Source organism: Akebia trifoliata, chromosome 12 (genome assembly GCF_017979445.1).
Source record: "Akebia trifoliata isolate Shusen 1 chromosome 12, ASM1797944v1, whole genome shotgun sequence".
Taxonomy (NCBI): domain Eukaryota; kingdom Viridiplantae; phylum Streptophyta; class Magnoliopsida; order Ranunculales; family Lardizabalaceae; genus Akebia; species Akebia trifoliata.
In genome coordinates this window covers 10236984-10309072 of record NC_141386.1, presented here as the reverse complement: position 1 = coordinate 10309072, position 72089 = coordinate 10236984, and the positions used below count along the sequence as shown (strand labels likewise).

Below are 72089 nucleotides of genomic sequence, written 5' to 3'. Positions count from 1 at the left end.
AAGTTATTGTAATCTTCTCAAGGATCCATTTAATGTTCTTGTTAGATGATCAGTGTCTCAAAACATTGATTTATCCATATTTTTACTCGGTATTTATCTTGATTTCTTTCCCTATTTCATTAGATTAGATAAACAATTGTGTTAAGCCTCAATTTATCACATTACATATTCTACCATGATAATTAGGCTTAATTGCATAAAATTAATACATTTATCAGAAGATTAATTATGTGTGTTCATCGTACAGGCCAAATATCAAACCATCAAGATGGACTACTAAATCAATCCAAGTGTGCAATACAATCTAGAATATCAATCAAACAACCATGCAAAATTGGAGATCTAGATGTCTTCAAATCAATATGGTGTAGTCCAAATCCAATGTGGCATAGTGCTTTTTGAATGGAACCCTAAAATTGCTTCAGTGTGCTCCGCACGTAATATTATAAGAAAAAGTGATGGTATCTATTTTGAAAGCACCTAAGGTCTATAAATAAATCATTTTCCAAATTAGGAAAGGGTCCTTGGCCCTAAGTCCATTCTCTCTTATTCTTCTAATGCCTTTGGCATTTTCTCTATAAATTTCCATTTTTAAATAGGTTTTATTTCAGCAATTCTCTGTAATTTCTCAAAAAATGATATAGTATATATGGTTACTATATGAATACAAGTATTGGTTTCATGACTTCTCCTTGTATCCTTGTAATGACCATAGGGTAGACTTCTTCCATTAGTAAAAGGATGAAGCCTAAGAGTAAGCTTAAATTCTGTGTTTATATTTTTTGTCATATCATGTTCTTTATGATTATTGGGTTCTCTTTAAGGTTTTATCCAACTCTAATGGATCAAAGCTTTAGATGAATCTCTACACTTCTTATGTTTAACTTAGATATTTTATGCTTAGATAAGATCAAGGTAAAATATACTTAATCTAGATAATTGGTAGTAGGGACTTCACACATTAATGAGTGAAGGAGTCCTAACTATTGTATTATTTCAAGCTTCAAGCTATATCTTCCAACCCAAGGAGCTCACACCAAGACCTTGGGATTGAGTACAAAGAATGATGAAACTTAGATGTAATTTTATTTGCTAATCCTAGGTTACTCTAATCACTAATGACTTTGTTCTCTTGTTTCTTAGTATAAATTCTCTTTCTAATGCACTATTTTCTAATAGCATTTACTCTCCATTTTTGTTTCACAAAAATACGAAAACATATTTTAATTATAACTTAAATTAACTTCATTTTGCTTAGCTTAGTAACAACCCCCATTTTTTTTGGGTTCGATCCCTTACTTGCCCATAAGTTAAGAAGAGTATAAACATATTAATTTCTAATAAGATGACGACGATATCAGAATTTTGACACCATTATCGAGGAAATGTGTAGGTGTTCTAAGCTGGATCGAAGTTATTTTTGTTATTTTCTTCATTTTGCTTCTATTTCTACTTCTGTTTTCTGTCAAATAGAAATTTTTTAGAAAATTAAAAAAATCTATCGTCATTACAACCAGGGAGATTATCTAGGATCTATAGAAAAATTCCAAACACAGATTTTGAGATTTCAATGTGATGCAGTCAATATTCACTACGCCACATTGAGTCTAGATAGTTGCGTCTTCTGATTTTGACACACTTCCTAAGTTATCTTCTGGATTGTAATAGTAAATTTAGTTTCTATTTTTCTTTTTCTATTTTGTTTAGTTTCTAACACTTTGTTTCTTTTGTAGGTTGGATAATTTTTTTAAAAAAAATATCAAGTTTGATCCATTATATCCAAGATTCATTCCATCTTATTGTGTTTTTTTTCTTTTTTCTACATTTTTAATTAAATTTCTTTTCTATTTGTATTAGGAACTTTGTAAAACTTTCATTAATTAATTAAATATTCCAAAAAGGCTTGGATAGGGAAGGATGACGGTTGGACAATACCATCATGGCTCTTTAGGTTCGCATACCAAAGTTTGAGTTGGTGGCCTAAGTCGACTCAACACATCTTCACCCGATCTAGTATAGGAAATAATTTTGATCCACCCACGCCTCTCATTGCTAATGGGTTACTCATTGCCTTTATTTGTTAATTTCTAATTTACACACACTTGAATTAATTAATTAAGATTAGTAAAGAGCACCCCTTTCATAGGGATGGCATCATAAGATAAGGATTAGAGGTCATTACCAATTCCTTATTCTAATTAGAATAATCAATTCACTAGTCACCCAATCAAATTAATTAAAATCAATTAGACTTAACTATAGGGCCCACGAGCTCAATAGGAGAAATTTGCCCAAGTTGTGCCGATTGCACTTCTTGATCATCTTTGGCATCTAGTAAGATTTTTTTCCTTAAAAGGGATAGACTCAGTCTATTCGAGAAAGGAATGTGATTTAAAACTTCCATTGCTTATGCATTGTGCCCCACCTCCAATCTGGAGATTCAGATGATCTGAATTTGACTTCATAAAATCAAGTCGGAAGGCTCATTATGCAATTTTTACCTAGTTAGGAGTTGTCTAAAGTTAGGCAACCAATCTAGATCTAATATTTTCTTTTAGGATTGTTTGATACATTCTATGATTTATATGCTTGGTAGACAATCTAGAAGTAACGCATTAGAATCATTGGATCCTAAAATTGAACATACCATCAGTAGAATTCATAAGAAACCCTCATTGAATATGATAGATGGTCGAGAGGGAACTCTCAATGAGCTTTTTGCTCCATCTTCTACTATCCCACCTACTTGCATTGTGTTACCACTAAACGTTGTACCTCAATTTGAAATTAGGCTAACCACCATAAACTTGTTCCTTAAATTTCATGGTTTAGAGTGTGAGCAGTAATAAACTTACCTCAATTGATTCTTAACCATATGTCAAACCTTTAAAAACTATAATCTAGAAAAGAAGAGTGTTAAGTTCATTTTGTTTTCGTTAATAAAGAGTGCCCATTTTATAGGAACTTTAGAGGGTATCCACATGAAGAATTCTCTCAAATTTGGGAAAGACTCATTGATTTATTAGTCAAATGCCCACACCATGGCATCGAGGATTAACCATGAATCAACATACCTTACTTGAGTCTATGCATAAGCGTCAATTCATGAAACAGACTCCTAACCAAGCATACAATTTTCTAGTTGAGCTAGCTGATAGTGATCATAATTGGAGTACTAATAATGAAGAGTTTGATAGAGAAAAAACTGTTAAGAAGCTAAGGAATGTATAAGACGAAGGTAGACCCTAATCTCAAGAATGTTATGTCTAATTTAGTAAGTGGTATGCACAGTCTTATAAAAAATCTAAATGTTTTTACCATCTCAACATCCAACCCTCAGTATGATTCTCGCTCAGTTTCGCAAGTATCAGTTGAGCCAATTTCTTTGTGTGTCTTATACGACGACAATGACCATTTGGTTGAATGTTGTCCCAACTTGCCAACCATTAAGGCCGAACAAGCCAATGTTAATAATGACTATATTGTTTTTAGGAAACCAACTCAGAATTCTTATAACTAAACATATCATCTAGATAATAGGTTTCATCCTAATTTTTCGTACAAACAAAATAAACTCATTCAGTCTAGTGGTCCGCCAGATTATAATAGAAGTTATCCTAAACAATCAGTCATTCTATGAACCAAGCCATTATTCCACAAGTATCGTGTCAATCTTGATAATCTACTAAATGTAGAGCCATAATTCTAGATTTCATATCTAATTATATTATGCCTGACCAACAACAATCATCCTTAGAATCTATGATGGAAGAGCTCGTAAAGCAATAGTAGCAGCTCATTAAAATTCAACAACAAACCAATCAAAATCAAACATAAATTAATCAGGTCACTACTTAGTCCATAACTAAGATGAAAGTTCAATTGGGTCAGTTAAGTCTTTCCCTTGGAGGGAAAGAGAAAGGTCAATTTTCCAATCAAACTATTCCTAACCCTATGGTTTCCAATAGACCAAGGGATCAATACGAAGAAGGAAGTCATTCTAGAGCTTTACAAGACTCTATCCAAGCTTTCCACACCTTGAAATTAGGAAAGAAGGTGGACAAAAGGTCTAACCTATTGATAATGAAGATAATGTCCTAGAGAAAAACAAAATTCAAGTAGAAGAAAATAGTAGAATCTCCTAAAAAGAATGAGAAATGTTTGGAAAAACTTTCCATCGTTGTACCAATTTCGAAAGCTTTATTTTCCCATCACCTTAGAGACAACAAGAAGATTAAGCCATTCGAGGGTTTCTTCAAAGTATTTCAAAATGTGCATATCAATATTTCATTCTTAGATGTCATTAAGCAAATACCTTTTATGTAAAATTCCTTAAAGATTTTATCACAGCTAAAAGAAAAATCTCATTTCCTCGAGAAGCCATCATGATAGTCTAGTTTCGTCTCTCATCCAACAAACAATTGCAATGAAATTTAAAGATCTAGGATATCTGACAATTTCCATTTATATTGGAGATCAAGTGGTTGATAAATGTCTCTTAAACTTAGGAGTAGTGTGAACCTTTTACCTTACTCGATTTATAAACGACAAGGTTTAATGGTTTTGAAACCCACCAATATCACATTGAGTTTAGCCGATAGGTCTAGTAATGTTCCCAAGGGTATAGTTGAAGACGTGATAGTGAAAGTCAAAGATTTTTAGTTTTTTATTGACTTTGTTATCTTAGACAAGAACTAGTCATGAATTCGCATAGTCATGTTCTTATAATCTTAAGACGTCCATTTTTAGCAACTTCTAATGTAGTCATTTATTGTAAAAACGGGATTATGACTTTAGCATTTGAGGATGTGAGAGTCAAATTGAACATCTTCCATAATTTCTAAGGAATTAATGTAGATGATGATGTGGAGGAAGTAGACATGATAGATGGTGCTAGTCAATCGAATGTGTCAAGATTTATGGTATTCTTATCCCCTAGAAAGATGTTTGACGCATTTTGGCCAAGATTTTGACATGGAAAAGTCCATAAGTGAAGTCAATACTTTCATTGAATTTATTCTTTACTTAGAGTCTACGCGTTGGCATGCAAAAGTCAAAGTCTTCATGTTCATACTTTCACTCTTATTCCTTCCCAAATCGAGCCTCCCAAAATAGAATTCAAAGTACTTCTAGAGACTTTGAGATATGCATTTTTTGGAAAGAATCAAACTTTGTTTGTGATCATTTCTTTCTACCATAGTATAGTCCAGGAAAAAAATTGTTAAAAGTTTTCAGAGAACATCAACAAGCTATTGGTTGGACAATAGTTGACATTAAGGAAATTAGTCCACCATAATAATGCACCAAATTCATCTGAAGGATTTTGTTATGCCTTCCTTAGAATCTTATAGACAACTAAATCCTATCATGAAGGATGTAACCTAGAGTAAAGTAATGAAATTATTATATGCGGGCATCATCTACCCTATTTTAGCTAATCGTTGGGTGAGCCCAATTCAAATTGTTCATAAGAAGTCTGGTATCACTGTGGTAGTGAACCAAGACAACAAGTTAATTCCCACTCGAGTCCAAACCGGGTGGAAAATGTGTATTAATTATAAAAAACTTAACTCAATGACTCCCAAAAATTACTTTATACTACTTTTCATTGACCAAATATTAGAACGTCTAGCAAAAAATTCCTACTATTGCTTCTTGGATGGTTACTCCGGGTACAATCAAATACCCATTGCTCTTACCGATCAGGAGAAAATAACTTTTACATGTCCCTTCAGAACTTTCACATATCGTCTCATGCCCTTTGGGTTGTGCAATGCACCGCTACCTTCCAACAGTGTATAATGAATAAATTTTCAGACATGCTAGAAAGATATCTTGAAATGTTCATGGATAATTTTTCAGTTTTCAGATCAAGTTTTGAAAAATGTCTCTATCACTTGACTTTGGTCCTTGTGCATTGTAAAAAAGTCAACCTACTCCTCAAATGGGAAAAATGTCATTTTATGGTAACATCCAAAATTATACTAGAACACATTATTCATGCTAGAGGGATAAAAGTAGATTGAGTAAAAGTAGGTATAATTGAGAACTTACCACCTCCTAGAATAGTAAAAGAAATTAGGTCATTCTTAGGCCATGCAGGTTTCTACCGTAGGTTCATTAAAGATTTCAGGAAGATCTTAAAGGATTTACGTGAAATGTTAGGTAAGGATGCTTTCAACTTCTCAGAGTCATGTATCTCCCTGTTCAACCAGCTTAAGTTCGAGTTACCTCGATACCCATCATTCAACCTTCAAATTGAAACATTCCATTTGAGGTTATGTGCGACACTTCGGATTATGCGATAGGAGTTATTTTGGGTCAATGAATTGATAAACATCCTCACGTTATCCAATATGCCAGCAAAACCTTCAGTGATGCTTAGTTTAACTAATGTACAACGGAGAAGGAAATGCTAGTAGTGGTCTATGTCATTGATAAATTCTACCCCTACCTAATACGATCAAAAGTCATGGTTTACACAGATCATACCACATTGAAGTACCTTCTATCCAAGAAGGATGCTAAAGCAAGTTTAATCCATTGGATTCTGCTTTTACAAGAATTTGACCTCGAGATCTGAGATAAAAAGAGTACAAAAAATGCCGTGGCAGATCATCTATCTAGGACAATTATTAAGTCACGTAAAGAATCTTTACCCATATCTAAATCCTCTCTTGATAAGAAAATTATGCAAATCTCTAATTCTAACACTTCGTGATATACTGACATTGTCAACTACCTAGTAACAGGTCAATTGCCAGTCTCAATAACTAGGCAAGAGAAACTCAGTCTTTTTTCTAAAAGCAAATGGTATTTATGGGACGAACCGTACTTATTTAAGTATTGTTACAACCAAATCATTAGATATTATGTTTCAACTTGTGAGAAAGCCAATATCTTGGAGTTTTATCATAATCATGCCTATAGAGGACACTTTAGTGTTAAAAAACCATTGTAAAAATCTTGCAGTGCAGTTTCTTCTGGCCTTATAATTTTTGAAATGCCCATGAGTTTAGAAAATATTGTAATAGATGTCATAAATTAGGAAAACTTTCCAAAATAAATGAAATGCCTCAGAATCCTATCCTGATCATCGAGATTTTTGATATTTAGGGCATAGATTTTATGGGACCCTTTTTTCTATCTCCTAAGGTTACTAGTATATCCTTGTTGCCGTTGATTACGTGTCCAAATGGTTAGAAGTTGTAGCATGCGGAATGAATGAGATGGTGATCAACTTTTTCAAGGAAACCATCTTATCAAGATTCGATACTCTATAAGCTATCATAAGTGATAGTGGCTCACATTTCTATAATAAAATATGTACAGCGTTAATGAAGAAATACCTCATAACTCATAAAATTACAATACCTTACCATCCACAAACATATGGACAAGTAAAGATTTTTAACAAAAATTTCATGTTTACTTTGAAAAAAATAGTCAATCATTTATAGAAAGATTGGTCTTTGAGATTAACTGACACATTATGGGCCTATTGAATCACTTTTAAAACATCAATAGGGATGTCTCCTTATCGATTAGTTTTTTGTAAGGCTTATCATCTCCCTGTACAACTTGAGCATCGAGCATATTAGGTGATTAAGCGTCTTAATTTTGATCTCGATAAAACTAGTGAAAATTGTAAATTACAACTCACTAAATTAGAAGAGATCAGAAATTACTCTTATGATTGTGCTAAACGCTATACAGAATATATAAAATTTTATCACGATAAGCACATTCTTTGATGAAATTTTGAGTCTGATCAAAGAGATTTGTTATATAACAACAGACTCCACTTTTTTCCAAAAAAACTCAAGTCTCGTTGCACTGACCTATATATTATACAAACAGTTTACCACCATGATCTTGTTAAAGTCCTTAATCCTAAGGACGGATCCACTTTCAAAGTGAACAGCCAGTGCCTCAAATCGTATCTCGAATGTGTACCATCAAAGGAAGTTTTTTTCTTCGATGACCTAATTGATCAAGGTTAACAAAGTTTGCCTAGCTAAAAATATTAACTTAGCATTTTTGGGAGGCAACCTATTCTTTTTATTTTCATTTTTAGTAGTTTTAGAAGTTTTGGATGACTACTGTAGTTTTTCGCTTTAATTAAGCCTAAAATTTGGCCATTTCCCTCATCAAGAATATTTATCGATTTGGAACCAAAGTGGTAAGTTCTAAAAAAAAACCCATAATTGGTCTCATATGTTTAGGGTTGCACAACACTTAGTAGAAAAGAATGGTCTACATGTCGATAGGTTTCCCCATTTCTGACCCTTTTCAAATAGTTACCAAGGAATTGGGGATGGCATACCTGATACCCAAGCTCTACGAGTTAAAAAGTGGCGAGTCGATCCCTTATCACATTAAGTAATACTCATAGCTACTTTCCCATCCAAAATTTAGATAATTAGTATTTCCTTTAGTATTTCTTTTGGTTTATTTTGTTTTAAGTTGTTAGGACATTTTAACAATTTAGAATTGCCTTAATGAGTATATATTTCTTTCATTTTAAGAAAGTTATCTTACCAATTTAGGATTTTATTTTGTCTTGAAGGTGATTTGGGGATGCCCTAATCTCTAATCTCTTCTTCTCCACCTTCATTTTCAAATTCATCCAAAACCATAGCCATCAAGGAGACATTTTTCAAATCTCCCTCCTCAGTCATTTCTGTGCAAATCAGAATTGATCAACACAGTCAACACCAAATTGTGACCAACTTGTAGTCATTGTGTCATCATCACCATCAGATTCATTGCATCACAATCAACATTCACTACATTGCAGTCCTCTAATCATCACTCAGATCCAAATTTTCATAGACAAGTCATTTAACCATCCTAATTGTAGTAGTACCCATGGCTTCTTCCAAATGAATAATTTTTGACAAGTCTATTTTCAGCCATTGTTTCCAACACATCAATGGAACGTGATTTCACGAGACTATTGCCGAACAAATAATGGAGCAATTTTCTTTATATCGGTTCTAAAATCTATTGTAAGAAATTAGTAAAAGACTTTTATGCTTTGTTATTTCGAGCAATCCCACCATTCCTTCGCTCACCATCAAGTTACAAAGCATCATGTTTGTCATTAGCTTTGAAGATATCAATACAATCTTAAGAATTATGGAAATCAAGGATGGAACTTTCCATATATCATCCATTTGAGTTCTTTATCACTCGATTAGGTCTCGATTCACAACAAATTAGCAAGAGTAGAGGATTACTATCAAAGAGTTTTCGAATCAATCAATGTCTTTGTTGGTGATGGGTGGCATCAATCATCCTAGGGACATAGAGCAATACTTTGCTTTGTGCAAAGAACATGTATATTATGCATGCAATCCAGAGTAGGCATCTTACTTTTTGCATGTCCCGTCGTATCTTAGAGACTCTGATTGATGCCTGTGTCAAGTCCAAGAAGGGGCATTTACTGGTTTTCTTACACTTGGTCGTCAAATTCTTGAAAGGTGGATGGGAGTGTCGATTTTAGTTCTAGTACCCCAGGGTGAAATGATCCAGCTTTCAGAATTCAAAGGTATGTTGTCATTCGCATAGTGTGCCCCGGATTTATGGCAACACATACTTGAGCACTTTGAGGAGCATGGGAGCCCTAATGGTTATGAGCCCCCAAGACCAGAGTTTGATGAAGCCAGAGCAAGCGAGGCTAGGTATTCTAACCCAAATTTTGAAGACACATCGTTCTTAAATGATGTCAAACCACGTACCCTACAAAAGGTATTTCCAAAAAAATTCAAAAGAATAGGTAAATTGTATAAAGGGCAGAAGGCGCTAGAGCGATGACTCGATGCAGTTGAACAACGCGAAAGGGTGCGAAAGTTTGAAATAGCCACTGCTAAAGGCAGAGCTCATGGGGATTAGGCTTTTCATTAGATGTTTCATTAGGTGTTTTATTAAGTATTAATATTAGGATTTACTTTATTAATAGTTTTTGTGTGTTTATCTGAATATTGTATTACCCTATTTTATTTCAAGAACATATTTTTCATAGTTATTTCATCTTGTGCTATTTTACACAGTGTAAGTTTAAAATACTGGTGTGTGTGTTTATTCGACATAGCCTAGGAACCATTTACCTAGACAATGATCACAGTATCTTTCATGGTGTTTCTAGCATCAACAACATGGTCACGATTAATACGACATATACAATCGACACTGCAATAATGGTGAATGGTGTGTTGTCTCATTTCACGGGACATTGTGTTGATATCACAAGACTATAGGATCATTTTCAGGTGTTATCCGACCCGTTTCCTTTCATTTTATCAATTTTAGTTTGCATTTGCATGTGCATACTAAAATATTGAGGACAATGTTATGTTTAAGTTTAGGGTATAGGGTCAGATTTCCACCTATTTTCTTTTATTTTCTATTTCAAAAATCATAAAAATTTGAAAATTTTGAAAAATATTTTGGTGGCAACTTTGTTGTAATTTGTTCAAGATCTTAGCTTGTATCTTTAAGCACTTAGTTAAAATACTAAATCAATATTTTGTTAGAAGCTTTGATATAGAGTCTCTATTCATGTTTCTCTTAGATAAAAATTAGAACAAAGTTACCTTTCATTTATAATTACTTCTAATAAGGTTACCAAGAGTCTAGGTTGAATTGAGTGAGCTTTTTACCTTCTTTCTACCTAAAGTATAAAGAAAAATTGGGTTTGATGAACTTTAACTTCCTTATTCATTTTGTTAGCTGATTAGAAGAAAAATAAAACTGGTTAAATATATCTTGAATATCAACCATTGAATTAGATTGGGTACCTTGAAAAGGGCTACCTGCTTTTGTTTAAAAAATAGTAAAAAAGAAAAAGAAAACAAAAAGTAAAAGAGCAAGAAAAAGACAACGATCCCTCGAATCGAAAAAGAAATAAAGATTTTAAAGAATCAAAGTAGAAAAGTTTAAAGTTTCAATAGGGTGAAAGTCATCAAGTGTAAAAAACGTGAGTACGCTGGATATCACAGATAAAGTCCTTTAAGTGAACATCCAAACTTCTCACTACCTTAGACAGGATGCTAAGTTTAGAATTAAACCTTAAGTTATCCAATTTTTCTAGATTAGTTAGAAGCTTGAAACTCATTCTAAGAAACCGAATCTCTAAAGTTTCTAAGTTATAATCAATATATCTTAAAGGTCAATTTAAGTCGAAGTTTTGTCATAGAGAAATAAGAGTTAAGACTTTATACCAAGTATTACTTCAAATAACTGACAACTCTTGAAAGAACTTGTGTTTCTAAATATAAATTTTTATTTTAACCATTATTACTTCAAAAGTTGTTTCGAATTTTTTGGGTATATTATCTGCAAACCCTTATAAGTCAAATGCATTCACTAGGGGTGACCTAGTGATTTAAAGGTTTACTACATTCGCTAAATACAATCAAGATACCTGTGAAAGTGACAAAAAAAATTTCTAAGAGACTAGAAAAAGATTAGTTTGGGGATGTGATCAATGTCTCAAAACACTGATTTATCTGTACTTTTCCCAGGTATTTATATCAATTTGCATCCCTATTTTATTAGACTAGGTAAATAATTGTTTTAAGCTTCGATTTATCAAATTACATATTCTACCAAGCTAATCAGGCTTAATTATAAAAAAATAATGCATTTATCAAAAGACTGATTACATGTGTCAATCATACAAGTCAAATATCAAACCATTAAGATGGACCACCAAATCAATCAATCAATTGTGCATTACAATCTAGAATGCCAATCAAGCAACCATATAAAATTGGAGATCCAAATGTCTCTATACCAATGTGGCGCAATCCAAATCCAATGTGACATAGTGTAGACACCCTATTTTTGCATCCGCCTGATTAATCAGCTCGTCAACCCGATTGCGACGGTTCCCAATGATGGATGATTATTCCAATGCTTTATTTGTTACTAGATACGTTTCAGAAATCCGGATAAGGTATCTCAAACTGACAAAACTGTAGAAACCACGCTACGCTAGTAAAATATGATCCTAAAAATATAGAAATCATCATCTTACAGACAAAAAGAAGCTTTACAATAAAAATCACTAAAAAATGACCAAATTACCAAAATACCCCTAACATCAAAACAACCCTAGAGCCTACATTACGCTTAGGAAAACCCCTTTCAAACATATAAAACAACAAGTAGAAACCAAATAAATCATATCGCCAATTTTCAAAAATTTATCAAAATTACGAAAATACCCCTCATAAAGTTCACGACCATTCCACACAAAAAATTTCATAAATGACACAAACCAATATTTTCATGGAATTCCTTACGAAAAATCGATTCCAAAACATCCTAGAATATTGAAAAACGACTTAAAAAGCAAAAAGTCCTCTTCGAGGCTAAAACGGTAATTTTACAATTTTAATAATTTAAAATACTAAAATTAATAAATAAAACATTAAATAATGTAAAGTGAAACATTAATAAAATTAATTTAAAATTTTGAACTAAAAAATCGATCAATCAAGCTCTCAAGTAAAATTGTTAATGGTTGCCAAGATATTTATTCAAGGACCCCTCCCTTTGGGGGTCCAAAGAATTAAAGATATAATAGAGGGGGGTTCTCCAAAAAATTAAAGTCAATTAAGTAAGACTAAAGTCAAGATATTAAAGTCAATCAAGTAAGACTAAAGTCAATCAAATAAAATCAAAAGTCAAAACCCTAATAGAGTTCTAATTAAATAAGAATTCTATTTAACAATCCTAATTAAATAATAACTCTATTTAATAGAATTTTAACTAAAATATAAATCTACCTAAAACAATTCTAACTAAAATATAACTCTACCAAAAATAATTCTAATTAAAATATAACTCTAACTAAAAGAATTATAAGTAAACACTAATTCTATATAAACAAATACTTAAAAAATCTATAAATAGGGGTCCTTACAACATATTTTCGTATCAAAAAATAAACTCTAAGAGAAGTAGGTCAAAAAGCTTCCCTAGCCTCCCATAAACCATAGTTTTGAAGTCCCAACTCCTTACCTAACACCCATACTTCGATTTTAGCTTGAAAAATACCTAGAAGCCCTTCAAAAATATCCCAAAATCCATAACAAAAATTCAAAGAATCCAGATCTAAGAAAGAGATACCTTGCCTCAAAGATCAGAAATCAGATCCGGAGACAGAATAAAACAAAAAGTACGGTACAAAAAGCGATTTTATCAGATCTGAGGGAATAGAATCGTTGTGTTCGAAGGTAAAATTTCTTTTATTTTTTTTTATATTTAGATTTTTTTGTTAGCAATGTAGTCTTATTTGGGATAAGTAGAGACCGGCATTGGCCGGGCGTGGTTGCTGCATAACACCTTCCAAACCCGTCATGTGATCTCCGGATTCAGTTTTTTTTTAGTAAATTAGTTATTTTTATCCGTTTTGAGTTTATATTCGATTCCTAGACCGTAATAACTAGGTGGCGACTCCTAAACCTCAAAGGTCAAAAGCATATGCGCGCACCCCACGGATCGAGGGCGCTTTCAGTGGCAACTCTGCTAAGGACTTTGAGGATCAAACTTGAAAAATCCCAAGTATGGGAGCATTGCTAAAAACGACCTAGACTCTTTTTTTATTTATTTCTAGTTATTAGTTTGCCTTTTTTTATTATTATTTCATTTATTGATTGTGTATTTGGATTATGGATATTCTATGGTTGCATATTATCATTTTTTTTTGTTATGGTTCAATCGAAAGCCATTCGGAATGACCCTAAATAACGCGAGATTTCAAAGGAATTGTTTGATTGAAGATGGGATGATGGTTGTTGAATAATGATTTTTTTTATCATTTAGATGTGTGTGTAGGTTTTTTTTTTTTTTAAGAATTTTTTTTAATATGTGCAATATGTCTTTCGATAATATTTTTTTTAAATTTTTTTAGGGAGTTCAACGGTTTATCTTTCAACAACATTAGTTTTGTTTGTTTTTATTTTTCACTTTTATTATTATTATTTTTTATTTTTTACTTTTAGTGTGCATTGATTTTTGTTTAGGCAAAACGTGGTGATGTCCAATGACAGCAAGAAGAAAAAAAAAACAAAGAAAAGTAAATAATAAAAAATAATAATAATTTTTTTTTTTTTTTGGTTTTTGAGGTTCTGTCAACAGCAACCCACGGTATTTTATTTTTCAAGGTGGTGTGCATGGAGTAAAAACATTTTTTTTTATTTTTTAAACCCTTAATGCTCTATTGAAGTGGGTGGTGTGCTGTTAGGATTTCTGTTTTTTTTTTCTTTTATCATCTTCTTCTCCACATGAGAAAGAAGAAAACAGAAAAAAAAAAAAAAAAAACGTGCTCTCTGTTCTCTCTCTCTCTCTCTCCTCTCTCTCTCTCTCTCTCTTAGACAACTTCATCTTCTTGAATTAGAGTCCACCCAATACCATCATCTTCGACAAAGACTAAGTCAGTCTCTCAAACCCATCGATTAAAATTTTGGTCCTTTTGGTTTTAAGATTATGTCAAAGTCGCCGATCTTTCTTGGGGGCTTAGATCAATTTTCGAAGATTACCTCCTCTTGAAACCGTAGCAATGTCGGAAGATTTTTTTGACTGTCAAAAAAAAAAAGGGGGTTCAAGGTTTAGGTTTCAATCGTTTTTAATAACCGGTCGTGATTTCTTTAAAAAAAATGATCGATTCTCCAATCAAGGATTTATGTTTTAGTTTATTTACTCACCTAAAAAAATCTGATTTCATCGTTAAGTTCATCTTCGGTGCATCTGTTAACGCCAACCCATCAACTCCGAGAACTGTTCTTCAAATTGACAATGTCCATGATGGTGTCGTTGCCGCAGATTGTGTTGGATTTGAGATTAGTAGTGTTGTAATCCGTGGATTCGAGAGAACATCCACCTCGGTTCTGCCATTGCAACCAATCCATCTGAACTAGTTAACATGGGATTCTTTATGGACCGTTTGATGCATATACAAGCGATGGTCTTTCGGATTGACCCCAGATTTTTTATCTTTCAATTAAATTGCTGAAGTTGCTTCACATAAAGCTATCAAGTCTGGGTATATTCAAGAATCGACGACGGGTTTATGCTTTGAAAAAGAGTGCTAATGTCTATTTAAGGATGAGAATGCAAATAATTGTCCTTTGGTGGTCCAGGTCCAAGTCCAAGTCAAAATTTTAAAAGCGATGATTTCTTTCTTCGATTGGGTTAATTCTGATTTTAGCTTATTGTTTGGAATTCTTAATATTACGATGGGTTCAAAAAAAATAAAATAAAAATTTGTGTGCTTTAAAGGGTCAGTGGCATCCCTTGTACTGTGGTTAAAGAATGAATAGCGTCTTTTCGTTTATTTTTCTTTTCGTTTTAGAATTAAAAAATAAAAAAATATTTTTTTGTTTTTTTGTAAACAATAGATTTCTTTAGTTTCATTTCTTTTATTTATTTATTTTTTTCTCTCTCTAAAAAAATAAAAAATAAAAACATCCTCTTTATCTCATCAATCATTGTCCTATTCAATATTCTTTGAAATTTCGGGTCGCCAAAAATGACCTTTGATTAGAATATATATATATATATATATATATATATAAAATAAAAAACTAAAAAATCTTTTGGATCAAGCGGTGTGCCTAATTCTGATTGTTGGTCTGTGTGTTGTACCCATGGATTGCTTATCTAATTTGCCATGATCTGGATTAGTACCTATGTTTGATGTGCTTATTTCGATTTTAATTTTGATATGATGAGATTAGTATTCGTTATAATTAATATCATGGCTTGATTTATGGGCCCATTGATGGTATGGATATTATTATGCTCCGTGATAGTATTTTCTTTTAGTATCCTTGTTGTAATGGTTTGATCAGGCCCATGGGCCCATTTGTTTAGAAAAGGCCCCGGTAACACCCCACCCTATTTTACACACACCACATGCATGTTTATTATTTTGCACACTTGCACGTCCCATAAAGCCAACGTGGCACTAGTGCGTAACACGGTCTCTTCGGAAACGCGATGTCATTCATGAAAACCACAACTCCAATCACGTACCTTAGGGTATATCAAATTGGGGCATCAGTACCGTCTGATCAGGTGACTCTGAAAGGTATATCGATGCACCCAGGCTGGAGCGACCTGAGCCTTTGACCTATTATGAGCCCTACAGAACATGTCCCGATTGCCAACGTAGTACTAGTACGTGATCGGTCCCCTTGTGGGATGCCAAACCATTTATGAAAGCTACAACTCTTGATTCGTACCCGTAGGTATATAAAAGATAATCCAAGTACATCAATTGCACTTCTTGGTCAAAATCAGTGCCTAAGCGAGATCCTGCCCCGCTGTACCCTACTGTACGAGGGGAATAGACTACGTCTATTCTAGACGAGAGGTATTTAAGTGGGCCATTGCTCAGCATCGTGCGCCACCTCTCAACTGAGGATCAAACTGATTGTTTTTGGCTCTAGAGAAGTAAGTTGAAGTTTTAGATTATCACCTATACGGTATATTAAACCAAGTCACCACGTACCATCTGATTGAGTACGTTCGAGAGGTATATAGGTGTGCTTGGGCAAGGGTGGCCAGATAAAAATGCATTGCACGTAGTAAGCTTAGAGTCTAGAAACCTTCCCTGTAGGTCACGACTAGAATTTATCGTGGATATTCCCGGGTTGTTCATTGAATGGAACCTTATGATTGATGAGTGTATATGAAGGACGTGAATGATGAGATCAGAGTGTATGATTGTCCTCAAGGATCAAAAATTTTGTTTTTAAAAATTAAAATGGGTGTATCGACCTAATAAAGAATTCATTTCTTGCAAAAATTCAATAATGACCCAGTCCATCTCGATCCAACAATCATGATGGACTGAGCCATTTAAATCAAAGTGAAAATCAAATTTTCAAAGAAGAAAAATAGTTTACAAAAGGAAAATATTTTTTAGAAAAGAATATTTTTCAAAAAAAGTGTTCTTTAGAAAAAATATTTTCCAAGAAAAGGTGTTTTCAAGACAATGTTTTCCATAATAACAAAAAATTTCAAATAAAAAATAATTGATATTTTACATGGACCTTGGAAGTATACTAAAATACCCTTTTGTGTCAAACCAGGATCTTAGTCGCTGGCAATAACCCGATCGACCAATTAGTCAAAACAACCGTCATAGGGATGCACCCTGTAGAGAAGATCAATTTTGGGAAATTCATGTTGAGAAGTGATCTCTACTTCCATGAGTTTGAGATAGACTGGAACCTCTTACGTGCTATGGCTAAACGTTGGAACCCCTACCTTCACATATTTCATATAGGGCATATGCACTTGTGTCCCACTCACGAAGATTATTGTGGCATCATGGGAATATCCACTTCAGGACCTCTAATCAAGCCCTCATTGAAGATCGGATATTTTGGTGACCTCGCCACAGGACTGAACATTTCCAAAGAAGAATCCAGGGCCTTAGTCCATAACGGAAGATTGGACTTAATACCTTTACTAGGCCCGTATCGCTCCCACAATCATCCCGTCAATGTAAAACCAGAAGCCTGGCGAGCCACTAGAGACTATCGATTGTTTCTAGCAATCCTAGCCCAATACATACTGACCTCCAATAGTGATGGCCAAACTATCTCTGAGTCCTTCATAGATATAGCCTTTCAACTCTCAAAAAAAGCCAACCCAGCACCTCTCATGCTAGCTGAAACTTTCTCAGGTCTAGATGCCATCAAAAATGGTGAGCGAGAAAGCTTCAAAGGAAGCCCCTACTTACTCTATATGTGGCTTTGTAACTATCTCAAAATTGTAGATGTTCTTTCAAACCTCGAGTATGGGCCAGAGCACTTTTCCAAAAGAAACCTGTTAGAACTCAGTCAAGGCTTGGAGTAAATGGTTAGACTCTCGTCTTGCCCGTCATATCGGTTTAAGATGTCCTTGGTGGATGACTGATCCCCCAGTTTTAGGAACCAAAGGATCCTACTATGTCCGTCTAATCGGTTTAAAAGAAACATCTTTTTACCATCCTAATTTAATCCCAGAACAGTACGAAGTACCTATAGAGTCCTCTTTGCCTCAACCCAAAGCTTTCTTTCCCCCCGAGCCTTTGATTGAAAAGTTAGTGCATCTCATTGAGAAGGCTTGGAACAAACGCACCTTAGGGTATCCAAACGGACCAGCAGAATTCAAAGAGCTAGTTGTTAGAGCCAAGAGGATCAAGCTTGACAGCAATCTTGATGACCATCAAGACAAAGCCAAGTGTCCATGTAAAAATAGTTCAAGTAAAATTTGTTGAAAGATGTTTTAATAAGAACATGTCTTTGTCAATCATTTTCAATAAAGCTATTTTTCTTTTGAATAAATATTTATTTCCTTTTTTAAATTAATTAATGGATTGATGCACAAACCTCAATAGAATGATTCCTTAAAATATTATCAAGGGGGTGAAATTGACTAAATCTACCTTTGATGGGGTCATATAGGATTATCATTGCGCCCAAACTCAATCGTCCACCTCCTAGTTGGAGTCGTAAGTCCAGTCGATTAGAACAAGCTACAGTATCAAGTCAACAAGTGGAGATGGCTTCAGAATCTAAACTCACAAAGATTCGTAAGATTTTGGCAGCCTTTGCCAGTGATATCAACAGTATAAAAGGCAAAGTGGAAGTGTTAGAACAAACCTCGGAATCAACGGCAATCCCCTAGATGACCCAAAAGAAAAGAAGGTAAAAGAGAAACGTCTATGTGAAGTTTTCGAACTCGACGGAGATGAAGAGTATGTTGATGAAAATTCGGTGGTAGCTAATAGAATGTCTCAATTAGAGTCAGTTATGAAGAGTATAAAGGGTATCGATGAAATTACAGCAGGCATTGAAGCTCTGAACCACATCCCTAGAATCTATTTGCCAGAGAAGTTTGTGATGTCTGAAATGGACAAGTTCAATGGTACAGGATGTGCGAAAACACATCTTAAGGTGTATGTTACCAACATGCGCACTATGGGGCTCAACGACGAATAGATGATGTTGTTGTTTTAGAGAACTTTATCAGGATCAGCACTACGTTGGCTAATGTCTCAAGATCTAGTTACGGTGGGTACCTGGGAGAGCATGTCAAAGGCCTTCTAGCATCAGTATAAGTACAATACCGAGATTGAGACTTCAAGAAGGGATTTGGAAGCAACTAAATAGAAAAATGGGGAAACATGCACTGATTTCATTGGTCGTTGGAGGGCCAAGGTTGCCCAAATGTGAGATAGACCTTCGGAGAAGGAACAAGTAGCGATTATCATAAAGAACCTCTCACAAGGATATGCTCAGCACCTAGTAGCCCAATATCTCCCTACTTTTGACTCCTTGGTACAAGCCGGAAGTCAACTTAAGGATGCATTTGCCTCTGGGGTTCTTTCTAACCCCTCAGATAATAAGCCTAAGAAACCTATGTTCCCAAACCTAGTACCAACCATGTCTACATAGCCAACACATCCGCTACTCCGGCTCAACCCCCAGCCCGGACTAATAACCAGGTTCACCTAAGTCAACCTCGAACTCCGTGCCAATTTACCAATTTAGGGATGACCCTTACCGTAGCTTTACAAAAACTGTTGAAAAAAGGGTTGCTTACCCCGATCCAACCTCGACCTTTACCAAATCCCTTGCCAGTCGGACACAATCCTAACTTATTTTGTGAATTTTATCAAAATAATGTCATCACACGGATCGATGTATCACCTTACGCCATGCCATTCAAAATCTTATTGACAACAAAAAGATTACAATCCCTAGCCCACCAAATATCACTACTAATCCACTACCTACCTATCAACCTCCACCAACCCTGAACATGGTTTCTCACTCCCCATTTTCATTTGATCCCGTCTCTCTTATCCATCCAATCCAAGTCAAACCGCCTAATTACCCCCTTACCGGGATAGATTTTACTGATAAGGTTTTTACTACGAACTATGAACCATTTGATCTAACCTTGAATGATACGTATTGTTTATCCCCACCTCGCTACAGTAGTCCCATATTCACTAGTTACTTGTTGGCTCAAATGTACTTGAAAAGTCCTGTATCTTTGATAGATGAAGATCTATACTTGTTGACTGAAGAATATGAACCTTTCTCCCTCTCCTGTGATGAAGTTAGATATATGACTCGAAAAGGAAGAGTTTTTAAGCCACAAGAACTCTACGTTGATAATCCTGCAGCCTTGGCAAGGAAAGAAGGAGAAGATCCCATCAAAAAAACACCGAAGAAGATAACTCTGTGATCAAGCAGTTGAAGAAATCAGGGGCCAATATCTCAGTATAGGGTTTACTCATGGCTTCCACTGCTCATAGGGAGGCTGTTCTCAAAGCACTAAACACAGCCCAAGTCTCATTTGATACTTCTCCAGGTCAGTTGGCCAGTATAGTAGGGGCAACTTACATAGAGAATACCCTATCCTTCTTGGACTCAGATCTCCCAAAAGAAGGGGCAAGCCACACTAAACCATTGCACATCACAGTTGACTGTAACGGGATGAAGGTACCTCTAGTTTTGATTGATAATGGGAGTATACTGAATGTTTGCCCTTTGAGGATGGTTACTTATCTCGGATTTAAGGCTGAAGACCTCAAGCCCACTAATCAAGGTGTTAGGGCCTATGATAACACCAAAAGGGATGTACTGGAAATTTTACAACTTCGATTGTCCACAAGCATAGCAGAATTTCCTATGGGATTTCAAGTTATTGATATCCAGTCTTCTTTCAATTTACTGTTAAGGAGACCTTGGTTATACCAGATCAAAGCCATCCCTTCCACACTACACCAGAAGGTCAAGTTTATCAAGGATGGACTAGTGATTACTCTTCATGGAGATGCTGAAATTGTAGGAATAGTAAATAGTACTGAGGCCAAGAATGAGCCACTGCTTGAGATTCAGTCAGAACAACATGGAATAGAACTTAGCGCGTTCGAATTCGAGAAGATCTGCTCAGTTCAATGGGATCACTCAGTGAAAGAATATTTTCCTATTGAGAACACCTCTAACTGCTATATGGCCAATATGTTCAAAAAATGAGATTTTTCCCTTGTATGGGCCTAGGTCGCAAGCAATAAGGTATTAAAGAGGCACCAGTGATTAAAGAAGTCATTGGCACATTCGAGCTAGGATATAAGCCTACTAAGGAAGATTGGGCCCAATACTGGAAGACAAAGTGGGACAAGACAATTGCAAAAAGGCAAAGGCGCACCACGAATCTCATTAAAATGAAGTCCTATCGTAAGACCCTTAATGACTATTTTATGAAAGAAGGAAAAAACTTTCATTACTGTGGGTTCCCAGAGCCGTTCATTGATCACATCACAGGTACTCGTCTACCGGGGTTTGAAATCTTCTTTGGCATGGAATGGCCTAAAAAGGAAGCAATCACAGAAGTTGAAGACTGTAGCTCGATCTGGACTCCCTCAATACTGATCAGCTATTCATTGAAGATCACAGTGTCTTAGTGTGTTAATTGAAAAGGGAATCCCAAATCCTCAGTCTGTAATCAAACCCGCTGTTGGGTGTCTCTCTAACTATCATATAATTAGTCATGTGTTGCACGTCAAGGCTGGGTCTGTCAGTCCCATTAGTCTTGTTTAGTCTGACATATCAGTTGAGTCTTTTATTTCTATTGAGTCGAGTAAGTTAGTTGCTTCTGCTGAGTCTATTATTTCTAGTGACTCTGTTTTTCCTATTGAGTCAAGTGAGTCTGTCAAATCTGCAATGAGTCATGTTACCCCATCTCTTTTTAATGAAATGAAATAAAAATTTTATTACCCCAAGTGCAATAATAATTTAACTAATAATCTGGCTTCAGAGGGAGAGTCTTCTGACGAAGAACCTCCTCTTGAAATAATCAAGTTACTTGAACAAGAAGATGAACGTCGGGCTCAACCTCTAATAGAGGAAATAGAGGTTATCAACCTCGGAACAAAAGAAAGTCCTCAAGAAATTTGGATTGGGGTCACTTTATCTCCTGATGAACGCAAAGAGATAGTAGACTTGCTCAAAAAGTTCAAAGACGTATTCGCGTGGTCTTACGAGGATATGCCGGGAGTAAGCATAGACATTGTTCAACATCAGATTCCGTTATATCCTGATGCTCGACCAATCAAACAAAAACTTCGATGTATGAAGCTGGAATGGACTCTGAAAATTAAAGAAGAAGTTACGAAGCAGATTAACGTTGGATTTTTGGAAGTAGTAGAATACCCTGAGTGGATTGCCAATGTCATCCCGATGCCGAAAAATGATGGAAAAGTCAAAATGTGTGTGGACTTTAAAGACCTAAACAAAGCAAGCCCAAAAGACAGTTTTCCTTTACCACACATAGATGTTCTAGTAGATAGTACCACAGGGCACGCTTTGTTATTCTTCATGGATGGTTTTTCGGGATACAATCAGATAAAAATGGATCCTCAAGATATGCAAAAAACGTCGTTCATCACACAGTGAGGAACCTTTTGCTACAAGGTTATGCCTTTTGATTTGAAGAATGCTGGAGCCACCTATCAAAGAGCAGCCACGACTTTACTACATGACATGATACACAAGGAAGTTGAAGTCTATGTAGATGATATGATAGTCAAATCTAAAGAACGATTGGGGCACGTTGCTGCGTTAAAAAAGTTTCTCACAAGGATTCAAAAGTACCAACTCCACCTTAACCCGCAGAAATACGTATTTGGAGTAACTTCTGGAAAACTATTGGGATTTGTGATCAGTCAAAGAGGTATCGATGTAGACCCTGTGAAGATTAAAGCTTTCCAAGAGATGCCACCACCTAAGACTGAAAAGCAAATTCGAGGTTTTTTGGGTAGAATCTAATATGTCAGCAAATTTATCGCTCAACTCACCAACGCCTGCGAATCTATTTTCAAGCTTCTTAAGAAGAATAAACCAACTGTTTGGAATGAGCAATGTCAAAAGGCTTTCGACCAAGTCAAGGAGTATCTCTTGAACCCGCCTATTTTGGTTCCACCTACACCAGGTGAACCACTTCTTCTTTATCTGTCAGTCACAAAAGAAGCTATGGGATGCATGCTTGCACAATATGACAAAGATACTCGCAAAGAAATGGTTATATACTACATCAGCAAAAAGATATTGGAGTATAAACGAAAGTATTCGGCCCTCGAAAAAACTTGCTTAGCACTAGTATGGGCTACTCAGAGACTCCGGCACTATGTGTTATCTCATTCAATTATCCTGTTATCTCGGATGGATCTTCTAAAGTATCTCTTCGAGAAATCGGTATTGACAGGGAGAACCGCACGATGGTTATTTTGCTGTTATCAGAGTTTGACATCACGCATGTTACACAGAAATCTATCAAGGGGAGAGCTGTGGCAGAATACTTGGCAGATCACCCTGTAATAGAAGGGATAAGGCCTGTTGATCAATTCCCAGATGAAAACATCTTGCATGTTGAAGAAGAACCGTAGAACCAAACATGGCAGCTGTACTTTGATGGAATCGCAAATCAGAATGGGTATGGAATAGAGGCAGTCATGTTTTCTCCAAAAGGATGCCACATTCTGATCACTATTAAGTTAACTTTTTCTAACACCAATAACTGTAGACACCTCATTTTTGCACTCTCCTGATTAATCAACTCATCAACCCGATCAAAATGATTCCCAATGATGGATGTGTATTCCATTGCTTTATTTTGTTACCAGATATGTTTCAGAAATCTGAATGAGGTATCTCGAACTGACAAAACCTTAGAAACCACGCTACGCTAGGAAAATACGACCCTAGAAACATAGAAATCATCATCTTGCAGATCAAAAAGAAGCTTCACGATAAAAATCATTAAAGATTGACCAAATTATCAAAATACCCCTAACCTCAAAACAACCCTAGATCCTACGTTACGCTTAGGAAAATCCTTACGAACACATAAAATAACAAATCGAAATTAATAAATAAATCATTTCACCAATTTTCACAAAATTTGATAAAATTATGAAAATACCCCTCATTAAGTTCACAACCATTTCACACAAAAAACTTCATAAATGACACAAACTAAAATTTCCATTGAATTCCTTACGAAAAATCGATTCTGAAACATACTAGAACATTAAAAATCGACTTAAAACGTGAAAAGTCCTCTCCGGGGGTAAAACGATAATTTCACAATTCTCATAATTAAAAATTTCGAAATTAATAAATAAAACATTAAATAATTAAAGTAAAACATTAATGAAATTAATTTAAAATTTAAATTAAAAAAATCGATCAATCGGGCTTTCAAGTAAAATTGTTGAGGGTTCGTGGGATATTTCTTTAAGAACCCCTCCATTTGGGGGTCCAAAGAATTAAAGAAATAAAGGAAGGGGGTTCTCCAAAAATTAAAAGTAAATCAAGCAAGACTGAAGTCAAGGTATTAAAGTCAATCAAGTGAGACTGAAGTCAAAATTAAAGTCAATTAAGCAAGACTGAAGTCAAGATATTAAAAGTCAATCAATTAAGACTAAAGTCAAAACATTAAAAGTCAATCAAATAAGACCAAAAGTCATAATAGAATTCTAATTAAATAATAACTCAATCTAATAGAGTTCTAACTAAAAACCAATTCTACCTAAAACAATTCTAATTAAAACACAATTCTACCTTAAAATAAGTCTAACTAAAACACAACTCTAATTAAAAGAACTCTAATTAAATACTAACTCTATCCAAATCAACCCCTAAAAACATCTATAAATAGAGGTGCTCACACCCTATTTTCGTATCAAATCATAAATTCTAAGAGAAGTAGGTCTAAAAGCCCCCCTAGCCTCCCATAAACCCTAGTTTTGGAGCCCCAACTCCATACCTAACATCCCTCCTTCGATTTTAGCATAAGAAACGCCTAAAAGCCTCCAAAAATACCCCCAAATCCGCAACAAACTTGAAGAGTTCAGATCCAAAAACAAGGAGATACCTTGATCTCGGATATCCGGAGACAGAAGAAAGCAAGGGAGTATGGTACAAGGAGCTATTTTTGTCAGATCTGAGGGAGCAAAATCCTTGCTATCGGAAAGGTATAAAAAAATTTTATTTTTATTTTTATCTAGGTATTTAGCAATGTGATTTATTTGGGAAGTTAGTAGAGACCGGCTTTGGCCGGGCGGGGTTGGTGCCTAACACCTTCTAACCCCGTAACGTGATCCCCGGACTGTTTTTCTCTTTCGTAGATTAGTTTGCCTTTTTTTAGAGTCAGTTTGGTTCCTAGACCTTAACAACTAGGTGGCGAGTCCCAAACCTCAAGGGTCAAAAGCGGATCCGCGCACCCCGCGGATCGAGGGCGCTTTCAGTGGTGACTCCACTGGGGACATTGAGGATCAAACTTGAAAAACCCCAAGTACGGGAGCATTGTTAAAAGCGACCTAGAATGTTTTTTTTTTTTTTTAATATATATATATTTTTTTTAGTTTGTTTAGCTATTTATTTTATCCATTTGTTGTTATTTTAGTTCGATTATTGAGTATGCACTTGGACTTTGAATAGTTGATATTTTGACATATTATTTGTTAAGATTCAATCAAGCATTATATATTATTTCTATATCCAATTGAGGGTTGTGTTAGGGCGATCCTAAATAATGCAAAATTCTGAAAGTTATTAATGGATTAATGGTGGTTGAGGTGGGGTGATCGTTTTTTTTTAGGCACGCATTGATTATTCTTAGACTTTTTTTTTTTTTTTAAATATTTTTCATTAATTTTTGTAGGTGTGTTATATTTTTTTTTTATTATTGTTTTTTTAATTATTATTGTGATCGTTTTACTTTGATAAAGGGACTATGCTGTCCATTCACAACAAGAGGAATTGTTAAAGAAAATACATAAGTAGAATTTCGATTGCTGTTGGCAACAGTAATAGGTAATAGGATGGGGTGCCCCGAGTAAAGTGTGATTCTTATGTGTTCCACGCCGCATTAACAGTACTGATTTGAGTGGTGTGTTATAAGAAAATCTAATTTCTTCTATATGCACATCATCTTCTTAAAAGAACCGAGTGGGTTCGTTCTTCCCAACGGAGACCAATCTAAGCTCCAAACGATCGGCGATTGTTCGATGTTGATCAATTTCTGATCTCGAAAAATTACTGCGTTCCTTCAATGATTAAGCATGGAGCTCCAAGTCGATGGCTCCTCCACGGATTTGCTCAAACTTCATCGTCTTCGACTGAACCAAACCAGAAACTGATCTGGTTCATTGGCTTCAACAAAGACTTAGGAAGCCTTTCTCTCGTTATTTCCATCTCCTTCGTTTAAAAGCTTCGATTCCAAGTTCGATTTCGATACTCTCTTACTTTCTACTCTATTTTTCAGAGATTTTAAAGATCTGTAGTATTCTTTATCTCTCAATGTGATTCGATTTGATTCAGTCGCTTAATAGAAAACCTGGTTGCCGAACAAATAAGGGGTTTGGGTGAAACCATTATATTTTAAGCAATTGAAAGTTATTTCATTGGAAGTTTAGAGTTCGATTGATCTTCTCTCTTGTGTGTTTGGCCGATCTTTTTCGAGTTCTTTCTGCGCCTAAGGCCAGGGATCCAAACCAATGGATTCAAATAACAAGCTGAAGGTTTGGATTGAAGATGAGTAGGAACCGAGGAACTATTTTCAGACTATGAGACTCGATCGAAATTTTAACATTGTGGATAGTTTTGAAAATTGACAGATTAAATCCTACTGAGCTAAGCATTTGTGAAGATCATTATGGTGTAGTTGGGTTTAGATCAAGCTCTGTTTTTGAGGTTTTTTTTCAACCTTTAGATTCAAGTAGAATCGTTTGAGAGAGGTAGAAGGAGTCAGTTTATTACCCTCATATCGCTGTGTTGGTTTTGCTCGATCTGATCTCCATTTGAGTGTTGTAATGGCAACATAGATTGCAAGAGGTCTCATGGATCTAATCTGATCTCTTGCTGATCTCATGGATGCCGTTGCCTTGTTCCATATTTTATATGGGTCTATCTCTTAGTTATAGTTCTCCTCATACTTGTTCTCTTCTGTTTCATTATTTTTGCATCTGTTGTCATCAACAAAAGCGTAGGAGGAACTGTGCCTCAGAGAAACTATAAAACTATAAAGGGTGTAAGTTGAGAAATTATTGGCTGATCGGGGTAATGATTGTGTGCTGCCACGTAGTGGTTGGATAAGAGATGAAAACGTTTTTTCATAGTGGCTCTCAACCGTGCCTTTTGTGGTGGTTTTAGCAAGGCTATTTTTGGCTTTGAGCCGATTAGGTTCTGTTTTTAGTCTCTTATTCATGGGTAAAATATGATTTGGGAATTTACAAAAAAGAAAAAGAAAAGAGGGCATTGAGAATACTATCTCTGTTGCAATGTTTTTAAGGAGAGAATGATCATTTTCCATTGATCACACCCACTTTTACTTTCGACATACCATGTTTGGATTGTTTGTTAACCTTGTTTTGGTTGCAAATACAAGAGAGGGGTGACAATAATAATAATAAAAAAGAGGGAATTTCTTTGAAAATTAACTTGTGAAAAAAGAGAACCATTGTTCTTTACCTCAGCAATTATCATTTTTGCCTTTAATTTAATGCCCTTTTGAGATTTTAAATTATTTTGGGCCATCCAAAATAACCCCCGATTGGATCATAGAAAATAAATTTGTGGGCTTTTTCAATGTTGATTCAAGTTAATTATTCTTTGAGTTATATGCCCACATAATGTGCCGTGATCTCTACGGATATATTTGTGATATATTTGCTTTCATCTTAATTTCGATGTGATGGGTTTTTGTGCTATTTTCTTGATCAATATTCATTCGACATCCTTATGTTGTAATAGGTTTTGATTGGACCTATGAATCCATTTATTTGGAAAAGGCCCCGGGCACACCCCACCCTGTTTTGCACACACCACATGCACGTTTACTGTTTTGAGCACTTACACGTCCCATATAGCCAACATGGCACTAGTGCGTGGCCCGGTCTCTTCAGAGATGCGACGTCATTCATGAAAACCACAACTCCAGTCACGTACCTTAGGGTATATCAAACTGGGGGCATCAATACCGTCTGATCAGGTGATTCTGAGAAGTATATTGATGCACCCAGGCGGGAGCGACCTGAGCCTTTGACCTATTGTAAACCACACAGTCACATGTCCCGATTGCCAACGTAGTACTAGTACGTGGTTGGTCCCCTCGTGGGATGCCAAACCATTTATGAAAGCTACAACTCTTGACTTGTACCCGTACGTATAAAAGATAATCTAAGTATATCAATTGCACTTCTTGGTCAAAACCGATGCCTAAGCAAGATCTTGCCCCGCTGTACCCTACTGTACGAGGGGGATAGACTACGTCTATTCTAGACGAGAGGTATTTAAGTGGGCCCTTGCTCAGCATTGTGCGCCACCTCTCAATTGGAGATCAAACTGGCTGTTTTTGGCTTTAGAGAAGTGAATTGAGATTTTAGATTATCACCTATACGGTATATCAAACCAAGTCACCACGTATCGAAAGGTATATAGGTGTGCTTGGGCAAGGGTGGCCAGATAAAAATGCATTGCACGTAGTAAGCTTAGAGTTTAGAAACCTTCCCAGTAGGTCACGACTCGAACTTATCGTGGGTGTTCCCGGGTTGTTTGTTGAATGAATGCATGTGATTGATGAATGTATATGAGTGATGTGAATGATGAGATCAAAGTGTATAATTATCCTCAAGGATCAAAAAAAATTTATTTTTGAAAATTAAAATGGGTGCACCGACCCAATAAAGAATCCATTCTTTCATAATAATGACCCAGTCCATCCCGATCCAACAATCATGGTGGGCCGGGCCATTTAAATCAAAATGAAAATCGAATTTTCAAAGAAAAAAAGAAAATATTTTCCAGAAAAGAAAGTTTTCCAAAAAAAAAGAGTGTTCTCTAGAAAAAATGTTTTCCAGGAAAAATATTTTCCAGAAGTGAAAGATTTTCCACAAAGAAATACTTCCCAAAAAAAAAGTTTTCTAAAAGAAAATGTTTTCCAAAAAAAGAAGAGGAAGAAAAATATATATATTTTTTTAAAATGATCTATTTTCACATGAAAAATTATTGAAATCAGATTTCTGAAAATTATTATTCTATAAAAACAAAAATTTTCAATAATTTTCAAGAGTGCAATAAAATTATTTTCCTTCTAAATGGATGAATTATTTAGTGGAATGGTGCACAGAATTCAATAAAATCTCAGGATTCATTAAAATGTTATCAAGGGGGTAACACTGAAATTGGTTAAATTCACCTTCAGAGAGGTTTAAGGGTTATCGTTGTACCTAAGCTCAATCGTCTATCGTCTAACTAGGATTGTAAATCCCGTCGGTTGGAACAAACGTCAATACCAAGTCAATGGTCAGAAATGACCTCAAAATTTCTCAACATCGCCCAGTTGTTCCTTAAAGATCATAGTGCCTCAGTCCTACTGGTTGTAAGCAATATCTTGAGTCCCTCTGTCCGTAATCAAGTCCGTTGTGGGTACTTGTCTCAAATTTTCATGAATCATGTAGTTTAGCTTGAGTCCAATTCTTTTCATCAATCTATCAAGGTCATTTCTTCTTTAGATTGAGTCTATTCTTTTTCTATGAGTCGAGTTCGATTGCTAAGTCTAGAACGACGTTTGTCACCCCATTTGAATAAAGGAAATTTCTGAATACCTCGAGCGCATTAACGAATTAACTACTAATCTGGCTTCAAGGATAAATTTCTTTCCTTAGCAAGAAGATAAGAGTTAGGCTCAACGTTTAATCAAGAAAGCAAAGGTCATTGACTTCGGAACAGAAATAAATGCTTAAAGAAATTCAAATAGAAACCATCCTATCTCTAGAGAAATACAAGGGGATAATGAATTTTCTCAGAAATTTCAAAAGACTTGTTCGAGTGGGCCTATGAGGATATGTTAGGTGCAAGTTTGGGTGTTGTCTGACACGGATTATATATTGACTTGATAAAAGGAGATCAAGGAAGATGTTATAAAATGTATTAGTGCTAGACTTCTCAACATGGTAGAGCTCCCAGAATAGATTACATTCTCAGACTAATGAAATAGTTGAAGCGGTATTGATATTTGATAATGGGTTGTACATCAAAACTTAAGTTGTTACTTTATATTTAAAGTTCAAGATCCGGCATCACAAATTATCTCCTTACGTTCTCAGACTAATGGAAAGGTTGAAGCAACTAGTAAAAAATCTCAAAACAATCATCAAGACAATGCGTCAATCACACCAGGATTAGTTAGAGAAGTTACCATTCACACTAGGGGAACATCATACTTCAATGCAGTCTTCTACTAGAACTATTCCCTACTCCTTAGTGTATGGCATGGAAGCAGTCTTGCCAGTTGAAATGAAAATTTCGTCTCTCAGGATTTTATTAGAAAGTCAGTTGTCAGAAGCAGATTGGGTTCGCCAACGGTATGAAGAATTGAATTCGATCGAAGAAAAATGACTAAGAGCGTTGTATCACGTGCAAGCTTATCAAATAAGAGTTGCCCGCGCATTTGACAAAAAGATCAAGGCCCGTCACTTACAAGTCAGGGACTTAGTACTCAAAGAGAATCGAGCACCTATCTTTGACCCTAGAGGGAAGTTCAAACCAAATTGGGGAGGTCCATTCATCGTCAAGGAAATATTACCAGGAAAAACTGTCAGACTTCAAGATCGTGATGGAATCGAATTACCAGAACCAACCAACCTTGACCAAATCAAACGGTACTACATTTAAGGAGGCCATCTTTGGCCGAATCGATCCTCATATTACCCAGTTACCCAGTTCAACATATCCTTTCTCAACCCCTTTGCAGCCTTTTCAAAAATAAAAATTATGCATTTTTCTTTCTCAACCCGATCACCTAATCCAGGGGAGGGAAAAATTCGAAGTACGTTTTGGTCTGATCCCAAAATTCTAGGGTACGTAGGTAACCTGAGAAGTTACTTCAGGCCCGACCACATCAAAATAAAAAAATATATATAGATTTCCCGACAAAGAAAAAATCTAAAAAGAAACAATTCAAAAGAAAAAAATTGTCAAAGTGGGAAAGAAAATTCAAGAAAAAAAGAAAATAATTTAAAAGGAAATGTCACACAAGGGGCATTTGGGTTTTTGAGCCTCAAAATTCCTTTCTTTTTATACCCAGTCCTAAGCTTACCCATGAAAGTCCTCCTAAGTACCGTGCGAAAAGTCAAGGGAGATAGCAAAGCCTGATCAAACAGCAACTCCAGAAGTTCAGAAGAAAAGAAAAAGATAAAAAAATGATGAAGCCTGCTAAGTTGAAAACCCGAAAAGGGTGACTTAGGCAAAAATTAAAGCAACCTCGCAAGGTTGAAAATCTGAAAGGACAACTTTGGCAACAATCAGAGCAAAAAAAAAAAGAGAAGAGCTCGCTAGATCGAAAACCTGAAAAAGCGATCTAGGCAAAAGTTAGAGCAAGCTCGCAAGATTAAAAACCTGAAAAGGCGATCTAGGCAAAAGTTAGAGCAACAAAGAAAAAAAGAAGAAAATCCCAAGCTGAGAGCGGTCCGATCTGAAACATCAGAAGTCCGAATAATCAAGTTCAATACTTAGCTTAAACAAGGCATAGACTCAGAAGCCACAAGTATCTTGTCTACGATCGATCTGAAAATTTTTACTCCCCCAAGTGAACCAAGGGAGATAAGGGTGAATTCTATGATGAAACTCGAAAGGAAATAATTTTGTACTCTTGATCCTGACTCAAAAACCTTCAATAAAATTAATCAAAATTAGAAGTTGAGTCTTTATTGCGCTTGTGGTAATCAATTATTTCAAACCTTCATACAAGGGGCATTTTCTTTCTTTTTTTAATGTAACTTTTCCCCCTTATACTAGGGGCATTTTTTTATGATGTGTTCAATTATTTTCAAGGCCATGGTCATTGTCAAGCTAGAGGCATTTTGCTTTTGAGCAATGTTAATCCTAAGAGATAATGAGAACCCCAAATTTAAGGTAACCCTCTTGATAACAGTTTTTCAAAAAACTCTTGAGGTTCAAAAGAAATAAAAACTCAGGTTTTAAAAGTTTTTGATAAATCCTTGAGGTTCAAACAAAAGCATTTTGGATCTCACATAAGGAGATATGGCATTCTTTCGTTCTCTAGATTCTTTTCAGATCCGATCATTCTTGGAATCGATCATTTCTCTTCCAGATTCATTATCTTCCAGATTTAGTCGTTCTCCGGTTCGTTCTAATCAGTTTTCTCCAAATTCGTTCATTCTTTCCCAAAATTCATTCATTCCTTTGCCAGTTTTACTCAGTTTTTGCCAAGGGTTAACTTGGATTTTGCTCAGTTGCCGCCAAGGGTTAACTTGGATTTTGCTCAGTTTCCGCCAAGGGTTATCTTGCATTTTGCTCAGTTGTCGCCAAGGGTTATCTTGGATTTTGCTCAGTTTCCGCCAAGGGTTATCTTGGATTTTGCTCAGTTGCCGATAACCATTTTGCTCAGTTGCCGCCAAGGGTTATCTTGGATTTTGCTCAGTTTCCGCCAAGGGTTTTCTTGGATTTTGCTCAGTTGCCGCCAAGGGTTATCTTGGATTTTGCTCAGTTTCCGCCAAGGGTTATCTTGGATTTTGCTCAGTTTCCGCCAAGGGTTAACTTGGATTTTGCTCAGATGCCGCCAAGGGTTATCTTGGATTTTGCTCAGTTTCCGCCAAGGGTTATCTTGGATTTTGCTCAGTTGCCGCCAAGGGTTATCTTGGATTTTGCTCAGATGCCGCCAAGGGTTATCTTGGATTTTGCTCAGTTGCCGCCAAGGGTTATCTTGGATTTTACTCAGTTTTCGCCAAGGGTTATCTTGGATTTTGCTCAGTTTCCGCCAAGGGTTATCCTGGATTTTGCTCAGATGCCGCCAAGGGTTATCTTGGATTTTGCTCAGTTTTCGCCAAGGGTTATCTTGGATTTTTCTGAGATGCCGCCAAGGGTCATCTTGGATTTTGCTCAGTTTTCGTCGAAAGTTTTCTCGGAATTATGTTCATTCATGCTCAGATTATGCTCAAATTATACTCAGATTTTACTCAAATTTATCTCAGATTTTAAATAACACACTTGCACAGTTGTTATATCAGTCAAGGAGAATTTTTTAAATTCAAGGATCTGACACTGCTAGTGAGAGCTCGCGCTCAAGGACTTGACATTTTCTTTTAGTTCGGGGAGAGTTTATGCTCAAGGATCCAAACACCTCGACGAATTATTAAATCAGGCTGCAAAATGAAATGTCACTAGCTTTGCCATTCGGATATCGCACTATCTACCAAAATAGATTTGCTATCTAGTTTACTTCAACCCTCTGCCAAAGAGGGGCATCTGTAGACACCTCATTTTTGCACTCTCCTGATTAATCAACTCGTCAACCCAATCGCAATGATTCCCAATGATGGATGTGTATTCCATTACTTTATTTTGTTACCAGATATGTTTCAGAAATCCGGATGAGGTATCTCGAACTGACAAAACCTTAGAAACCACGTTACGCTAGGAAAATACGACCTTAGAAACATAGAAATCATCATCTTGCAGATCAAAAAGAAGCTTCACGATAAAAATCATTAAAGATTGACCAAATTATCAAAATACCCCTAACCTCAAAACAACCCTAGAGCCTACGTTACGCTTAGGAAAATCCTTTCTAACACATAAAACAACAAATCGAAATTAATAAATAAATCATTTCACCAATTTTCACAGAATTTGATAAAATTATGAAAATGCCCCTCATTAAGTTCACAACCATTTCACACAAAAAAAACTTCATAAATGACACAAACTAATATTTCCATTGAATTCCTTACGAAAAATCGATTCTGAAACATACTAGAACATTAAAAACTGACTTAAAACGTGAAAAGTCCTCTCCGGGGGTAAAACGGTAATTTCACAATTCTCATAATTAAAATTTTTGAAATTAATAAATAAAATATTAAATAATTAAAGTGAAACATTAATGAAATTAATTTAAAATTTGAATTAAAAAAACCGATCAATCGGGTTTTCAAGTAAAACTGTTGAGGGTTCGTGAGATATTTCTTTAAGGACCCCTCTATTTGGGGGTCCAAAGAATTAAAGAAATAATGGAGGGGGGTTCTCCAAAAATTAAAAGTAAATCAAGCAAGATTGAAGTCAAGGTATTAAAGTCAATCAAGTGAGACTGAAGTCAAAATTAAAGTCAATTAAGCAAGACTAAAGTCAAGATATTAAAAGTCAATCAATTAAGACTAAAGTCAAAATATTAAAAGTCAATCAAATAAGACCAAAAGTCATAATAGAATTCTAATTAAATAATAACTCAATCTAATAGAGTTCTAACTAAAAAACAATTCTACCTAAAACAATTCTAATTAAAACACAATTCTACCTTAAAATAAGTCTAACTAAAACACAACTCTAACCAAAAGAACTCTAATTAAATACTAACTCTATCCAAATCAACCCCTAAAAACATCTATAAATAGAGGTGCTCACACCCTATTTTCGTATCAAATCATAAACCCTAAGAGAAGTAGGTCCAAAAACTCCCTAGCCTCCCATAAACCCTAGTTTTGGAGCCCCAACTCCATACCTAACATCCCTCCTTCGATTTTAGCATAAGAAACGCCTAAAAGCCTCCAAAAACACCCCAAAATCCGCAACAAACTTGAAGAGTTCAGATCCAAAAACAAGGAGATACCTTGATTTCGGATATCCGAATTCAAATCCGGAGACAGAACAAAGCAAGGGAGTACGGTACAAGGAGCTATTTTTGTCAGATCTGAGGGAGCAAAATCCTTGCTATCGGAAAGGTATAAAAAAATTTTATTTTTATTTTTATCTAGGTTTTTAGCAATGTGATTTATTTGGAAAGTTAGTAGAGACTGGCTTTGGCCGGGCGGGGTTGGTGCCTAACACCTTCCAACCCCATAACGTGATCCCCGGACTCTTTTTCTCTTCCGTAGATTAGTTTGCCTTTTTTTAGAGTCAGTTTGGTTCCTAGACCTTAACAACTAGGTGGCGACTCCCAAACCTCAAGGGTCAAAAGCGGATCCGTGCACCCCACGGATCGAGGGCGCTTTTAGTAACAATTGAATATGAGGCATGCATCACGGGGCTCGAAGCCTCTTTGAACCTGGGCATTACAGAAATTGAAGTTTTTAGGGATTCAGCCTTGGTCATACATCAGTCATTGAAAGAATGGAAGACTAGGGACGAAAAGTTAAAGCCTTATCATGAGTATCTATTAAACTTAGTGAGTAAATTTAAAGCTATCATGTTTCAACACTTGTCAAGGGAAGATAACAGATTTGCTGACTCTTTAGCCACTCTATCTTCAATGATCCATTTGCCCCCTAGCATGGAATTGAGGTCGATCACTGTCAAAGTCAAAGACAAACCTGCATATTGCCATCAGATCAACATTGATACTCGACTACCTGATGGGAAGTCATGGTACATAGATATAAAAAGAGTATTGGAAAAACGAGAATTTCCGAAAAAAGCATCAAGGAAGGAACGACAAACCCTACTAAGATTAGCATCTCAATTCATCATGTGCGCAGGAAGTTTATACAAAAGGTCTTATGATGGGATTCATTTTTGTGTGTTGATGAAGATCAAGCCGAATAGATAATGGTTGAACTACATTCAGGAGAATGTGGCCCTCACATGAGTGAAAAAATGTTAGCTAAGAAAATTATGAGACAAGGGTACTACTGGCCCACGATGGAAACAGATTGTCACCACATGGTTAAGACCTGTCATAAATGCCAAATACATGCGAACCTTATACATGTGCCACCATCTCAATTAGTTGGTCTGACTTCACCGTGGCCATTCTCAATTTGGGGAACTGACATTATTGGTAAAATATCGTCTAAGGCATCAAACAGGCATGAATACATTCTAGTTGCTATCGATTATTTTACTAAATAGGTCAAAGCTACCTCTTATGCTGTCCTTACTGCATCTCGAGTTGCAAAGTTTATCCAAACAAACATCATCAATTGATACGAGGTACCTTCGGAGCTGATTTCTAATAACGGGTCACACTTCAAAGCTGAGGTTATTACATTGTATTCAAAGTTCAAAATCTAACACCACAAATCATCTCCTTACCGCCCTCAGACTAATGGAGTAGTTGAAGCAACTAATAAGAATCTTAAGACTATCATCAGGAAAATGTGTCAATCACATCGAGATTGGTCAAAAAAACTGTCATTTACACTATGGGCATATCGAACTTCAATTCGATCCTCTACTGGAGCTACTCCCTACTCTTTAGTGTATGACATGGAAGCAGTCTTGCCAGTTGAAATGGAAATTCCGTCTCTCAGGGTCTTGTTGGAAAGTCAATTGTCAGAAGCAGATTGGGTTCATCAACGGTATGAAGAATTAAATTTGATCGAAGAAAAATAACTAAGAGCTTTATATCACGTGCAAGCTTATCAAAGAAGAGTCGCATGTGCGTTTGATAAAAAAATCAAGGCCCGTCACTTACAAGTCAGGGATTTAGTACTCAAAGAGAATCGGGCACCTATCTTTGACCCTAGAGGGAAGTTCAAACCAAATTGGGGAGGTCCGTTCATCATGAAAAAAATATTATCAGGAAAAGTTGTCATGCTTCAAGATCATGATGGAATCGAATTACCAGAACCAACCAACCTTTACCAGATCAAGCGGTACTACATTTAAGGAGGCCATCTTTAGTCGAATCAATTTTCCTACTACCTAGTTCAATGTCTCCTTTCTTAGCCCTTTGCAAATCTTTTCAAAAAAAAATTATGTCTTTTTATTTCTCAGCCTGATTACCTAACTTAAGGGAGGGAAGAATTCGAACTACGTTTTAGTCTGATCCCAAAATTTTGGGGTACATAGGCAACCGAGAAGTTACTTCAGGCCCGACCACATCAAAATAAAAAAAAATCTATTTCCCCACAAAAAAAAAATTCCAGAAAAAATTCAAAAGAAAAAAAAATATCTTCAAAATGGGGAAGAAAATTCAAAGCAAAATATAAAAAATGCCACACAAGGGGCATTTGGGTTTTTGAGCCTCAAAATTCCCTTTCTTTTTATGCCCAGTCCTAAGCCTACCTATGAAAGTCCTCCTAAGTACTGTGTGAAAAAGTCAAGGAAGGTAGTAAAGCATGATCAGACAGTAACTCCAGAAGTTCATAAAGAAAAGACAAAAAAAAAGCCTATTAAGTTGAAAACCCAAAAAGGGCGACTTAAGCAAAAATTAAGGCAAGCTCGCAAGGTTGAAAATCCAAAAGGATAACTTTGGCAACAATCAGAGCAAAGGAAAAAAGAGAGCTCGCTAGTTTGAAAACCTGAAAAGGTAATCTAGGCAAAAGCTAGAGCATGCTCGCTAGTTTGAAAATCTGAAAGGGCAATCTAGGCAAAAGTTAGAGCAACAAATCAAAACAGAAGAAAACAAAGAGCAGTCCGAGCTGAAATATCAGAAATTTGAATAATCCAGTTCAATACTTAGCTTAAATCAAGCATAGACTCAAAAGCCATAAGTATCTCGTTTACGATCGATCTGAAAATTTTACTTCCCCAAGTGAACCAACGGAAAGAAGGGTGAATTCTATGATGAGTCTCAAAAGGAAATAATTTTGTTCTTTTGAGCCTGACTCAAAACCTTCAATAAAATTAATCAAAATTAAAAGTTGGATCTTTATTGTGCTTGTGGTAATCAAATATTTCAAACCTTCATACAAGAGGCATTTTCTTTTTCCTCTAAATATGTAGTTTCTCCCTTATACTATGGACGTTTTTTTAATTTTTGCATGATGTGTTCAATTATCTTCAATGCCATGTTTATTGTCAAAGTAGGGGCATTTTATTTTTGAGCAATGTTAATCCTAAAAGATAATGAGAACCCCAAACTTATGGTTACCTTCTTGATAATAATTTTTCGAAAAACCCTTGAGGTTCAAAAGAAATAAAAACTCAGGTTTTAAATTCATAAAACTTTTGATAAAACCTTTGACTGTGCCCAAAGATTAACTAATAACTCATTAGGAGATATGGCATTCTTTCGTCCCAGATCCTTTTCTAGATTCATTCATTCTTGAATTCGATCATTCTCTTCCAAATTCATTATCTTCCAGATTCATTCGTTCTCCGATTCATTTAATCAGTCTTCTCCAAATTCATTCATTCTTTCCCAAAATTCATTCATTCCTTTGCCAGTTTTGCTCAGTTGCCGCCAAGGGTTAACTTGGATTTTGCTCAGTTGCCGCCAAGGGTTGCTCAATTGCCGCCAACGGTTATCTTGGATTGATTATACTTAATTTTTCTCAGATTATGCTCAGATTTTATTCAGATTGTGCTCGGTTTATGCTCAGTTTTTTCTCAATTTTTACTCAGTTTTCACACAGTACATACACTCCCACTTGCACATTTATATTCAGAGATAATTTTCTAAAATTCAAGGATATGACACTGTCAGTTAGAGTTCTCACTCGAGGACCTAACAACCTTTTAGTTCAGGGAGAGTTTTATACTCAAGGATCCGAACGTCTCGACAAATTGTTAAATCAAGCTGCAAAATGAACTGTCACTAGCTTTGGCATTCAGATATCGCATTATCCACCAAAATTGATTTGCTATCTAGTTTGCTTCAATCCTCTGCCAAATAGAGGCATCTCTAAACACCTCATTTTTGTATCCGCCTGATTAATCAACTCGTCAACCCGATTGCAATGGTTCCCAATGATGGATGATTATTTCAATGTTTTATTTATTACTAGATATGTTTCAGAAATTCGGATAAGGTATCTCGAACTGACAAAACTGTAGAAAAAACCTACGCTACTAAAATATGACCCAAAAACATAGAAATCATCATCTTATAGACAAGAAAAAGCTTTACAATAAAAATCACTAAAAAATGACTAAATTATCAAAATACCCCTAACATCAAAACAACCTAGAGCCTACATTACGCTTAGGAAAACCCCTTTCAAACATATAAAATAACAAGTAGAAATCAAATAAATCATTTCGTCAATTTTTACAAAATTTGACAAAATTATGAAAATACCCTTCATAAAGTTCACGACGATTCCACAAAAAAAATTTCATAAATGACACAAACCAATATTTTTATTGAATTCCTTACGAAAAATCGATTCCAAAACATCCTAGAACATTGAAAAACGACTTAAAAAGCAAAAAGTCCTCTTCGAGGGTAAAACGGTAATATTATAATTTTAATAATTAAAAATTATAAAATTAAAAAATAAAACATTAAATAATGTAAAGTCAAACATTAATAAAATTAATTTAAAATTTTGAACCAAAAAATCGATCAATTAGGCTCTCAGGAAAAATTGTTGATGGTGGCCAAAATATTTATTCAAGGACCCCTCCATTTGGGGGTCCAAAGAATTAAAGATATAATAGAGGGGGGTTCTCCAAAAAAGTAAAGTCAATCAAGTAAGACTAAAGTCAAGATATTAAAATCAATCAAGTAAGACTAAAGTCAAAATTAAAGTCAAGATATTAAAGTCAATCAAGTAAGACTTAAGTCAAAATCTTAAAGTCAATCAAATAAGACCAAAAGTCAAAACTCTAATAGAGTTCTAATTAAAGAAGAATTCTATTTAATAATCATAATTAAATAATAACTCTATTTAATAGAATTCTAACTAAAATATAACTCTACCTAAAACAATTCTAATTAAAATATAACTCTAATTAAAAGAATTATAATTAAACACTAATTTTATCTAAACAAACACTTAAAAAATCTATAAATAGGGGTCCTTACAACCTATTTTCGTATCAAAAAATAAATCCTAAGAGAAGTAAGTCAAAAAGCTTCCCTAGCCTCCCATAAACCCTAGTTTTGAAGTCCCAACTCCTTACCTAACACCCATACTTCAATTTTAGCTTGAAAAACACCTAGAAGCCCTTCAAAAATATCCTAAAATCCATAACAAAAATTTAAAGAATCTAGATTTAAGAAAGAGATACCTTGGCTCGAAGATCAAAAATCAGATCCGGAGACAGAACGAAGCAAGGAGTACGGTACAAGGAGCGGTTTTATCAAATCTGAGGGAATAGAATCGTTGTGTTCGAAGGTAAAATTTCTTTTATTATTTTTTCTATCTAGATTTTTTTTTTAGCAATGTAGTCTTATTTGGGATAAGTAGAGACCGACATTGGCCGGGCGGGGTTGGTGCCTAACACCTTCCAACCCTGTTATGTGATCCCCGGATTCAGTTTTTCTTTAGTAGATTAGTTGTTTTTATCCGTTTCGAGTCTATATTCGATTCCTAGACCGTAATAACTAGGTGGCGACTCCCAAACCTCAAAGGTCAAAAGCGGATCCGCGCACCCCGCAGATCGAGGGCGCTTTCACATAGTACTTTTCGAATGGAGCACCCTAAAATTACCCTAATGTGCTCTGTATGTGATATTATACGCAAGAGTGGTGGCTGTTATTTTTGGGTCCTTCTAGAGCATCTAAGATTTATTAATAAATCATTTTTTCAATTGGGAAAGGGTCATTGGCCCTAGGTCCATTCTCTCTTCTCCTACTAATGCCCTTAGCATTTTCTCTATAAGTTTTCATTTTTAGATAGGTTTTATTTTAGCAATTCTCTGTAATTTCTTAAAGAAGAAGATAGTGTATATTGCTTATTATATGAATACAAGTGTTGGTTTCATGACTTCTCTTTGTATCCTTACAATGATCATAGGTTAGACTCCCTACATTAGTGAGAGGATAAAGCTTTTATATTCTTTATCTTTCCATATTTTTTATGATTATTAAATTCTCTTCAAAGTTTTATCCAACTCTAATGGATTAAAACTTTAAATGAATCTCTACACCTCTTATGCTTAACTTAGATGTTTTATGCTTGGATAAGAACAAGATAAAATATACTTAATCTAAAAATTTAGTAGTAGGGACTTCACACATTAGTGAATGAAGGAGTCTTAACTATTGTATTATTTCAAGCTTCATGCTATATCTTCTAATTCAAGGAGCTCACACCAAGCCTTTAAAGTTGAGTACAAAGAAAGATAAAACTTAGATGTAGTTTTATTTACTAATCCTAAGCTACTCTAATGACTAATGGCTTTACTCTCTTATTTCTTAGTATAAATTTCCTTTCTATTGCTTTATTTTCCAACAATATGTACTATCTATTTTTGTTTCACAAAAATACAAAAATATATTATAAAATTATAACTTAGATTAATTACATTTTACTTAGCTTGGTAACAATCCCCTTTCTCTTAGGTTCAATCCCTTACTTGCCTACAAATTAAGGAAAGTATAAACATATTAATTTCTGATAAGATGACGATGATATCATTAGCTACTTTTAGTGCTCCATTCATTTTTGGTCTATAAGCTACTTATCTGTAGTGCTTTATCTGAAAATCTTCACAGAATTTCTTCATATCTTTGTTCTTCATGTTGAGAGCATTATCTGACACAATGGCGATAGGTAAGCCATATCTACAAATGATATTCCGCTTAAAAAATCTGATAGCCTACCCATTTGTAAGATTTGTGTAAAACACAACTTCCACCCACTTAGTAAAATAGTCGATAGCAACCAAGATAAATTTGTGACCATTCGACACTTTAGGATTTATTGAACCAATGACATCCATGCCCCAGAGTGAGAAAAGACATGGTGATATCATGTTGTGGAGTTCATTTAGTGGTGCATTGATCTTATTATCATATATCTAAAATAAGTGGCATTTTTTTACGTGCTAAAAATAGTCTTTCTCCATTGTAGACCAGTAATAGCCCATCCTCATTATTTTTCTAGCTAGCATGCGTTCATTCATGTAAGGACCGTAGACCCCTCTATAGACAACTTCTATGAGATGTTTAGATTCATCTTCTACTACACAATGAAGGAGAACCTCATGGTGTGATCACTTATAGAGTGTTTCATTGCTTAAAAAGAACTGTCCTGTTAATCACTGAAATATTCTCTTTTCAACTTCTATAGCCTCTCGAGGGTAGGTTTTATTTTCTAAATAAGCTCTGATGCCGAAGAATCATGGAGTTTTTATTTTTGCATCTTCTATCTTGATTGATATACAATAAGCTAGCTCATTTTGAATCCATATCTTCAAGGGATCGATAATTGTTTCTTCAGTGATTTTGATCATAGAGGTCATGGTTGCAAGTACGTCTACAAGCTGGTTGTTTGCCCTTGGCATGTAATTAAAAGTAATTCGAGAGAAATTAACACTTAATTATTCGATATACTCATGGTACGGTACCAATCTATGTTTTCGTGTCTGCTATTCACAGGTAGTTTGGTAGACAACTAGACTGGAGTCCCCAAATATATCGATCTCGTCGACTTCCATCTCTACTACTACCTTGAGACCTACTATATGTAGACACCCTATTTTTGCAGTCACCTGATTAATCAACTCGTCAACCTAATTGCGACGATTCCCAATGATGGATGATTATTTCAAGGCTTTATTTGTTACTAAATATATTTCAAAAATTCAGGTAAGGTATCTCAAACTAACAAAATTGTAGAAACCACGCTATGCTAGGAAAATATAACCCCAAAAACATAGAAATCATCATCTTACAGACAAAAAGAAGCTTCACGATAAAAATCACTAAAAAATGATCAAATTATCAAAATACCCCTAATCTCAAAACATCCCTATAACCTACATTACACTTAGGAAAATCCTTTCAAACATATAAACAACAAATCAAAACAAAATAAACAATTTCGTCAATTTTCACAAAATTCGACAAAATTATGAAAATGCTCCTTATAAAGTTCACGACCATTTCGCATAAAAAATTTCATAAATGACACAAACCAATATTCCCATTGAATTCCTTACAAAAAATCGATTCCAAAACTTCCTCGAACATTGAAAAATGACTTAAAAAGCAAAAAGTCCTCTTTGAGGGCAAAACGATAATTTTACAATTTTAATAATTAAAATTTCTGAAATTAATAATTAAAACATTAATTAATGTAAAGTGAAATCTTAATTAAAATTAAAGTCAATCAAGTGAGACTTAAATCAAAACCTAAAATCTAGTCAATTAAGTAAGACTTAAGTCAAAATCTTAAAATCTAGTCAATCAAGTAAGACTTAAATCAAAACCCTAAATTCTAGTCAATCAAGTGAGACTTAAGTCAAAACCCTAATCAATCTAATAAGATCAAAGTCTAACCTAATAGAATTCTAATTAAACTCTAAAACTACCTAAAAGAATTCTAATTAAACTCTAAAACTATATAAAAGAAACATAATTAAACTCTAAAACTATCTAAAAGAAACATAATCTAACTCTAACTCTATCTAAAAAGCTCTTAAAAAATCTATAAATAGGGGTTTCTACAACCTATTTTCGTAGGTAAAAATAAATCCTAGAAAAAGTAGGTCAAAAAGTCTCCTAGCATTCTCCAAACCCTAATTTTGAAGTCCTAACTTCTTATCTGACACCAAACCCCAACTTTTACTCAAAAAACACCCAAAAATCCTTAAAAAATACTTAGAAATCCATTAAAATTAAGAAGTACTTAGATCTAAGGAGAAGATACTTCATCTTGGAGATCCGAAGTGGATTTAGTAACGAAAACGAAGTAAAGAATCACAAGCAAAGAATCTCTCCGCCAGCTCTGAGGGAACTATCGTTGTGATCATCTAGGTATTTTTCATTCTTTTTTTTTCATTTAAGTCTTTTAGCAATGTAGTTTTATTTTAAAAAAGTAGAGACCGGCATTTTCCAGGCAGGGTTGGTGCCTAACACCTTCCAAACCCGTAACGTGATTCTCAGACCCGTATTTTCTTTCGTAGATTAGTGTTATTTGCCTTTTAAAGTCATGTTCGGTTCCTAGACTGTAATAACTAGGTGGCGACTCCCAAACCTCAAAAATCATAAGTATCCCCTGCACACCCAGCAGATCGAGGGTGCTTTCAGTGGTGAATCCGCTGGGGATAATTGAGGATCAAACTTGAAAAGTCCTAAGTATGAGAGCATTGCTAAAACGACCTAGTTATTTTTTTATTTTACTTTTTTTTAGTTTATTTTTTCATATTTTTAGTTGTTTGTTTATCTGTTTATTTATTTTTACTATTCTTGTTGGCTCAATTATTGATTACTTGTTTAGACTTTGAATATTTGTCTTTGGCTTTGGCATGTTATCTTCTATGGTTCAATCAAGGGTCATTTGGAATGATCTTAAATAATGCAAGATTTCAATAAATTAGTTTTATTAAGGATGGAGTAATGATTGTTGAAGCATGGAGTTTGTTTTTTTTTAATTTTTTGTTTCTTTTCTTTTAAGTGTATGGATCTATCTGTTGACAGTATAAAAAAAGATGTTTATTTATTTCTTGAATCATATGTTGATATGTCCGTTGACAATAAAAAAAATGTGTTGTTGTGTGTTGTTGGCAGCAACAAAAAAAATGTGATGGTGATGTTGGGTGTTGCTATTCTGTGTTATTGTTGTTATTGGGTGTTGTTGTGTGTTGGGTGTTGCTATTGTGTGTTGTTGTTATGGTGTTGCTGTTGTGTGTTGCTGGGCAGCAACAAATACTAAAAAAAATGAGTGTTGTGTGTATTGACGGCATGTTGGATGTTTTGGCATCAATAAAAAATTGTGTGTTGGCAACGAAAAAAAAAATTTTCTTTATTTTAAAATCAATTAGTATTTGAAAAAAAAATTTTAAAAATAAAAAAGGGGATTCATCACTCCAAATCTCAACAACTATCATGCTATCTTCAATTTAATGTTCATTGAAGCCTTGATTTATTTCGGGTCACCCAAAAATATCCTTGATTAGACCATAAGAAATAGTCATTTTTTTAGTTCGTGCTGAAAAGAAAAAAATAAAAAAAGGGTTTTTTTTACTTATTGATTGGCTTATGATTGATTATTTTTTTGCCATAATTTTTTCCTATTCGATGTATCATGATCCTGACTATTATATATGTTGGTATGCATGTTTTGATATGATGGTTTTGATCAATATTCATGTGATATTCATATTGTAATGATCTGATCTGGCCCATAGGCCCATTTGTTTGAAAAACGCCCCGGACACACCCTACCCTATTTTACACACACAACTAGCACATTTATATTGTTGTTTTGCACGCTTGCACATCCCTTATAGTCAACGTGGCACTATTGTGTGGCCCGGTCTCTTCGGAGATGCAACGTCATTCATGAAAATCACAACTCCAGTCACGTACCTTAGGGTATATCAAATTGGGGCATCAGTACCATCTGATCAGCTGACTCTGAAAGGTATATCGATGCACCCAGGCTGGAACGACCTGAGCCTTTAACCTATTGTGAGTCACACAATCACATGTTCCGTTTGGCAATGTAGTACTAGTACGTGGTCGATCCCCTATGGGATGCCAAACCATTTATGAAAGCTACAACTCTTGACTCGTACCCGTAGGTATGTCAAAGATGATCTAAGTACATCAGTTGCACTTCTTGGTCAAATAGTGCCTAAGTGAGATCCAACTCCGATGTACTACGGTACTAGGAGGATAGACTGCGTCTATTCTAGAAAAGATGTGATTTAAGAGTGCCTTTGCTCAAGCATCACGCGCCACCTCTGATCTAGGGATTAAACTGGCTACTTTTGACTTCAGATAAGTGAGTTGAAGTTTTAAATTATCACCTATACGGTATATCAAACCAAGTCACCACGTACCATCTGATTAAGTACGCTCGAGAAGTATATAGATGTACTTGAGCAAGGGTGGCCAGATAAAAATGCATTGCACATCGTAAGCTTAAAGTCTGGAAACCTCCCCTGTAAGTCACGACTCGAACTTATCGTGGGCGTTCCTTGGTTGTTTATTGAATGGGACCTTGTGAATAATGAATGTATATGAATGATTAGATCAGAATGAATATGAATGATGAGATCAGAATGTATGGTTGCCCTTAAGGGTTAAAATTTTTTATTTTACCTTATTAAAATGGGTGCACTGACCCAATAAAGAATCCATTTTTTGCTATAATTCATAATGACCTAGTCCATCTCGATCTAACAATCATGATGGGCCACGCCATTTAAATCAAAATGGAAATCAAATTATTTTTAAATTCGAGTTTCAACCCATTTTAAAAGAAGAAAAATATTTTCCGAAAGAAGAATATTTTCCAGAAAAAATATTTTTCAAAAGAAAAGAAAAGAAAGGAAAAATGATTTACAAAAGATCTATTTTTGCATGAAAAATTTTTGAAATATGTTTTTTACAAAAAATCTATTTTTTGCATGGACCTTTTTTATAAAAAATCTATTTTTTCCATGGACCTTGGAAAATTATCAAAATATGTTTTTCTAAAAATAAAAAAAAATGATTGCAAAAAATAATCAGATTTGTGAAAATTTTTATAATAAAAACATTATTTTTCAATAATTTTTAAGAGTGCAATAAAATTATTTATCTTCTGAATAATCATTGCATGAATGAATTGTTTAATGGATTGGTGCACAGAATTCGATAAAATCTCTGGGTTCATTTAAAATGTTATCAAGGGGGTAACATCGAAATTGATAATCCACATTTGATGGGGTTACAAGGTTATCATTGTACCTAAACTCAATCGTCCATCGTTTTACTAGGGTCAGTAATCCAGTCAGTTAGAATGAATGTCAACACCAAGTGAATCATCAGAAATGACCCCAAAATCTTTCAAAATTACACAATTGTTCCTTGAAAATCACAATGCCTCAGTCATGCCGGTTATAAGTAATGTCCCAAGTCCTCAGTCCGTAATCAAGCCCATTGTGAGTACTTATCTTGAATTTCAATGAGTTATGTAGGTTAGCCTAAGTCCAATTTTGTTTACCAATCCATCAATGTCATGTTTTCTTTAGATTGAGTCTATTTTTTTCCTGTTGGGTCGAGTTAGTTTATCGAGTCTATAGAGGTATTTGTCGCCCCATCTAAAATTAATCGGATAAAGGAAATTTTTGAATACCTCGAGCGCATTAACGGATTAACTAATAATCTAACTTTAAGGATAAATAATGGTCGGGCTCAATCTTTAATCGGGAAAGCAAACGTAATTGACCTCGGAAGAAAATAATTCCTAGAGAAGTTCAACTAGAAAACATCCTATCCTCCAAAAGAACACAAAGGGATAATGTATTTACTCATAAATTTCAAAAGATTTGTTCGTGTGATCTTAGAAGGATAAATTAGGTACAAGCTTGGGTGTTGTTCAACACGGAGTAAATACTCGCCCATATCAATGGAATCAAAGAAGATGTTAGGATATGTATTTGCATTATCTTCACTACATCTCGAATCACAAAGTTCATTCAAACACATATTATCAGTCGATATGGGAGTACCTTTTGAGCGGATCTCTAATAATGGGTCATACTTCAAAGCTTAAGTCATTATTTTGTGTTCAAAGTTCAAGATCCGGCATCACAAATCATCCCCCTACCGTTCTCAGATTAATGGAGCGGTTGAAGTAGCTAATAAGAGTCTCAAGATAATCATCGTGAAAATGTGTCAATCACACCAAGATTGGTCAGAAAAGCTACCATTCACACTATGGGGGTGTTGTACTTCAAATACAGTCTTCCACTGGAACTATTCCCTACTCTCTAATATATGATATGGAAGCAATCTTACCAGTTGAAATGGAAATCCCGTATCTCAAGGTCTTGATGGAAAGTCAATTGTTAAAAGCGGACTAGGCTCGTCATTGGGTACGAAGAGCTAAATCAGATTGAAAAAAAATAACCTAGATGTTTTGTACCACATGTAAACTTATCAGAAAAGAGTCACTTGCAAGAAAGTCAAAGTTCACCACTTACAAGTCAATGATTTAACCCTTAGACTTTAAAAAAAATTGACTACCCCTCCTCGACCATAGGAGGAAGTCTGAACTTAATTGGAGAGATTCATCTATCAACAAGAAAACACTACTTTGGAAAACTATCAGATTTTAAAGAGAATCAAGTACCTATTTTTGATCCCAAAAGGAAGTTAAAACCTAATTGGGGAGGTTCGTTCATTATCAAAAAATATTACCTGGAAAAGCTGTCAGACTTCAAGACCATGATGGAATCGAACTATCAGAGTCAACCAACCATGACAAGATCAAGCGGTACTACATTTAAGGAGGCCACCTTCGATCGAATTAATTTCCTACTACCCATTTCAACATCTCATTTCTCAGCCCTTTGCAGTTTTTTTGAAAAAAAAAAATTTCTTTCTTACCCTAATCGCCCAACCTAGGGGAGGGAAAATTCGAACTACATTTTGGTCTGATCCCAAAATTCTAGGGTATGTTGGCAACCTGAGAAGTTACTTCAGGCCCGACCACATCAAAATAAAAAAATAAATTCCCCTAAAAAAATCCAAAAAAAGAAATATTATCAAAATAGGAAAGAAAATTCTAAAAAAGAAAGAAATTTTTTAAAAGAAATGCCACACAAGGGGCATTTAGGTTTTTGAGCCTCAGAATTCCTTTCTTTTTATACCCAGTCCTTAGCTTACCTATGAAAGTCCTCCTAAGTACCGTACGAAAAAATTAACGGACATAGTCAAGCAAGATCAGATAGTAATGTTAGTACCATGTTTTGTCAAATTACAAGGGTAGTCGTATGATGTCATGATGTAACTACTAGAAACATTGTTGTGCGCTCATAATTCAACGACAAATCCAAAATATATCAAAACCAATCAAGGTCAAGGGGCATCATCTCCCGTGGAGCATCAGAACAGTATATCTCAAGGAGATCAGAAGCTGTCGGCAGGAGTAAGGAGTAAAGGATCCACCGCCAGCCACCGACCGAATATTTTGAGATACCTTCTATCGGTGGCAGAAGCTCTAATATGTCGGTCCCACCGATAGAATATTAATCGGTTCCACCGATGAAGACTTGACGGTTCCACCGCTAGCCACCGACAAATTAACATGGGATACCTCCTATCGGTGGCAGAAGAACAATCCTGCCGGTCCCACCGACAGTTTAGGCATCGGTTCCACCGAATAACACTTTGTCGGTCCCACCGACATCCACCGCCAGAACTAATGAAGGAGTTTTCATTCGGTGGCAGAAACATACTCCTGGCGGTTCCACCGTAAAATTTCTCATCGGTCCCACCGATGAAGCTTGGAGGTTCCACCGTCAGTGCTACCGAAAATGCGAAACGGTAAGATTTTCGACCGTTATGATTGGTCGGTGCCACCGTTGGAATTCAGGTGCCACCGACAGAAAGCCGTTAAGAGCTCTGCCTATAAAAGTAAAGCACTTGGTCTCTTCTTGGTTTGATCAACAACTCCAAAGTTCAGCCCAAGCAAATAAGCATACTTTAAAAGGCTTAACAAAGGAAGAAGAGTCGTGAAGGCTAATCAAAATCATGCATACCAAACTACCACGTCTTAGTTGATCAAGCTCTACTTACTCCATCCTTCGAGAGTGCAGTTAACATCGAGCGAGACAAGAAGCCATTGTCGAAGGGAGTAGGAGTAATGGAGAACTGAAGAACAACACACTCACTACCATCGTCATTACTGTGAGTTTGATTGTTTGTATCTAAAATTCTGAAAATACACTTGTAATAGTTTACTTGATTTCTTCTTCAAAATCAAGCACTTGATTGAGTTGCGGACTCAAGTTGAGTGACAAAGGTTACTGAGTTTCCTAAGTATAAAACTCAAGGACTTTGAGTGGATGTGGTCCATTCAATGTAGGGTTGTAGAATCATCCCGAAAAAACTCTGTGTGCGGTTTAAGGTGAACCAAAAACCTCAGTATTAGTGGATACCAAAGAACCATCAATTTGGGTTCTCTTGGGAGTGGATGTAGGCACGGGTGCTGAACCACTATAAATCGTGTGTATTCTACTGTGTCTCAGATTCTCTTATCTTTATGCCAATGTGGATGCATATCATGACTGATCATATCTCGCATGAATATCTTGCTACATGAATGTTTTTGTGGATGCTCCCTGACATTAAAATTTATTCACATCCAAACATACACCTTCAGTAGATTTTTAAATTAATCCTATTCACCCCCCCTCTAGGTCACCATATTGTCAAAACTGGTAATTTCATTTGGTATCAGAGCAGGTTGCTCTATAAAGGTCTAACCACCCTGAGTGATCCGTGACCTTTCACCATGTCTAGAGCCGATAAATGGTCCTCGGCTCGTCCACCCATGTTCGAAGGCATTAAGTATGCCTTCTGGAAGAATAAAATGATGATATACATCAACTCACTAAGTAGAGATGTGTGGGACATGATTGAGGAAGGTTGGGAACCTCCCGTTGACATCATCGAAGTTAATGGTGTCACTACTTCTGTTCCGAGACCATCAAGGAAATGGACAGAACAGGACAAAATAGACAGTAGCAACAATTACAAGGCTCTAAATGCCATTACGAGTGCCATTTCCGACGATGAATATCAACGGATATGCACGTGTCAGTCGGCTAAGCAAGCATGGAAAATTCTAGAAGCCGCTCACGAAGGCACAAGTATAGTGAAAAAATCTAAACTTCAACTCCTCCGCACTCAATTTGAAAATATCAAAATGGAGGAAAGCGAAACTGTCCAAGAGTTCTATGCACGTCTAAGTGACATCTGCAACTCTATGTTTTCTGTTGGTGAAACCGTCCCTCAAGGTAGAATTTGTGCAAAAATCCTAAGATCTCTACCCAAGAGGTTTGCCTCTAAGGTCACCTCAATTGAGGAATATCGAGATGTGGAAGCAATGACCGTTGAGGAACTTATGGGGTCTCTCACTACCTTCGAACTCCATCTCGAGGGGCCTCCCTCAAAAGGGAAGACTCAGGTCCTAAAGACATCCTCCTCAAAGTCCTCATCCAAGCGAACATCGCATATCGGATCTCAATCCTCCTCCCATAATCATAAGAAGGTATCGATTGAAGAGGATAAAGAGACTGACTCGGATGAGGAAGACTTGGCCCTGTTAGCCTCAAGGTTTCAAAAATTCTTTAAAAGAAGAGGACCAGGTAACACTAGTAGACGTAATCATCCTATAGATAGACATGCGCCTGTAGGAAAAACCATGTCTAAACCAAGGGAAGATACGGAGTGCTACACATGTGGCGGTCGTGGTCACTACTCAAACGTGTGCCCCTCTAAACCCAAATCCAAAGGTCTACCTAGACCTAAGAATAAGGGAACAACAATGGCTGCTAAGGCCACATGGGATGACTCTGAAGAATCTGGAGACGAAGAAGAACTAGGGTCTCTATCAGATAATGAAGATCAAGACACTCTTCGAATCCTTATGGCTTCTACCACTGTCAACATTCCAGATGGGGATGAACTTGAAGGAGACCTGGACTGTGAAAGTCAGAGTCGCTCCTTAGTCACTTCTTCCTCCGATGAAGAAGAGGAGGACAGTGATGAACTTGAACTCCAATCTGCATTTGACCAACTGTTCGTTAGTCATGTAAAACTGACTAAGAAACATAGTCGAGAAAAACTCCAAAAAGAACAGTGGCATGCTCAATATGAGGAAATGTGCAAGGAGAAACTCTCCTTAGAACTTGAATTAGAAGGCATTAAGACTCAGCTTTCTACAACCTTAGAAAGACAGTCTACCCTGCTCTCTACATCTGAGACAGTCCTGATTGAGAAAGAGGAGATGATAAAAAATCTTCAACAACTCAAGAATCTCCTCTCGATGGCCAACTCCACAATAGCTCGTCTAAACTTAGAATTAGTCAATCTCCGTGATGAAAACAAAGTTCTTAAGGTTGATGTCGATAGACTGCAAAAACAAAATACTAGACTTGAGTATAACTACACTCATGGTAGCTTGGAGTTACAAAAACTCCTAGGAGTGCAAAAATCCTATGGAGATAAAGGAGGAATAGGCTATGATAGTTATACCTCTGCATCACCTCCATCTCCTTCTACGCTTGCACATGGAGAGTCATCAAACACTCAAAAAGACTCCAAAAAGATTATCACATGCAACTTCTGTGGTAAAACGGGCCACATGAAATTTGAATGTATCAAATACAAAACTATCTACACCGCAACCTCTCAGACCTCTATTGGAAAATCTTTATCGGTTGAACAGAAGAAGCATGATAAGGGAAAGAATCCATTGGTGAACAAAGTTGAAAAAACAAAGAAAGAAAAGTCACCAAAATGGAAGGGTACAAAGAATATATCTTCTCCCAAACAAAACAGCAATATTGGGGAACTCTTCAAACAGATTGCCTATCTAAATCTAAAAGCTAAAGCTCTTGCTGAATCTAGTATGGGTAATCAAAGTGGAAGAAGGTACAAAATGAAAAATCCTTCCTCAAAGTCACCTAAGAAGGGTAGGTTCCCTAAGAAAAGCTCACCTAGTAAAGAGGACTCTCCTACCAAATACAATCTCCCCAAGATGAATTACAATGGAAAGTCAAAAATGGGGACAACAAGTGCCTTGTAATTCACACAGCTCTCAAAGCTGGAAATCATTCACGGTGGTATCTTGATAGTGGTTGCTCCCGACACATGACAGGTGACCGAAGTCAATTTAGCCACTTGGTTGATTTTGATGGAGGATCAGTCACTTTTGGTGATGGCAGCACCGCTAGGATTATTGGGCGAGGAACTGTCAGTGGTCATGGATTGCCCACGGTGGAAAATGTATTGTGCGTAGACGGCTTGAAACATAACCTTCTTAGCATATCCCAAATTTGTGACAAGGATCACCGTGTGAGCTTCAATCGTGAAGTATGCGAGATCTCCACCCCAATGGAAAAATTATCATGAGAGGCCTTCGCACTTCTGATAACTGCTATGTTATCGAGAATTCAAGATACCACAGTTAGTAACATGGCTCAAATTGATGAAGTTCAGTTGTGGCATCAACGTCTGGGTCACGTTCACTACAAGAACCTGTTTAGACTTGCCTCGAAAGGGTTAGTCAGAGGATTACCCAAATTGGGTAAACAAGATAGAGATGTCTGTGGGGAATGTCAAATTGGTAAACAAATTCGAAGCACCCATAAAAAGACAACCACTCTCGCAACCTCGAAACCCCTTGCCCTCTTACACATGGACCTTGTAGGTCCCACTAAAGTACAAAGTCTGGGGGGAAAGAGACATTTCTTGGTGATCGTTGATGATTACTCTAGATTCACCTGGGTTGCGTTTCTAAGAGAAAAATCAGATACCTTCGATGAATTCAAAAAGATCATAACGCGTATCCAAATAGAAAAGGAATCCACTGTTGATAGAATAAGAAGTGATCATGGTGGAGAGTTTGAGGATAGTCGATTCACACAATTCTGCGATGACCATGGAATTCGACATGAATTTTTCGCTCCAAAGACCCCTCAGCAAAATGGAGTTGCCGAGAGAGAAAGAATCGCGTTCTTCAAGAAATGGCCACAGTCATGCTACACAGTAAACATCTTCCTAAAAGTTTGTGGGCCGAAGCTGTGAACACTGCCTGTCACATCATCAATAGAGTATATCTCCGAGCAGGCCTGAATAAAACAGCATATGAACTATGGAACAACAAAACTCCGAGTGTTAAGCACTTTAGGGTATTCGGGAGCAAGTGTTATGTCCTCAGAGATAGGGAACATTTGGGGAAGTTTGATTCAAAAAGCGATCCAGCAATTTTTTTGGGATACTCCTCAAACAGTCGAGCTTTTCGAGTTTTCAATCAGAGGACCTCCACACTTCAAGAATCCATAAATGTGGTGATCGATGATCAACCCATTCAGGAGAATGGTTCCTCTGACACTGAAGGTGAGGACGAGGGAGTGTTCCCTCTTACCCCCTTGCCGACCCCGACGTCTCTAGTTCCAGAAACACTACCTGTTGTTAAGGGTCATCCCTCCAGTCAAATCCTTGGAGATCCTCACATCGGAGTAAAAACCCGACGGCAACTTGAGACGTTAAATAGTCATCTTTGCTTCACATCCAAGTTGGAACCCAAAAATGTTGATGAAGCCCTCCATGATGAATACTGGATCCAAGCCATGCAAGACGAACTTCTTCAATTTCATAGGAATCAGGTTTGGCAGCTCGTCCCAAGGCCATCTGACAAGAATGTCATTGGGACTAAGTGGATTTATAAGAACAAATCGGATGAACTTGGCAATGTTGTCCGCAATAAAGCTCGTCTGGTTGCACAAGGCTACTCTCAGATTGAGGGGATTGACTTTGATGAAACTTTTGCCCCGGTGGCAAGACTTGAGTCAATTCGGATCTTGATGTCCATTGCATGCGTGTTGAAATTCAAACTATTCCAGATGGATGTTAAGAGCGCATTTCTCAATGGGCTCTTAGATGAAGAAGTCTATGTTGAACAACCAAAAGGATTTGTTGATCCCAAACATCCCCACCAAGTATTCAGATTGAAAAAGGCACTCTATGGTCTCAAACAGGCCCCCCGCGCCTGGTATGAAAGACTGACTCAATTTCTGCTCAGTCATAAATTTGTTAGGGGGAGCGTTGATAAAACGCTGTTTGTTCAAAGAATTGGTGGCGACACTCTCATTGCTCAAATCTATGTAGACGACATTGTGTTTGGATCCACCGCCGAAAGCTTAGCCCAAAAATTTGCTCACCTTATGCAATCCGAATTCGAAATGAGCATGGTTGGTGAACTCAGCTTTTTCTTGGGATTGCAAATTAAACAACTCGAGAATGGCCTGTTCATTTCTCAGACTAAATATGCGCGAGATTTGGTAGATCGATTTGGCTTAAAGTCTGGAAGAACACATCATACTCCTATGAGCACCACTCTTAAACTTTGTAAAGATCCTTCAGGTAAAAGTGTTGATGAGCATCTTTACATGAGTATGATTGGTAGCCTTCTCTATCTTACGCCAGTAGGCCCGATATCTCTTACAGTGTAGGCACTTGTGCCCATTTTCAAGCAGATCCTAAGGAATCTCATCTCCTAGCTGTTAAGAGGATTATCAGATACATCGCCGGTACCACGGATCATGGCCTCTGGTATCCATTTGATTCCTCGTCCATCATTGCTGGATACACCGATGCTGACTGGGCCGGCAACATGGATGATCGAAAATCCACCAGTGGTGGTTGTTTCTACATCGGGAACTGTTTAGTTGCCTGGCATAGTAAGAAGCAAAGTTCCATATCTCTCTCAACTGCTGAGGCTGAGTACATTGCCGCTGGCAGCTGCTGTGCTCAACTTCTTTGGATGAAGCAGATGCTCGCTGACTATGGGCTATCTCAAGATACGATGAGCCTCTTATGCGATAATACCAGTGCCATCAATATCTCGAAGAATCCTGTCCAACACTCTCGCACGAAACATATTGACATTCGGCATCACTTCATTCGTGAACTTGTTGAAGCACACACCATCTACTTGGAATATATCCCAACTGAAAATCAACTTGCTGATATCTTCACCAAGCCCCTCGATTCCTTATGGTTTGATCACCTTCGAAAATCTATTGGGGTCTGCTCACTGTGAGCAGGGTCCATGTATTCTCGGGATGTCCAAATAACAAAAAAAAAATGTGTCAATTATGGAGCAATTGTCGGTGGCAGAATGCGCATTCTGTCGGTTCCACCGCCACCTTATTCATCGGCAGATATCGGTGGAACCGGCTACTTCTGTCGGTTCGACCGACAGCACGCGACTCTTCGTTTTCCTTTCAAATCTCTTTTCTCTATTTGTTCCTCTTCGCGCCTTTTCACTTCTCTCACTGTTTCATTGTTTCCTCTCCATCTCGCTTCGCCTTCTCCTTTCTCTCTCTCTTTCTCGCGTGTTGCTTGCCACCATGATGCTTCTTATAGCTCTGCTGTCCCTGCTCTCCGTTGGGCTCCTCATTACCTTCATGGCGCGTCGTCGCCAAGCGCGCCCTCCTCCGGCCCAACGAAATGTTCGAAGCAAACGTGCTTCAACTTCCGCTGCTCCGCCATCCTCGTCATCGTCTTCCTCTGCTGAGGCCGACGCCTCAGATGATGAGGATGCTGATCTGCCTCCTCCACAGGGCTCTCGCCAACCTCCTTCGTCCAATGTCGGCATTGACGATGACCAACGTCAATATATCGAGCGCTTGCAATCTCTTCGCGACCGTCCCATCGTCTGTGAACGCCGCGTGGATCTCGCCGTGGTACACCCCTTTGGAATTCCTGATCTACTACATCAGATGGGGTGGGAGGCCCTTCTGGATCTTGGCGGTGATGTGTTTCCTTCGCGAGTCCGTCGCTTCTATGCCAGTATTGTGGACTCTCGTGACTTTCCTCCATCTCTGGATGTGGTGGCATTCGGCATACCCACTCAGATCAGCACTCACGTCACGGCTGCCACCATTGCCTCCATCTTGGGTATCACTTGCACCTATGTCAGCCATCCTGATTCTATTTCCGACCTCGGGTCTCGCCGTAACGCCTATATGGATGTTCTCTGTGGACGCCGGGACATCCAGTGGGTCAAGGACAGTGCAATTAGAGGCACCGATCTTCTATCGAGGTATAGGCTTCTTCACAAACTGTTTACCTCGAATCTCTATCCGCGTGCTGGGAACAAGACCGACGTGGCCATGCACATGGCTGACACTCTATACTGTGTTGCTACTAGTCAACCCATGTGCCTTGCCACATATCTTCTTCATATGATTGTCGGTTTTGCACGGTCCGGCCGGTCCTCCAGTAATCTTCCTTATGGCCACCTCATTTCCCAATTGGCTGTTTATTGTGGTCTTCCGGCGGACACCAGTCCAGTGATTCATGAAGACCGGTTCATGGCTGCAACTCTCTCCAAGATGCGGATTGTCCTTCCCGATGCACCTCCTCCACCTCGCTCTGCCCATCGGACTGCCACTCCACCTCCTTCGGAGACCCCCACTCCACCTCCACCTCCTCCCTCCGGCTATGAGTCTCGGTTAGCTGCTCTGGAAGCCGGCCAGCTTCATTTGATCCAAGGGCAAACTCGTCTGGAGTCACGCCTCAAGAAGATGCACCGCTATCTCAAGACTCTTGTTCGGGCTTGTGTACCCGGGCACACCATCTCCGATGACAGTTCTAGCAGTGCTTAGCTCTTTTTGTTACCTTGCTCTGCTATTTTTGTTGTTGTTTGGTTCATTGGTCAGGCTGTCTGTCATCTATTATGTATTTCTGTATCTTTTGTACCTACTCAGGTTTCTAATGAATATGTGGTTCTGCTTATGCATGTTTGCTTTTTGGCATTTTACTATTGTGCTTCTCTACCACTGTTGTTAGTTGCCTTGACTGTTGGCCTTGGGGTGTTGCCCCTCCTTTGTCAACCACTGACAAAAAGGGGGAGAAGGAATCCCACCTGTGAACACTTGTTCGAATGCAGGAACATATGATCACAGCAAGGAGTAAGGGGGAGATATCTGCGTATCATGTAATTGAAAATGGTTGTGCCATCTCCAAGAGCTCTCTTGTTTTGAAATAATGTATATCCTGTATGCTTCATAGTAATATATTTTGTGTAAAATCCTTTTGGGCTCTTCATGTAAGTGATTATTGTTTCAAAGGGTCACAGTTGGTATTCTAGGATTGGTTTTGTCTTGTAATTGACAAAGGGGGAGATTGTTAGTACCATGTTTTGTCAAATTACAAGGGTAGTCATATGATGTCATGATGTAACTACTAGAAACATTGTTGTGCGCTCATAATTCAACGACAAATCCAAAATATATCAAAACCAATCAAGGTCAAGGGGCATCATCTCCCGTGGAGCATCAGAACAGCTATATCTCAAGGAGATCAGAAGCTGTCGGCAGGAGTAAAGGATCCACCGCCAGCCACCGACCGAATATTTTAAGATACCTTCTATCGGTGGCAGAAGCTCTAATATGTCGGTCCCACCGATAGAATATTAATCGGTTCCACCGATGAAGACTTGACGGTTCCACCGCTAGCCACCGACAAATTAACATAGGATACCTTCTATCGGTGGCAGAAGAACAATCCTGCCGGTCCCACCGTCAGTTTAGGCATCGGTTCCACCGAATAACACTCTGTCGGTCCCACCGATATCCACCGCCAGAACTAATGAAGGAGTTTTCATTCGGTGGCAGAAACATACTCCTGGCGGTTCCACCGTAAAATTTCTCATCGGTCCCACCGATGAAGCTTGGAGGTTCCACCGTCAGTGCTACCGAAAACGCGAAACGGTAAGATTTTCGACCGTTATGATTGGTCGGTGCCACCGTTGGAATTCAGGTTCCACCGACAGAAAGCCGTTAAGAGCTCTGCCTATAAAAGTAAAGCACTTGGCCTCCTCTTGGCTTGATCAACAACTCCAAAGTTCAGCCCAAGCAAATAAGCATACTTTAAAAGGCTTAACAAAGGAAGAAGAGTCGTGAAGGCTAATCAAAATCATGCATACCAAACTACCACGTCTTAGTTGATCAAGCTCTACTTACTCCATCCTTCGAGAGTGCAGTTTAACATCGAGCGAGACAAGAAGCCATTGTCGAAGGGAGTAACGGAGAACTGAAGAACAACACACTTACTACCATCATCATTATTGTGAGTTTGATTGTTTGTATCTAAAATTCTGAAAATACACTTGTAATAGTTTACTTGATTTCTTCTTCAAAATCAAGCACTTGATTGAGTTGCGGACTCAAGTTGAGTGACAAAGGTTACTGAGTTTCCTAAGTATAAAACTCAAGGACTTTGAGTGGATGTGGTCCATTCAATCGTAGGGTTGTAGAATCATCCCGAAAAAACTCTGTGTGCGGTTTAAGGTGAACCAAAAACCTCAGTATTAGTGGATACCAAAGAACCATCAATTTGGGTTCTCTTGGGAGTGGATGTAGGCACGGGTGCTGAACCACTATAAATCGTGTGTATTCTACTGTGTCTCAGATTCTCTTATCTTTATGCCAATGTGGATGCATATCATGACTGATCATATCTCGCATGAATATCTTGCTGCATGAATGTTTTTGTGGATGCTCCCTTACATTAAAATTTATTCACATCCAAACATACACCTTCAGTAGATTTTTAAATTAATCCTATTCACCCCCCCTCTAGGCCACCATATTGTCAAAGCTGGTAATTTCAAGTAACTCCAGAAGTTCAGAAGGGAATAAAAAGAAAAAAATGCCTGCTAAGTTGAAAATTCAAAAAGGACGACTTAGGCAAAAAATTAAGGCAAGCTCGCAAAGTTGAAAATCTAAAATGACGACTTTGGCAACAATTAGAGCAAGGAAAAAAGAAAAGAAAGCTTGCTAAATTAAAAACTTAGAAAGGCGATCTAGGCAAAAGTTAGAGCAAGCTCGCTAGATCAAAAACTTGAAAAGACAATCTAGGCAAAAGTTAGAACAACAAAGAAAAACAGAAGAAAATTCCAAGAGGTTCGAGCCGAGACATTTGAAGTCCGAATAATCAAGTTCAACACTTAGCTTAAATCAGGCAAAGACTCAAAAGCCACAATTATCTTGTCTACGATTGATCTGAAAATTTTTGCTTCCCCAAGTGAATCAAGGGGAAGAAAGGTGAATTCCATGATGAGTTTCAAAAGGAAATGTTTTACTTTCTTGAGCCCGACTCAAAATCTTCAATCAAAATTAAAAGTTGAATCTTTATTGTGCTTGTGGTAATCAAATATTTCAAACCTTCATACAAGGGACATTTTCTTTCTTCTTTGATATGTAGTTCTCCCCCTTACACTAGGGGAATTTTTTTAAAATAAAAAAAAATTGTGTTCAATTATCTCTAGTGCAATGTTTCCTGTCAAACTAAGGGCATTTTTGTTCTCAATGTTAATCTTAAGGAACTCGAATGTAAGGTTACCCTCTTGATAGCAATTTCTTTTGAAAACCCCTGAGGTACAAAGAAGTTAAAATTCAGATTTTAAAAAAACCTTCAGGTTCAAACAAAATCGTTTCTGATCTCATATTTTTATTTTTGCCCAAAGAATAACTCATTTACAGAGAGCAGGAGATAAGACATTCTTTCGTTCCTAGATTCATTAATCTTTTTTCAGATCTATTCATTCCTAGATTCAATCATTCTCTTCCAGATTCATTATCTTTCAGATTTATTTTTAATCATTCGTTCCCCGATTCAATCGTTATTCTCCAGATTCATTTTCAATCTCATCCAGATTCATTTTAATCATTCTTCTCCAGATTCATTCATTCTTTCCCAAGATTCATTTATTCCTCAATCAGTTGTCGCCAAGGATTTTCTTGGATTTTGCTCAGTTGTCGCCAAGGATTATCTTGGATTTTGTTCAGTTGCCGCCAAGAGTTTTCTTGGATTTTTCTCAGATGTCGCTGAAGGTTATCTCAGATTTTGCTTAGTTGTCGCCAAGGGTTATCTCAGATTTTGCTCAGTTGCCGTCGAGAGTTATCTCTAATTTTGCTCAGTTGCCACCAACGATTTTCTTGGATTTTGCTCAGATGTCGCTAAGGGTTATCTCGAATTTTGCTCAATTACCGCCAAGGATTTTCTTGGATTTTGCTCAGATACCGCCGAGGGTTATCTCGAATTTTGCTCAGTTGTCACCAAGGATTTTCTTGGATTTTGCTCAATTGTTACAAAGGATTTTCTTGGATTTTGCTCAAATGCACCCGAGGTTTATCTCAGATTTTGCTCAGTTGCCACCGAGGGTTATTTCGGATTTTGCTCAGTTGTCGTCAAAGGTTATCTCAGATTTTACTTAGTTACCGCCGAGGGTTTTCTTAGATTTTACTCAGATAGGTCATTATTCTTTCACCCCGAGTAGGTAGAGTAAGACTCCCAGAAAATTAGTTCATTACTCTTTCAAGTCGAGTAGGTAGAGTAAGACTCTCAGAAAAATAGTTCATTACTCTTTCACCCTGAATAAGTAGAGTATGACTCTCAAAAAAATAGTTCATTACTCTTTCACCCTGAGTAGGTAAAGTAGGACTCCTAGAAAATTAGTTCATTACTCTTTCACCCCGAGTAGGTAAAGTAAGACTCTCAGAAAAATAGTTCATTACTCTTTTACCCTGAGTAGGTAGAGTAGGACTCCCAGAAAATTAGTTCATTACTCTTTCACCCCAAGTAGGTAAAGTAAGACTCCCAGAAAATTAGTTCATTACACTTCACCCCGAATAGGTAGAGTAGGACTCCCAAAAAATTAGTTCACTACTCTTTCACCCCGAGTAGGTAAGTAAGACTCTCAGAAAAATAGTTCATTACTCTTTCACCCTGAGTAGGTAGAGTAGAACTCCTAAAAAATTAGTTCATTACTTTTTCACCCCGAGTAGGTAGAGTAGGACTCTCAGAAAAATAGTTCATTACTTTTTCACCCTGAGTAGGTAGAGTAGGACTCCCAGAAAATTAGTTCACTACTCTTTCACCCCGAGTAGGTAAGTAAGACTCTCAGAAAAATAGTTCATTACTCTTTCACCCTGAGTAGGTAGAGTAGGACTCCTAAAAAATTAGTTCATTACTCTTTCACCCCAAGTAGGTAGAGTAGGACTCTCAGAAAAATAGTTCATTACTCTTTCACCTTGAGTAGGTAGAGTGGGACTTCCAGAAAATTAGTTCATTACTCTTTCACCCCGAGTAGGTAGAGTAAGACTCCTAAAAAATTAGTTCATTACTCTTTCACCCTTGAGTAGGTAGAGTAGGACTCCCAGAAAATTAGTTCACTACTCTTTCACCCCGAGTAGGTAGAGTAGGATTCTTAGAAAAATAGTTCATTACTCTTTCACCCTGAGTAGGTAGAGTAGGATTCCTAGAAAATTAGTTCATTACTCTTTCACCCCGAGTAGGACTCTCAGAAAAATAATTTATTACTCTTTCACCCTGAGTTGGTAGAGTAGGACTCCCAGAAAATTAGTTCATTACTCTTTTACCCCGTATAGGTAGAGTAAGACTCCCAAAAAATTAGTTCATTACCCTTACACCCCTAGTATGTAAAGTATGACTTCCAGAAAATTAGTTCACTACTCTTTCACCCCGAGTAGGTAGAGTAGGACTCTCAGAAAAATAGTTCATTACTTTTTCACCCTGAGTAGGTAGAGTAGGACTCCTAGAAAATTAGCTTATTACTCTTTCACCTCGAGTTGGTAGAGCAGGACTCCCAAAAAAAAATTGTTCATTACTTTTTCACCCAAGGTAAGAAGAGTAAGACATTCAACTTTTACTCCGATTATGCCTAGTTTATGCTCAGATTTTGCTTAGATTTTGCTCAATTTATGCTCTGTTATGCTCAGTTTATGCTCGGATTTTACTTAGCTTTTGTTCAGATTTTACTCAAATCACATGAGATTTATCTCAAATATACACGTGCACATTTATTCCATTAGACAAGGAGAATTTTCTAAAATTCAAGGATCTAACACTGCCAGTGAATGCTAGAGCTCGAGGACCTGACAACTTTTATTTTGAGGAGATTTTTACGCTCAAAGATCCGAACTACTCGACGAATTGCTAAATCAGGCTGTAAAATGAACTGTCACTAGTTTTGGCATTCGAATATCGCACTATCTATCAAAATAGATTTACTATCTAGTTTGCTTCAACCCTCTGCCAAATAGGGGCATCTATAGACACTCCATTTTTGTAGTCACCTGATTAATCAACTCGTCAACATGTTCGCAACGATTTCCAATGATGGATGATTATTCTAAGACTTTATTTGTTACTAGATATGTTTCAGAAATTCAGGTGAGGTATCTCAAACTAACAAAACTGTAGAAACCACATTACGCTAGAAAAATATAACCCCAAAAATATAGAAATCATCAACTTGTAGACAAAAAGAAGTTTCACGGTAAAAATGCCAAAAAAATGATCAAATTACCAAAATACCCCTAACCTCAAAACATCCCTAAAGCCTACATTATGCTTAGGAAAATCCTTTCAAACACATAAAACAACAAATCAAAACCAAATAAATCATTTCACCAATTTTCACAAAATTAAACAAAATTACGAAAATGCTCCTCATAAAGTTCACGACCATTTCGCACAAAAAATTTCATAAATGACACAAACCAATATTTCCATTGAATTCCTTACAAAAAATAGATTTCAAAACTTCCTGAAACATTGAAAAATGACTTAAAACACAAATAGTCATCTCCGAGGGCAAAACGATAATTTTATAATTTTAATAATTAAAAATTCTGAAATTAATAATTAAACATTAATTAATGTAAAGTGAAATCCTAATCAAAATTAAAGTCAATCAAGTGAGACTTAAGTCAAAATCTTAAAATCTAGTCAATTAAGTGAGACTTAAGTCAAAATCTTAAAATCTATTCAATCAAGTAAGACTTAAGTCAAAACCCTAAATTCTAGTCAATCAAGTGAGACTTAAGTCAAAACCCTAATCAATCTAATAAGACCAAAGTCTACCCTAATAAAATTCTAATCAAACCCTAAAACTACCAAATACAATTATAATTAAACTCTAAAACTACTTAAAAGAATTCTAATTAAACTCTAAAACTATCTAAAGAAACGTAATTAAACTCTAAAATTATCTAAAAGAAATATAATCTAACTCTAACACTATCTAAAAAGCTATTAAAAAATCTATAAATAGGGATTTCTACAACCTAATTTAGTAGGTAAAAATAAACCCTAGAAAAAGTATATCAAAAAGTTTCCCTAGCCTTCCCCAAACCCTAATTTTGAAGTCCTAACTCTTTACCTAACACCAAACCCCAATTTTTGCTCAAAAAACACCCAGAAATCCTTCAAAAATTAGGAAGAACTTAGATTGAAGGAGAAGATACTTCATTTTGGAAATCCGAAGCGGATTTAGTAACGAAAACGAAGTAAGGAATCACAAGCGAGAAATCTCTTCACCAGCTCTGAGGGTACTATCATTGTGATCATTTAGGTATTTTTCATTCTTATTTTATTTATTTATTTATTTAGGTCTTTTAGCAATGTAGTTTTATTTGGAAAAAGTAGAGACCGGTGTTTGCCGGGCGGGGTTGGTGCCTAACACCTTCCAACCCCGTAACGTGATCCCCAGACCCGTATTTTCTTTCGTAGATTAGTGTTATTTTTCTTTTAGAGTCAATGTTCGGTTCCTAGACCGTAATAACTAGGTGACGACTCCCAAACCTCAAAAATCAAAATCGAATCTGCGCATCCCGCGGATCGAGGGCACTTTCACTATGCATGCCTCATATTCTACTTGATTTTTTGTGCACTGGAAATGTAGCCTGACTGCTATGGGAATATGCAATCCATCAGGCTTCACCAAAATAGCCCCGATCCCATTGCCCTTCTGATTGACTACACTATCAAAGTATAATTTCCAACCTGGTTCTTCTTCATCTTCTTCTATTTTTGTAAAAAGAATAGCTTCATCTGAAAAGTTGGTCTTCAATGGTTCATAATCTGGAAGAGGGTGCTTTGCTAGATGGTCTACGATAGCCTTCCCCTTATTCGCCTTCTACGTGACATACTCGATATCGAGTTCTAATAGTAATAATTTCTACTTAGTGCTTTGACAAGTAAGTGTAGGTTTCCCAAACAAGTATTTCAATGGATCCATCCTAACAGTAAGTAATACTTTATAACTTAGCAAATAGTGGCGCAATATTTGAGATACGCAAACTAGGACACAACATGTTTAATCAAACGAATAATACCTTGCCTTGTAATCTATAAACTTTTGACTAAAGTAGTATATCGCCCTTTTCTAGCGACTCGTTTCATCATATTGTCCCAATATACACCCCATGTACATTTCAAGTACTGACAGGTACATTAACAAAGGTCTTCCTAGGGTATGGGGAACTAAAACTAGAGGATTCAACAAATACTTCTTAATTTTATCGAATGCCTCCTTGTAGTCATTGTTCCATTTTAAAGATTAATTTTTCCTTAAAAATTTGAAAACAAGTTCACAGATTGATGTGAGTTGTGCAATAAACCTCTAATGTACTAAATCTTTCTCAAGAAATCTCGTATTTCTGATTTTGTCCTTGATGCTGGTATATCAATGATTGTTTTAGCTAGATGAAACCTAATAACTTCCCTGAAGTTGCCACAAATACACACTTTGAAAGATGAAGCCTTAAGTTGAACTTTCTTAGACGATCAAAATTTTTTCATAGATTGATGAGGTGATCTTCTTCCAAATCAGACTTAGCAATCATATCATCCACATAGACTTCCGTCTCTTTGTGAATCATATCGTCAAAAAGAGTAGTCATGGCTCACTTATAGGTTTCTCCAGTATTTTTGTGCCAAAAGACATAACCGTGCAATGAAAAGTACCCCAGTGTGTGATAAATATGATTTTCTCTTGGTCTTCTTTTGCCATCTTGATTTGATTGTAACAAGAGGAACCATTCATAAATGAGAACATATCATGTCCTATTATGTTATCGACGAGAGTGTTGATATGCGGTAGTGGGAAATCATCCTTTAGACTAGCTTTATTCAAGTCTAGGTAACCTACATACATCCTTATTTTGCCATCTTTCTTTGGCACTGATACTATGTTTGCAAGTTATTTTGGATAAGTTGATACAACTAAAAATCATAGTTGAATCTATTTTGTCACCTTGTCTTTGACTTTAATAGTCCATTATAGTTTCAATCTTCTAAGTTTCTACTTGATTGGCCTTGTATTGGGAATAATGGGTACATGGTATATTACAAGATTAATGTCAACCCCAGCATATCATGATAGGACCATGCGAACACATCTTGGTGCTGTCGAAGGAATTCAATAATTTTTGTCTTATGGGTTGGGGTTAGAAGGGATCTAATTTTGACTATTTTTGGTCATCTTCGGATCTGAGATTTACTAAGTTCATTTTCTCAGCATTTGCTTGACACTCTTCCTCATGACATTTTACAATCTTTTTCAATTCTTTTGGCAGATTGACCTCTTTTGCACCAAACTCTTTCTCAATTTCCATAAGATTGAAGTTGGGTTTGAGGTTGTAATCATTTAATCTCACATTTTCTAGCTCAGACAACTTTACAAGCTTTTGGTTTTCTGAATTTTTTTGAGATTTTATTAACAAGGGTGGACCTTTTAAATAAATATCTTCTGAAGACGAAGGTCAATTAGGATCTTCAGGGAGAAGTGCGAAACTAACAACATTTTTTTGGAAGCCATGGCAGCCTCAAAGGTGTCCGGGACAATGTCCCAATTGTGAAGAACATTCATTTCTTTCGTGGAATAAACCACTAAGGGGGAGGGAGCCTCCCCCAATTCAGTCATAATCACCATCACAAAATTGTAATGGTTATCTAATAGTGATACCTCTGTTAAAGGTAAGGTTACAAAAGAATCCCAATCAACACTAGCTGTGAATAGAAAACTGACATTGACAGCATCATCCGTTTTCACGGACTCTCTATACCAGAAGTTCTCCCTGAATAAGTTACTGATGTCGTCCTCAAAGGACATCTCATGTTCGGGGAGTACTTCTAGCTCTTTCTGACCTTGTAATAGTATCTGCATTTGCTGGTCATCCATTAAGTTGTCATCACTTATCATTGTATAAGTCGATCAAAGAATGTCTCTCTAATGTGAGGAACCTTTCCAAGATCCTAGATCTTTGGTTCCCGAGGTTCTATCCTTGCTAGTTTGAGCTCTCTTTTCTTTGCCTCCATCACTTGCATATCCAGGTTAGGCTTGTATCCAAGGCCGAACCATGGCATGGATTTCTGAGTTGAAATGAGCCTGGTTCTTCTTTAATTTATCTTCCCCGACTCTCTCCCTGGACGAAATCCAGACTACTTCATCACTTTTCCTGTCATCATCACAGTTGGTGATAAACTTGCCTTCTTGACCTCTATACCTTCTAAAATGTGACTAACAGGCTCGAATTGAAAGGAGTGATACATGAGCTATTCACTCACCCCTTTAATATCTATGTATGGCATATCTGAAGATCTGTCTATTTTTACTGAAACCAATTCTTGGTTGATGATACTCTCTAGTGAAGAGATGATAGCACTGCCGTAGCCAAATGGATCCATGGCCTTCTGAGAATAAAATTGGAAATATTTGGCATGTTTATCACTTCAAATGTAATCTGGAATGTGCAAGGTACAATTGTGATCGGTAAATCAATTTCACCCATTGATTCTCTTCTTGAGCTATTGAAAACTCAGATTTTCCTAATATTAAGTCTTAAGAGGGACCGGTCCATGCCTAGCTTATTTAAAGTCGTGTAAGGATAGATATTCAATCCAGATCCATTATCTAGCAACACAAAGTAACGATCATACCTTTACATATCACTACGATATGTAATGGTTCTATGTGACTACAACCATCTGGAATGAATTCATCATCCGTGAATATGATGACATTCGATGATGTGATCATTCCAACCATCTTACCAAATTGCTTGGGTGAAGTGGTTTTTGTCACGTGTGACTCGTTGAGAACCTTGAATAGCACGTTTCTATGCTTTTCTGAGCCTTGTAGCAATCCTAGTATCGATACCTGGCTAGGTACTTTGTTCAATTGCTCTATGTGGCTATATTCACTTTTTTTTAATTAGCTTAAAGAAATCTACTACCTCCTTGTCTATTATTTTCTTCTTCTTCTCTAGATGTTTGTTTTGCTCTTCTGTGATGACTACCTTTCCTTTTCCTTTGTCATTTTTCTCTACCATTATTGAAATTCTGAGTTTTGCACAGTGTCTAAACCTAACCAAAAGGTGAATAGGTTAATTAAAAATTATGTTTTAAGTTCACCACACAAAACTAATCTTGGTCTCTTGATTATGCTAATATGATTGAATACATAGATATGTAGAAGGTTAATCTTAATTGATTCATGGCATTGCATACAAAACCAAAATATGAAAGAGGCATTTTATCGAATACTTTATATGCAAGTCATGGCATACATGTCATTCATTCAAAGTAGAGCACAATGCGTAATCATAAAAGGAGACAATCAATTTATAGTGGTTCGGCAAGTTGCCTACATCCACTACCAAGTACCCTACTTTAGGATCTTGGGTTCCATTATAATATGAGGTTTATGGTTCACCGCAAAATCTTACAACATAGATTTTTCTCTAGGTTAAATCTAAACCTATGGTTTAAAAAGAACACTTCTTCCTCATCCTTGAGGATTTTATCCTTAGGAAATCTGCAACCTTGTACACTTGAGTAGAGTCATCAACTCTTCTCAAGAGCTTGATTTTGACTAGGAACCAAAAATCCTTTTTTTAAAGAAAGAAAAATAACAAAAATACTCTTAAGGACCTGACCTAACTTAATTAATTTGCCAATGTGTTGATCAAGTTTTTTATGTCTTTGAGATTGTCATCTTCATTCCAAAATGCTCATTGTTTCAAAAGGATGCTACAAACTCCATAAGATTCACTAATGTTTGTGCAAACAACGGTGTTGGATGAAGTGCTTCAAAAATGGGAAAAACTTATGTTGAATATGTTTTCAACTAAGTGTGAGGCCTTCCATAGCTAGAGAGATCTTTAGGAAGGATTGGATATGAGAAACTTTTTTCTCTAGTGCTTGAACCAACCAACAAAAATGAGCCAGAGTTGATTTAAAAATGAAAGGAGTGAATTCGTGTCTAAACGGTAAAAATATGACCACTGAGCACTTGTTATCCGTGGTTCCATCAGGTCCTAATGGTGGCACTGTTGGAAATTACAAAAATGCCACTAAACGGTATTTCGGCTATAACTTTCAAACAATAACTCCGTTTCACATACCATTTGGGGATCTGATAGATATTACTATGTAGAACATCCCCAAACTACCACCAAGGGGTGGTACATGGAAAAAGTGGGTGAAATGATCAAAATACTCTTTTTGCCATTTCTGATCAAAATGAGATTTTGGGAAAGTCCTGTAATGAAACAGTTTGAAAATGTGATAGATTTTACCTATATAATGTCTCCAAAAATCACCAAGGACAGAAGATGGTCTTAAGGTGGTCAAATCTCTAATGTCCCCTACATAACCATTTTTGATTCTCGAAAAGTCTAATAAGTGAACGGATCGAGAAAAGCATTTTCCTAATCACTATGGGTCGACCTATCAATCATTTAAGATTGAGGAATGGTCTTAGGTGGTCTTATTACCTTTTAGGCTTTGTAGACACACATTAGAGCTTTTTGTCGAGGCACGTTCGGTTGAGTAGCTTTACAAAAGTCTTCATATGTCTTCAATGACAAATCGATCTGATACTTAACATATGTCTTGGGATTAATAAAATGAATGATCAATGGGTTGTGATTATTTTTATCAAGGAGACAATCTTTTCAAGATTCGGTACTTCACGAGCTATCATAAGTGATGATTGCTCGCATTCCTATAATAAAATTTTTGCAATATGGATGAAGAAATACCTCATAACTCATAAGGTTACCATACCTTACCACCCACAAACAAGTGGGCAAGTGGAGATTTTTAATAAGAAAATAAAAAACATCTTAGAAAAAATAGTCAATCTTTTAAAAAAATATTGGTCTTTGAGATTGAGTGATTTATTCTATGTCTATAAAACTATTCATGACACCTATAATGATGTCTTCCTATCAGTTAGTTTTTGGCAAGGCCTGTCATCTTCTTGTAGAACTTAAATATCATGCATATTGGGCGACAAACACCTCAAGTTTGATTTTGATAAAGTCAATAAAAATCAAAAGTTACAAGCTGATGGTTATAAAAGATTAGAAAAGGCTTTTACGATTGTGCTAAACAATACAAAAAACATACCAAGTTCTTCTACGATATGCACATTTTAGAAAAAAATTCATTTTCAGCCAAAGAGTTTTGTTATATGATAACATTCTCCATCTTTTTCCAAGAAAATCCAAGTCTCGATAGAATGACCCATATATTATCCAAAAAGTTCACCCCCATGGTGTTGTTGAAGTCTTTAATCCTAAGGATGCACCACTTTCAAAGTAAATGGCCAATATCTCAAATCTTTTCTCGAGTGTTTACCGTAAGAAGAAGTTATTCTCCTTAAGGATCTCATTTATCAAGATTAACTAAGCTTTCGTCTAGCTAAAGATGTTAAACTTAGCACTTCTACGAGGTAATCTCCTATTTTTTTTTTTAATAGTTTTAGATTTCGGAAAGTAATTTAATTCTTCACTTCTGTTGGCCTAGAACTTGGTCATTTTCCTCATCAAAAATAATTATCGGTTCAGAACCAAAGTGGTGAGTTCTAAAAGAAAATCATAATTGGTCACATATGTTCAAGGTTGCATAACACTTGACAGAAAGGAATGATCTACCTGTCGATAGGTTTTCACCTTGCTAATCCTCTTCAAATAGTAATCGACAAATCGAGATGGCATACCCAATGCACCCAAGCTCTACGTGCTTAAAAGTGATGAACTATGACCTTTTAACGTTAAGCGATACTCATAGCTACCATTGCCATCCAAATCTTAGAACTTTACTTACTTCATTTTGTTGTTATTTTACACCATGTGGGTTTAAAGTTACTAGTATGTGTTTATCCGACATAGCCTAGGAACCATTTACTCAGGTTATAAACATGATATATTTTTGGGGTGCTTATAATATCATACAACATGATCACAATTAATATGGAAGGCACAATCGACATTGCTATAGTGGTGAGTGGTGTGTTGTCTCATTTTAGGAGACATTGCATTAGTATCAACAAGATTGTATGATCTTTTTTAGGTGTCATCCAACCCACTTTACTTCTTTTTGTCAATTTCAATTTTACCTGTGCATGTGCATGTTGAAATATTGAAGATAATATAATGTTTAAGTTTGGGGGTGTATGGGTCTGATTTCCACCTAATTTTTCTTCTTTTATTCCAAAAATCATAAAAAATTGAAAAATATTTAACAGTTTTGTTTTATTTTGTTCAAAATCTTAGCTTGTATCTTTAAACACTTGGTTAAAATATTAAATCAATTTTTGGTTAAAAGCTTTGATCTAAAGTCCCCATTCGTATTGCTATTAGACAAAAATTATAACAAAGTTACCTTTTATGTGTAGTTACTTCTAATAAGATTACCAAGAGTCTAGGTTGAATTAAGTAAACTTTTTACCTTCCTTCTACCTAGAGTATGAAGAAAATTTGGGTTTGATGAGATTTGACTTCCTTATTCATTTGGTTGGATGATTAGAAAAAAAAAATAGAACTGGGTTGAATATGTCTTAAATAATAGCCATTGAATTAGATAGGGCACTTTGAAAAAGGTTGCCTGTGTTTTCTTTGAAAAAGAGTTTAAAAAAAAATAAAAAATAAGAAAGAAAAAGATCTCTCGAAGTAAGAAAGAAAGAAATAATAAAAAAATTTCAAAGTTTATAAGTTTAGAGTTTTAGTAGGGCAAAAGTCGTTAAGTGTAAAAACGTGAGTACACTAGAATATCACAGATAAAGTCCCTTAAAGGTATTAAAATGAACATCCACACTTCTTAATAGCCTAGACAAGATATCAATTTTTGAATTAAAACTCAAGTTAATTCTATTCCTAAATAAATTGAAGATTTTTTTGAACTTATTCTAGGAAATCGAATCTCTAAAGTTTCTAAGTTAGAATTACTATTTTTTAAAAGTCAATTTAAAGTCTAAGTTTTATCATAGAGAAATAAGAGTTGAAACCCTATACTAGTGTTACATCCAAATGACTGACAAACCATAATTGACTTGTGTTTTTCAAAATAAGATTTGATTGTAATTATTTTTACTTTAAAGTTATTTTGAATTTAATGGGTATATTCTCTGCAAACCCCCACGAGTCAAACTCGTCCACTAGGAGTGAACTAGCGATTTAAGAGTTTGCTACTTTCATTAAATGCATTCGAGATACCTACGAAAATGACAGTTTTATTTTCTATGAATTAGAAAAATATAAATTTGGGGGCATGATCTGTGTCTCAAAACACTTATTTACCATATTTTTCCCAAGCATTTATCTCGATTTTTGTCTCTATTGCTCTATATTAAGTAAATAATCATGTTAAGTCTTGAAATATCACATTGCATGTTCTTTTATGCTAATTAGGCTTAATTGTACATAAATAATTGCATTTGTTGAAAAATTCTAAATACGTATGTTCACTGTACAAATTAAAGATCAAACCATCAAATTGGGCCCGAAAAATCAGAAAACAGACATTGCATTATGATTTGGAGGACCAAT

General features: G+C 36.2%; 1 protein-coding gene across 1 annotated transcript; it reads left to right on the top strand.

The window, feature by feature from the left end:
* Positions 1 to 50164: 50164 nt before the first annotated feature.
* On the top strand, positions 50165 to 52788 carry LOC147388878 (uncharacterized). Its single transcript, XM_086419662.1, has 3 exons — positions 50165 to 50522; positions 50670 to 52308; positions 52512 to 52788. Exons 1-3 carry the CDS (start codon positions 50165 to 50167, stop codon positions 52786 to 52788), a joined length of 2274 nt encoding a protein of 757 aa, XP_086275788.1.
* The last annotated feature ends 19301 nt before the right edge of the window (positions 52789 to 72089 follow it).

Excerpts from the sequence above, each read along its gene's own strand:
- LOC147388878 (XM_086419662.1), top strand. The coding sequence starts at position 50,165 with ATGTCTAGAGCCGATAAATGGTCCTCGGCTCGTCCACCCATGTTCGAA. Across the intron at positions 50,523-50,669 it reads AGCCGCTCACGAAGGCACAA|GTAGAATTTGTGCAAAAATC; the intron begins GTATAGTGAAAA and ends CCGTCCCTCAAG. Across the intron at positions 52,309-52,511 it reads GGTAATCAAAGTGGAAGAAG|TGGTTGCTCCCGACACATGA; the intron begins GTACAAAATGAA and ends GTATCTTGATAG.